General features: G+C 49.8%; 3 protein-coding genes across 6 annotated transcripts; 1 reads left to right on the forward strand and 2 right to left on the reverse strand.

Annotated features, from left to right (window-relative positions):
* The first annotated feature begins 5,050 nt into the window (after positions 1–5,050).
* On the forward strand, positions 5,051–16,331 carry LOC143696513 (uncharacterized). Of its 4 annotated transcripts, none has more exons than XM_077192952.1 (4): positions 5,051–5,272; positions 12,322–14,934; positions 15,075–15,100; positions 15,172–16,331. In XM_077192952.1, exons 1-2 carry the CDS (start codon positions 5,266–5,268, stop codon positions 12,762–12,764), a joined length of 450 nt encoding a protein of 149 aa, XP_077049067.1. In that variant the 5' UTR covers positions 5,051–5,265; the 3' UTR covers positions 12,765–14,934; positions 15,075–15,100; positions 15,172–16,331. The 4 variants fall into 4 exon arrangements, 3 of the variants coding, with proteins under 3 accessions (XP_077049067.1, XP_077049087.1, XP_077049078.1); XM_077192972.1 differs by having other exon boundaries at positions 5,051–5,235; XM_077192963.1 differs by having other exon boundaries at positions 5,052–5,216.
* A 12,777-nt stretch (positions 16,332–29,108) lies between these two features.
* On the reverse strand, positions 29,109–38,412 carry SMIM11 (small integral membrane protein 11). The gene is made up of 5 exons (XM_054654911.2): positions 38,195–38,412; positions 36,959–37,020; positions 32,564–32,652; positions 30,731–30,910; positions 29,109–29,269 (listed from the first exon to the last, which is right to left on the reverse strand). The coding sequence occupies exons 3-4, from the start codon at positions 32,582–32,584 to the stop codon at positions 30,743–30,745; spliced, it is 189 nt and encodes a 62-aa protein (XP_054510886.1). The 5' UTR covers positions 32,585–32,652; positions 36,959–37,020; positions 38,195–38,412; the 3' UTR covers positions 29,109–29,269; positions 30,731–30,742.
* A 1,979-nt stretch (positions 38,413–40,391) lies between these two features.
* On the reverse strand, positions 40,392–40,849 carry KCNE2 (potassium voltage-gated channel subfamily E regulatory subunit 2). Its single transcript, XM_054628257.2, has one exon. It carries the CDS (start codon positions 40,847–40,849, stop codon positions 40,472–40,474), a length of 378 nt encoding a protein of 125 aa, XP_054484232.2. The 3' UTR covers positions 40,392–40,471.
* Between the last annotated feature and the right edge of the window lie 29,521 nt (positions 40,850–70,370).

Here is a 70,370-nt window from a genome sequence, read left to right on the forward strand (position 1 = left end):
TTTTGTTAGGCTTTCAGAATTTTCTATAAATAGAATTCTCTATAAATAGAAAATTCTGAATTCATAATTCAAATTTATAATTCTATAAATCTATTTCCCACAAAATAGGACTAAAACAGCCTTGCTTGATTGTTTCCTTGCCTTTAAAAAAAAATGGAATTTCAGGAATAAAGGAACCAAATCCTCAGCTGTGCCCTGGCCTGTGTCCCATAAAACTGATGGAACCATCTCAGTTGATTTGCCATCACTGGAAGACTGCCAGGTTTATTTCTTACCACCCTGGCATTCCTGCTCCAGAGCCATTCCCCCGTTGCTCTGGAGAAGCCCAGGGTGTGGCTGGAGGAGGGATGGGGACGCTCAGGGGGACATGGCTGTGGCTCCAGGTTTTGCCTCCAGTTTTGTTCCTCACCAAAGCCCCATTTCCTGAGCCACAGCTTCTGAAAGGGCACCAAAGCTCCAGAGCATTTTCTGAAGGATAAAATGAAGAGAAGGAAACTTCCTTACAACTCCACTGAAATGCAGGGAAAACGGGGGAAACTTTCATGTCCCTCTGGATCATCAGCACAGAGGCTGAGGAAGATGAAGGAAAACTGGAATGGAAGGAAATCTGTGAAAACCCCTATCCCTACCCCTGATGGGGAGACACCCAAAAAGTTCTGGGCCAGAATTGAGAGGCAAACAGGACTTTTGGGTTTTGGGCTTCAAGTTGTTGTTTATTTTTCTCTTATCAGTAGTTTAGTACTTCTCTGCATCTCAGAGTATGAAGAGAAAGGCACCAAAAGTCACCAGACACACAGGTGTAAGGTCTTCTAAAGCCATGTTGTTCAATTAGCTTTTAGAAAGTATTTTATGTCTACTTTTCTTCCAATAACAGTTATTTGTTGGTTGATGCAACCTCTGCATTGTGGCTCTTTCTAACCAATCCCCCTGTGTCCCCAACACTGCAGAAAATGGAGCAGATGAGGAACAAGAAGGAGGTCAGACAGTGCCCCAAATCCTCCATCTTGTCTCCTACTCACCTCCACACCAAAAACCCAAAACTCTGAGTTTTTCACCCTGTGATAAACTCTACCACTGTCTATTTCACACACAGGGATTCCAATTCATCCCAAAGGCTTGGAAGCTTTCTCCATGGATGAAGGTTAAAAGCAGTGTTCTCCTGGGGGTCAGGACTTGTCAAAACGGGCAGAGAAATGTTCCCTGTGCCCTGGGCTCCAACATGAAATCTTCCTCATTCCACACTCCCAGAATTCCCACCCTCCCCCTGGAAATCCTGCACCACCCCAGCTCCTTCACCCTCAGCCCTAAGAGTGGCAGCTGGATGGTGTTGGAACCCTGGACACTGAGAATTCCAGACTTTCTGTGCTGCCAGGCACTGACCCCCAGAGAACACTGCACTGACCTGAGGGCCTGGAGAAGCTTCCAGAATGGAATGGCAGAACTGGGATTGTAGGGGTGGAGTTTGAACAGAAGTGTGTGAGATCACAGGGTGGGAAACTCAGAGTGTTATAGATACTTATTATAATATTGGCTTTTCACAGATATTAAAATGGATTTTATATGTGTGGTGTTAAAGTAACTTTGTTGTAAATATATCATTTTTATTTCTGTTATTAATTAAGCTTGGACATAGTAATGAAATAGCTCTGCTTGTATTTAAATGCCTACTTAGATGAGATAACATCCAATAAACATAAAATGAGAACACTTGCTGCAAATATGCTGACTATTAACACTCACCATCTGAAGACAGTGCAGACTAAGGCCTAGAAACTGGAAGTGATAAGAACAGACTAAAACTACAACCAATAATATGCATACTCTAAACAGGCAGACCTAAAGAGGAGCCATCCTAAACAACTCTTGAAACATGTAATCTAAGTGTGAAGAAAAAGTTTACTGTACATAAAATCTATAAATATACAGCAAGCTAACATAATGAAACAAGCACTTAAGGAATATCCCCAAAAATACCAGTGTGCTCTTGGCTAAGGCCAAAATACACCTGGTGTAACAACCTTTGCTCTGTGGTCCTTATCTCCTATTAGCCTTTATTAAACATTTTAATTTTCACAAGAGAGTGAACGTGGTTTTCCCATAGAATTTAAGGGTTTAGAATACAGTAATAGATATAATAATATACTGTTAGAATACAGGAATAGAGAGAAAGCAAGATGGAGGTTTTAGGGTGGAGGCTGCTCCTTCTTCTTCTCCTTCTTCTTCACCTTCTTCTCCATGGGTTTGGGTGGTTTTGTGTCATTGGATAAAAAGTCCCCACTGGGGGCACGGGTGGTTGGGTATTGGGTTAAAAGTGAAAATAATTGAGGTGTCATTTGTTAATTGGACAGTTTATCCCTCAAAGGCCTTGCAGAGAGAGAGACAGGGCTCCATTTTTAGTTTGTTGGAGTGAAGTGCTGCAGAACTCAGGGTTTGTGAGACTGTGACAGAAATAAGAACTGATAAACATCTGAGTCTGAACAAGAAATACCCTCTCACACATTTAATCCTGACCTTGGCAGAAAAAAACCACCAAAATCCACAGCTCTGGAGGATGTGGGATCCCTGCTGGAGGACTGGGATCCCCACTGTGCTGCCCTGCAGAGGACAAGGAGGAATCCTGCAGGTTTTTCCCAGGAATGGCTGGGGAGGAGTCCACCCTCACACCCTTTTCAGGTCACCAGTTAGAGGCTGGCACTAATCACAGTCCTTAATTAACAATCAAACTCCTCTCCAGGGCAGGTTGGACTCATGGATTCTGTGTCTCTCCCAGGGAATCAGGAAAATTCCCAGTGAAACAAACCTCCCAAACCTCTCATCCCCCCACCTTGTGCAGGGTATCTGCACTTCCAGAGGACTTTCTATTGGTTTCCAAGGCAAAAGAACCATCAAATCCAGGGAAGAGTTTGAAACTCTCAATTCAGAGAGGACCTGGAGGGGCTGGGCAGGGAATGGAGCTGGGAAGGGGCTGGAAAACTCCTGAGGGAGCTGGGAAAGGGCTCAGCCTGGAGAAAAGGAGGCTCAGGGGGGACCTCAGTGCTCTGCACAGCTCCTGACAGGAGGGGCAGGGAAAAAATGAGAGGAAATGGCCTCAAATGGCACCAGGGCAGGCTCAGATCAGAAATTAGAAACAATTTTTTTCCCTCACAGAGTGGTCAGGCCTTGGGCTGAGCTGCCCAGGGAGGTTTGGAGTCACTGGAATTGTCCCAGAGCAGTCTGGATGTGGCCTTGGGGACAGGGATTGGGGTGATGCTGGTGGGGCTGGGGTGGCACTGGGTGATCCTGGAGGTCCCTTCCCACCCTGGTGATCCTGGGATCCTGTGGCACCAGGTGGATTCTCCAAACCCCAGAGCTGGGGTTTGGCTCTTGGGAATGGTTTAAGCCTCTCACCACCACATTTTGCCCCAAAATCTGGGATTTAGCTGTCCACAGCTCCCTCAGCCTGGCAGCACTGGGGTTATCCAGGAATGAGGAGCTTTCCCAGGCCTCTCCTTCCCCCTGGAGCCCTCAGCTCTCCTCTACTCCAAACAGCACCTCCTGCTTCTGATTTTCTCCCCATTTCTGCATTTGTTAGCCAAAGGTGGAGCTCGCTCAGGAGCTGTTGAGGCTTTCAAAGCTCTGTGTGCTCTCCAGAGGAGATTGGACACAGGGGAACAAAAAATAAAAAGAGCTGAGTCCCTTAACAGGCAGATTTAGGAACGTGTCTGAATTTAACTGCTGCAAATTTAACCACTGCAAACGTACAAATATAAGTGCAGCAGTCAAATGTACAAATGTAACTGCTGCTGTTTAAATGCACAAATGTAACTTCTGCTGTTTAAATGTACAAATTTCACTGCAGCAGTCAAATGTACAAATTTCACTGCTGCTGTTTAAATGCACAAATTTAACTGCAGCAGTCAAATGTACAAATGTAACTGCTGCTGTTTAAATGCACAAATTTAACTGCTGCTGCTGCTTCCCAAAGGCTCCTGGCTGCTGTGGGACCCAGCTCTCCCTCCTGCTTCCCAGGAAAAGGCAGCTGAGGTGCTGGCACGAGGAACCCGAGGCCAGGAGCTGTCTGTGCTCCAAATCCCAGCTAAATCTGGGGTGTTGCAAGGGCTGCCCGGGGTTTGTGCTGCTCCTGGAGGGGATTTGGCAGGGCAAGGGTGGAACTGAGCTGGTCAAACACCCCTGCCCGGCTGGCAGAACAGGCTGGAAGGGCTTGGGGCAGGAGATGGGAGCTCAGATAGCGAGCTTGCCTCATCCAGCATCCTCTTTCCTATTCCTGGCTACTTTCTTTGCCCATCCTTTCTCCAGAAGGTGAAGCAGGGCTGGAGGTGTGCCCTGAGCAGGGACAGGGGCAGCTCCTGGGGCTCTGGGCAGGGAAGGGATTCAAGGATCCTGATGGCTCCTTCCTGGCTCTGGGAATCCCTGAGAGCTGAATTCAATGATCCTGATGGCTCCTTCCCAGTTCTGGGAATCCCTGAGAGCGAGATTCAGTGATTCTGATGGCTCCTTCCCAGCTCTGGGAATTGAATTCAATGATCCTGATGGCTCCTTCCCAGCTCAGGGAATCCCTGGGGGTCTGGGCAAGGAAGGGAAGGGGATTCAATGGTTCTGATGGCTCTTTCCCAGCTCAGGGAATTCCTGGGAATTGAATTCAATGATCCTGATGGCTCCTTCCCAGCTCAGGGAATCCCTGGGAGTGGGATACAATGATCCCCATGACTCCTGTCCAGCTCAGGCTATTCCACAATTCTGTGATCCCTCTGGTGCATTCAAACACAGCGAGGGAGCACCACGACACTTCTGACAGCTCCTGAGTCTAAAAAGTCCCAAAATTTCTGGGGATTTATGGCCAGTAACCAAAAATCCCCCCAGACCCACCACCCCCTCTTTGTCCAACAACAAACACCCTCCCAAGAACAACTTTCCTGCCTCATTTTCCCCACTGCTGACACCCCCGAGTCCTCCCCGGTGCCACCCTCTCACTGTGCTTGGTCCAGGGCCACCTTTTGTCCTTTTTTGTCCCTTTCAGTCCCTTTTCCCGGAGCAGGAGCCTCCCAGCTCGGGTATCCTGTCCCCGCCTGCCCGGCCACTCCCTGCCGTGATTATCCCCAGCGCAGCCAGGCCACTCCTCCCCTCCGCCCCTTAAATAGTTAAACCCGGGAGCGGCCGCAGCAGCGGGACAGACGGACACAGAGGCGGACGGACAGACGGACAGAGCCAGCCCGCAGGTGAGGGAGCGCCGGGCAGGTAAAACAGCCTCTGCAATCTCCCGGGCTGATGACACGTGAGCTGCTTTAATTATGCATTCCGGTTGGAAATTTGTTTGGATGCGTTTAGTGGAGGTGGTTTTTTCCCCCCTGAAAATCAGCTGTGTTTTGTTTAACTCTCTTGTTATTGGGAATGTTGTTTAAAAATTACCTAAATATGGCATTAGGTAAACAGAGGCATTAGGTGTATATATAAATATAAACATAAATATAAATAAATATATGTGTGTGTACGTGTCTGTGTGTATGTATATATATATGCCATATATATTGTGTATGTGTAAACACACACATATATATATATATATATTATATATACAGGTATCTGTATAGATACATTTTTATATATTTGTGTATAAAATATATAAATATACACACTCATATATTTGTAAACAAAATATCTATGAATATATTTTTGTATAAAAATATATAATGTGTATATACATATAAGTGTATATAATATATATTTTATGTGTATATACATGAGTGTATATAATATATATATTTTATGTATATACATATAAATATGTTTGTATATATACACGTATATGTATACATCCATTTCTACATATTTATATAAAAATATATAAATATATATTCACATATATATTTATAAATAAAAATATCTATAAATATAAATTTATATAAAAACATATGTATGTACATATATGGGTGTATCTATTATATATATACACGTATAAATATGTTTGTATATATATGCGTGTATATATATGTACATGTATATGTATATATACATTTTCATTTATTTATATATCAAATATATAAAATATAGTCATATATATTTATAAATAAAAATATCCATACATAGATATTTATATAAAATATATAATATGTATATACATATATGTGCATATATAACATATATATTAAATACATAAAAATATGTTTGTATATATATGTATATATATACATATATTTATATATTAAAATATAAGAATATATATTCATATATATTAAAATGATATATATTATTATATAAAATATTCTTATATATTATTAAATAAAACTATCTATAAAAATATATTTATATAAAATATGTAATATGTATATGTGTGTATATAATATATAAGTATATACATATGTTTGTATATATACATGTATACATTTTAATATATTTATATATAAATGTATAAATAAATATTAATATATTTATAAATAAAATATATGAATAATTATTTATAGAATATATATAATATGTATATACAAATATATATGTGTACATATATATCCCATATATCTCTCTCTCTCTATATATATATATATAATATGTGTATATATATATGTGTGTGTATGTATATATGTCCCATAGACATATCTATCTGTCTCTCTATATAATATAACATAATATATAATATCTGTCTCTCTGTATAATGTAACAGAGACTTGTAGCCCTGTGTTTGTATTTTAATGTTTTTGTCTCTGTAGGGAGAGGAGAAATTTTAATGTATTTCAATATTTAAAAATTTCGAAGTGTTTCTAATGTATTTTAATGTGTTTCTCCATGTAGGGAGAGGAGAAATTTATGCAAGCCCCCATGTGTGCAGGGATTTTATTTATTTTTATCTACTTGTGAGGCAGGAGATGGTGATCAGGGGGATTGGGCTGTGTTGGAAGGGCCACTCAGTCTCCTCCAGGGACACCTTGCACTGTCCAGGCTGCTCCTGGGCCACTCCAGGGCTCCCAGCTTCCCTGGGAATTCCAGCCTGAGCTCTGTGTGTGGGGCTACCCCTCTGCGCACACACACACAGAGAAAGGTCCCAGCAATCCTCAGGATGTGGATAAGAGGGGGGGAAGGGGCTGAGCCCAGTCTTGGAAAGAAACAAACAAAAAAAAGCTGATTTTTCATGGGTTCGATTAACCCACCAATGGAAATGGGACTGGAGGGACACCCCAGTGCCTCCGTGGTGACCCAAAACCCACCCAGGCCCTTTCTCTGGGGGCTCTGAGGTTGGACCTGCTGCTCCTGGAGACTTCTCCCACCCTGGTTTCTGTGGCCCCGAGCTCTTCCAGCACTGCCTGAGAGTTGCTCATGGACAAATAACTCAATTTATTTATATAAGACCTGTTTACACCTTCCTGAACACCTGGAGTTGCCCAAGAGCAGCCACAAATCCTTCCTTAGTTGTCTCTAAAGGCAGATTCTGCCCAAATTTTTATTTAATTATTAATTTTAAAATATTTTTTACATATTATTTATTTCTTTAAAAATAAATATATTATTAATATTATTTATATCTTTTAAAATGAAATGATATAAAATAATTTTTATATTATATATAATAAAATTTATTATATATAATAAAATTTTATATGTTATTAATATTATTTATTTGTTTTAAAATAAATATATTATTTATGTGATTTTTTTCTTTCTAATGTATATTGAGATTTTTTTTAATATATTGAGATTTTTTTAATATATTGAAAATTTTTTAATATATTGAGATTTTTAAAATATATTGACTTTTTTATACTGGGATTTTTTATACTGGGATTTTTAAAAGATATTTATTTTTTAATATATGGATTTTTTTTTAATATGGATTTAAAAATATTTTTAATATATTGACTTTTTTATATGGACTTTCTTTATATTGACTTTTTTTTTTTAATATTGAGATTTGAAGTGCCTGTCCAACATTTCATTGAGCAGAAAACACTGTTTCCCTTAGAAAGCAAAGTCTGACCACATGAAAAATCAGCATTCTGGGCTTTATGTTCGATTTTAAATCCCCCAAAAATTCCTACACCTGGACCAGTCCCACTCCAGTGATGGCAGGAGTTGGGGAACCCATAGAATTCCAGAAGGTTTGGGTTGGAAAGAGCCTTCAGGACCATCCCAGTGCCACCCCTGGCATGGGCAGGGGCAGCTCCCAGTGTCCCAGGTCCCAGGCAGTGTCCATAAAACCAGGGACAGCTGCACCCAAAGCTGCCTCACCTTCAGATGGCAGCAAATAAACAGAATTTTGGGGCTGGGATGGTCAGGGGGTGGGCAGAGCGAGGGGTTGGTGGTGGTTTTTTGAGGTAGGACTGCAGGGAGTTGGGAATTCCAGCAGGAGGAGGGAGGAGTGGGGATTTATCCCTGAATTTTGGTCTCTGTGCCCCTCGTGGCACTGCCCATAAATCCCATGGAGCAGAAGGGTCTGGAGGGGCAGGGCAAGGAGAGCTGGGCTTGGGGAACAACTGGGAAAATCTTATCAGTGTCCCTTCCAACCCAGCCCATTCTGTGATCACCATCTCCTGCCTCACAAGTAGATAAAAATAAATAAAATCCATGCACACATGGAGATTTGTATAAATTTCTCCTCCCCCTACACAGAGAAACACATTAAAATACATTACATTTTTAAAAGAAAATTTAAATATGGGCATACATTAAAATTTCTCCTCCCCCTACACAGAGAAACATATTAAAATACAAAAACAGAGCTACAAGTCTCAGTTATATTATATATATATATATATATATATATATATATATATAAAGAGAGACAGATAGCTATATGTATATGGGATATATATATATACACATATATATGTATATACATATTATATATAGAGAGACACATAAATATATATGGGATATATATATGTATATATATGTGTATATATATATATGTGTGTATATATATATATATATTTATATATTTATATATATATATATATTTATATATAAAAATATAAAATTTATATATAAAAATCTCCCTGGAGGAGATTGAGTGTCCCATCCAGCCCAGCCTTTTCTGTGATCACCATCTCCTGCCTCACAAGTAGATAAAAATAAATAAAATCCCTGCACACATGGAGATTTGTATAAATTTCTTCTCCCCCTACACAGACAGACACATTAAAATACATTAAAAATCCTTTAAAATTTTTAAATGTTGACGTACATTAAAATGGATTTTCAGTCAGATTTTTTGCAGCCTAAAATCTTCACCTGGGGTTGAACAAAATTATCTTTAAGGTCCCTTTCAAATTCTTGATGAATTTTAAGAAGCCATTTTGGGCTGGGGCAGAGGGAAGAGTTTTATAATCCATGAGTTTAAAAATCCATGGGGACTTCATTTGGAATCTGGAAGGGATTTTGCTGTTCTGTTTTCCTATAGAGACAAAAAAATCCCATTCATCTCAAAGCCACACCTGAGCCACGTGATCCCACACACCCAGAGCTGCTGGAATTCCTGGGATTCCCTGGAACATATATATTTATATATATCTATATATCCCACACAGCCAGAGCTGCTGGAATTCCTGGGATTCCCTGGAACATATATATTTATATATATATCTATATATCCCACACACACAGAGCTGCTGGAATTCCTGGGATTCCCTGGAACATCCCCAGCTCCGGGTGCTGTGCCTGTAAATCTCCATAAATCCCAGATCACACAGACTTTATTGGGACATTAGGAGATTCCAGGTGGAGCAGTCAGAGACCAGCAGGACAAACACAGCCATTAGCAGTGTCAGGAAAATTAATCCACAAACACCAGAGGTTTCTGTCCAAAAAGGAGACAGAGGAGTCCTTTGACTTTATTCCAGTTAAGGGAGAGGCCATGGGCCATTCCCCTGGGATCTCTCCAATTTTTGGAGGACACAACTTCTTTTTTTATTCTAATTTCCCAGCCACATTTCCCTTCTCTCTTTCCCCATTCCTGAGGCACTTGAGAGGTTCAGACTTCCCAAAACACCTGATACCAGAGATCCCCTCTAATGTACAACCCTCCCTTTTAATGTTTAATTCTTAAGGAATTTGGGGGTTTTTCTTCCCCATAGTTTCTTTCATCTCAATGTCTAATTTCATTTATCAGCAAACCTAAAGTTCATTAGTAAAAGCAAATCTCTTTTTCCATTCATCAATCAGTGGAATCCTTCCCATTGTTTCTTTTCTCTCCCAGTACTGGTTTTATCTACCAGCAGACCCAGAGCTGGTTTGTAAAGACAAATCCACTATTCCTCTCATAATGTACATGTATATGTATATATAAATGTATATATATGTATATATAAATGTATATAAACACACAAACATATATATGTATATATATTTTTAAATATATATAATATATATAAATTAAAAATATACATTTATATTTATAAAATATATTAAATATATATTTATCTATATAAACATATATGTCTATAAATATGTATATACATATATATGTATGTGTATATACATATATATATTTATACATAAATATATAAAATATATCTAAATATATAAAATTTATATTTATATTTATAAAAATATCGAAATATATACTAATATAAAAATATATAAAACTTGTATATACATATGTATGTATATACACATATATATTTATATAAAAATATATAAAATATAAAATAATATTTATTTTTATAAAATATTAGTATATATATTTTATATAAATATATATAATATGTATATAAATATGTATATACATATATATGTGTGTATATATATCCCATTTACATATATCTATCTCTATCTCTTTAATCTCCTTATTTTTTCAGATTTTTAAAAATTCTCCTATTCACGTTAATTTTAAGTCTTAAATGTGAGCATACTGTTTTAAACCCACTTTTAAAAACCCACTTTAAAACCTTTGAAACTCACTTTTTAAATAGGTTCTGGAAATTTCAGGCAGAGCCAAACCCTCAGGTGTTGTAAAGCACCTGAACTCTGGCTGCAAGAGGTGAAGTTGTTCCCTCATTTTTAAGGACCCTTGATGAGCAAAACAGGATGAAAACCTTGGAAAACTGAGACAAAGAATGGTGGAATGGTTCTGTTGGGAGGGATCTTAAATCTCATCCCATCCCACCCCAGCCATGGCAGGGACACCTCCCACTGTCCCCAGTGCCCAGCCTGGCCTTGGGCACTGCCAGGGATGCAGGGGCAGCCCCAGCTGCTCTGGGCACCCTGTGCCAGGGCCTCAGCACCAGGAGAGGGAATTACTTGGAATTAGCAAAAATTGCACGTTTGGGATGAAACTCTTGGATTAGATTTACAGCCCTCATGGGCAGAGTGGCACAAAGCTTTTCTGAGATTGTCACATTCTTCTCAAAGAAGGCATTTCAGAGAGCTAAAACTGATCCATGGATTTCTGTCAAAATTGGGAAATTGTTGCTGCCAAAAGCTTATTTTTGGATGTGGGACTGGGAGATAGAGCAAAAATTCATTTCATCTTTAGATTTTTCAGAATGCCAGGATTTTGTGGTTTGCTTGGAGGGAATGGTTTGCCCAGAGCAGCTGGGGCTGCCCCTGGATCCCTGGCAGTGCCCAGGGCCAGGTTGGACACTGGGGCTGGAGCAGCCTGGGACAGTGGGAGGTGTCCCTGCCATGGCTGGGGTGGCACTGGATGATTTTTAAGGTCCCTCCCAACCCAAACCATTCCTTGATTCTGTGACAATCCCAGTATAGATTTCCTCTCCTCTTGAAGAAGTGACTTTTCATCCCATTTCCATTGAAATAATCCCTGGAATAGGCAGAATTATTCCCAAATTCTCACTCTGATGCTGCAGCACCAGCAGAACAGAAGCAGCCTCAGGGAGTTGTGTGTGCCCTGCCCGTGTTCCACAGACAGCACAACTTTGCATTCCCTGAATTCCTGCCCTAACTTGCCACTGGCTTTCACTGTGGAGCTCTGCCCATCAGGTATTCAGGATGGAATCCTGGAATCTCTGAGTGGGAATAAACCCACAGGAATCCCCCAGTGCCAGCCCAGAGCCCACCAAGCCCAGCCTGGGCATCCCTGGCAGCGCTGGCCAAAGGCTCCTGGAGCTGTGGCAGCCTCGGGGCCGTGCCCATTCCCTGGGCAGCCTGGGCAGTGCCAGCACCCTCTGGGCAAGAACCTGGCCCTAAAATCCAACCTAAATCCCTCCAGGCCCAGCCCCAGCCAGGATCGTGTCCCTGTCCCTGGGGCTGCAGCTCAGGTGAGCTCAGGCTCCTCCAGCTGAACATCCCAAGTGCAGGAATCCCCAGACCAGAGGACAGGGGGTGGTGTGAAGGCCCTGGGCTCAGCTAATCCCTTCTTTTTCCCTTTGTTTTGTTTAGATTTGGCCTCTGGAGTGGAAGCTGCGATGGCTTTGAGCAACCACACCAACGGCAGCTCGGTGCTGCCCAATCTGCTCCCCATGGAACAAAAGAAGGCCCTGAGGTTCAACAACTACAGCAACCCTGCCCTGGAGCTGCAGGAGGAGATCATGGCCTCCTTCTACATCCTCATCATCGTTGGCTTCTTTGGCTTCCTGCTCTTTGTCATGATGCTCAGCAACATCGTTTCCAGCAAGCCCGAGAACTACATGGACTACCTGTACTCGGGCAAGCTGAGCCCGCCCCGGGGCCAGCTGGAGCTGCCCCAGACCCACAGCAAGGACACCAGGGACACCTTTGTCATCATCAACAGCGCTGCCTTCCTGGACCTGCAGCGGCAGGACAGCACAAACCAGCCCGGGACCGAGGGGCTGAGCACAAACTCGGTCCTCAGGGATGTGTGAAAATGGTTTTTTTAAAATTTTTCCTGCTGTTCAGCCTACCCAGGGATCATTTTCCTCCTTTGTGGAGGCTTCCCACGTGCAGCTGTGAAGGCACTGGAGGGGAAGGTGTGTTGTTCCAGCTCCAGGCCTTTGGATGAGGGGCTGGAGATGGATTCCCTCTTGGCTGCTCTTCCATGGCTGTTCCTGTTGTGTTTTCATGGCTTGACTCTCGGGAGAAGGGATCACCCTTCCTTTGCTGTTGCCTCCAGCTGGGACAGTGTGTCTGTGCCTGCTTCCTGGTATTCCTGATTCCCTAATTTATTTGGGAGCTGCCAGTGAGCCCTGGCTGTGACTGTGCCAGCAGGAACAGCCTCCATGTCCAGCCTCAAATGATGGGAAAGGGTTGAAGATCTTCAGTGGAATCTGTGTCCAACCATTCCACAAAGAATGAAGGTTATTCCAAGGACCTGGAGGCACATGCTGGACTTGGACTTGTTTGGTCTGCAGCAGGTTTTGGACAGTGGTCGTGCATTTCTCAGTAGCTCTTCCACACTTGGCTGCCCTAAACCAGGAAAATGAGGAGGGCCAGGACATCCCATTCCCAAGGGCTTGGAGACAGGACAATGGGGAATGGTTTCCCAGTGCCAGAGGGCAGGGCTGGGTGGGATCTTGGCCATGAGGAATTGTTCCCTGGCAGGGTGGGCAGGGCTGGGATGGAATTCCCAGAGCAGCTGGGGCTGCCCCTGCATCCCTGGCAGTGCCCAAGGCCAGGTTGGACACTGGGGACAGTGGGAGGTGTCCCTGCCATGGCAGGGGTGGCACTGGGTGGGATTTGAGGTCCCTCCCAACCCAAACCATTCCATGCTCCTGATGTCCCTCCCAGAGCCCCCCAGGGCAGCCTCAGGGCTGACAACTCTCAGCTGGAGCCCTTGGGGATGTGACATTGCTGTGCCAGTGATCCCAAAACAAAATCCCTGCAGCTTCCCCAGGGTGGTTACAGGAACCAAGGGGCTGTTACAGTTCTGGGGTGTCTTCTGCAGGTCCCCACGGGGCTCAGGAGTGCTCAGCCTGTGCCCTGCAGAGTCCTGGAGTCCAGGATGGGAGATGTGGAGAGGCAAATGCTGGCAGAGGGTTCCAGCTTGCTACACTTGGTCCAAGAATTCATTGGCAAAAGCTCTGGAGTCTGCAAATCCAAATGGTTGGAGACCAATGGGGCAGATACTGTGAGAACCTTGAGGCATTTGGTTATAGGAGCAAAAATCCTATGAAATCCTATAAAATTGTGAGTCTGAATGTTGGGGGTCCCTCTCAGCCTCCTTTATGTTCCTTTGTGTGTTTGCTCCTTGTTACTGACAGGAAAAGAATTCCCAACAATTTAATAAGGAGCATTGTTTCCTAATTCTCCTTCCACAGGTTTTTACTGTCTGGAACTTCACATTTTGCTGCTGTGATGTTTTTCTCTCCCAGATTTTCCTGTATCCTTTTCTGCCATGATAAAGTGTTGCTATTATGGGATTTTGCCACTGTTTGGGCCAATCCAACTGCCTGGAATTGATTTATTCCATGTGGGCCACATCCTTCAAGGGAGTTTTCAGAGCCTGATCTCCTCAGAACTGTTCCAAGGCTGCTACTTCCAGCTGATATCCAGGCTGAAATCCAAGCCACTCTCTTGGCTTTCCACACTTGTCCTTGCAATTCCAGAGGTTCAGCTTTCCAGCAGAGACCTCTCCTTTTTTGGACAGGTGCATATTCCCAGTCCTGGCTCCAGCAGGGGCCAATTAGGGATTGGGGTTGGTTTTGGATCCTGTTCCTTTGGCTTCCCCAAGGTGTCCACAACTCCAGCTCCCAGCAGCCACGTTCCCATTGCTGCTGCTCAGCTGGAAAAGGGGAGATGTTTAAAGGTAGAAACAACATTTGCAGCTTCCAGGTTTGTTCCTTCTCCCCAGTGGGGCTGTTTTCCAGAAGGGGACAGGTGGCACCGTCCAAAATTGGATCCAATTTCTGCCGTGTCAGCACCGAGAGGAGATTCCAGCCTGACTTCCAGCAGCTCTGAGAATTCCTGCTTTGCACACCCAGCTTCTCCATTATTCCATGCAGCAGCATCAGGAAGCAGAGTTGGTGGTGCCTCATTCCATGGTGAGACCCAGGTTTTGGAGATGCCTCATTCCATGCTGAGATCCAGGTTTTGGAGGTGCCTCATTCCATGGTGAGACCCAGGTTTCATTGGTGCCTCATTCCAAGGTGAGACCCAGGTTTCAGAGGTGCCTCATTCCATGGTGAGACCCAGGTTTCATTGGTGCCTCATTCCAAGGTGAGACCCAGGTTTCAGAGGTGCCTCATTCCATGCTGAGATCCAGGTTTCGGAGGTGCCTCATTCCATGCTGAGATCCAAGGATTTGGAGGTGCCTCATTCCATGGTGAGACCCAGGTTTCAGCCTCCATCTCCCACTCCAGATTTTGGGCAGGGATTTCACCTCCTGCTCCAGTTGCTGCTGCAAGAAGTGCCAGGCTGGAAGCTGAACTCCACAGGGAAGGGCAAACTGAGCTTCCAGCAGCAGCTGAGGGATGACAGAACTCTGCTATTCCCTTGGGAATGAGCCCATTCCTGCTCACTCCTTCACCAGCTCCTGCGGGAGGCTCAGGTGGGTCCTTCCCTCTGCACTGGGGGCTCCACATCCCAAAAAGAGAGGGGGAAATCAAATTTTGACCACTCAGGATCTGGTTGGTGGCTTTGTCCCCTTCCCAACCACTCTGTCCCAGCCTCTTGGAGCTTTTTTCCCTCCTGGCTTTTCCCTCCCCACCCCAGGGAGATGCAGCTGATAAAACCATGCTGATAAAAGCTCCAACTCCCAAAGAAATCCCAATCCTACAGAGTCCAATGTTCCCATTTCTACCTGGAACGTTGTCTGGGATGAGGCAGAAGCCATGAGGGGAGTGGGATAAACACAGCCTTGGCTGAGAATTCCTGATGCCCAACCCCAAATTCCATCAGTTTTCACAAAGTCTCTCCCTGGTTTAGCAGGAAACCACCAGCTCTTGTACTGACTCTGTTCTGAGGGGTAGAAGGCTCTTAATTTAATTATTGTCCTTATTTATTTCCTAAATTTCTCACTTTTTTTCCTCTTTCCATCCTGAGGCCATCTTTGATTTTGGCAAGTTTTTCTCTCTTGGTTCCAGTAGAGCTAAAATTACCCATTTTTGGAAAGTATTTTTCATAACAGAAATACAAGTTTGGTGTGGGACTTCAGCTCATGCTCAGGAATTCATCAGCCAGTGGGAAGGAAAAGAGATTATTTAAATTGGGGATGGTGTTGGTTAGAAAAAGAATCCTAATCTTTGTCACTTTATGTAAGACTGGGAGAGAACCAAATTCCCTGTGGAGAGTTGGTTTTGGAAAAAAAAAAAAAAAAGAAACCTACAAAACATTTAATTTAGATGAAAATAAAATATTAAATTTCAAACTTAATTTTAGCTGTAATATAATACAGCAGTTAAAAAAACCCCTACTGTCACTGTGTATTTCATTATGTTCTGAATTTCATGATGTTTTTCGTTGGCATTTTAAAATAAATGTGAAAACGTGTGTAAAATAAATGGTTTTGTGATGATTTTTAGCTCGAATCTCAAATGTGGTGACTGTGAAGGTAATGACATAATGACCCCTGAAGTGGGTAATTGGGATGTAAGTGATAATTGCCACCCTAATTGCTCCATTAACAGGGACTTTGTTCAGGGGGAAGTGGTAAATTTGGTGGTTGGGTTGGTTTATGTCACTGCTATGGGGCTGGGACAGAGAATCAGTGACACTGGGATTGCCAGACCACAGAATCAGGAATTCCTGAGTGGGAATAAACCCCCAGGGACCACCCAGAGCCCAGCAAGCCCAGCCTGGGCATCCCTGGCAGCGCTGGCCAAAGGCTCCTGGAGCTGTGGCAGCCTCGGGGCCGTGCCCATTCCCTGGGCAGCCTGGGCAGTGCCAGCACCCTCTGGGCAAGAACCTGGCCCTAAAATCCAACCTAAACCCCTCCAGGCCCAGCCCCAGCCAGGATCTGTCGGTTTCTCTGGGTCTGGGTTGAAGGCACTCAAGATGGTGTTTCATATTTGGACTCAGGTGTTTAATGTTTCTTATTATTTCAGTAAAACACTTATTTCAGTAAATCACTTATTATTTCAGTAAAACAGTCTCACTGCTATGAGTTCTGCAGCTTTTCATTAGAAGGCACAAAATGGCCAACAATCTCTTGGTACAAGGACTTTTAAGACTGAACTATCCAATGAAGAACTGACACCTGGATTATTTTCCCTTTTACCCCAATAACTGATCCCAAAGAGCTGCAATGGGGACTTTTCTGCCCAATTACAAAATGCCACCCAAACCCATGGAGAAGAAGGAGGAAGAAGCATGAAGAAGAGACCCAGGACCACACCCTGTGCCCTCCATCTTGCTTCCATCCACAACACACTAAAAACCCCAAAACCTCAATTTCTCACCCAGTGATGCACCTGCACTGCTCTCTATAATCTGTTTCACACTTTTGTGGATTCTGGTCTATCTTGAAGTCTGGGAAACTTTCTCCATGGATGAGGGTCAAAGTCAGTGCTGCCCTGGGGGTCAGGGCACCCCAGAGCAGACACAGAAATATTCCTGGTAGAATATTTCTGGGTTTCCACAAGGATCCTGTCCCTGTCCCAGCAGTGGCCATTGCCTGCCCCTCACCAGGCTGGTTTGATTTGGGGATGAAGGAGCCAGGGACAGCCAGAGCTGGGTGATGCCTCCTGGCAGCCTCAGAGCATCCCCCTGGGACAATGCTGTGTCCCCAAGGCCTCAGAAACACCATGTCAGCCTGGAACAGGGACAGAGGAGGGAACAGGGGAGAAAGGAAGCCCTGCTTCATTCCTGGATGCTCCCACAGCCCTTCCCTCACTGCTTTCCTCCTGGTGTCCACTCACAATCAGGGAGGGCTAAAAGCAAGAATGACAAAAGTGACAGGGCCTTTTGGAGCCCGTCTCGAGAAGGGCACGTCCTGACTGGTGTGGGATGAAATAAATAAATAAAATTAACAAAGAAGGAAACAAACAGGTCAGGGCTGATGCTGCCCCTGTGCCCAGCCCTGGGGACACCTTTGGCTGCTGTGTCCAGCTCTGGCTCCTCAGCACAGCAGGGCCAGGAGCTCCTGGAGCTGAGCAAGGGCCTGGAGCAGCTCCGTGCCCAGGAAAGGCTGAGGGAGCTGGGGCTGCTCAGCCTGGAGAGGAGCCCCAGGGAGAGAGAGGGGCCTCAGCCCTGCCTGGCCCTGCCTGGCCCTGGGTCTGGCCCTGGGTCTGTCCCTGTGTCTGTCCCTGTCTGTCCCTGTGTCTGTCCCTGGCTGTCCCAGGAGCAGGGAGGTCATTCTGTCCCTGCACTGCTGAGGGCACACCTGGAGTGCTGTGCCCAGCTCTGGCCCCTCAGCTTGGGAAGGACCTGGGGACACTGAGCACATGCAGAGGGGCCAAGGAGGCTGGAGAGGGGCTGGGAACACAAACCCTGTGAGGAAGCCCTGAGGGAGCTGGGGGTGCTCAGCCTGGAGCAAAGGAGACTCAGGGCTGCCCTCCTCACTCTGCACAGCTCCTGAAAGGGGCCTGGGCTCAGCTGGCCCTGGGCTCTTTCTCCAGCAGCACTGACACAACCAGAGCACACAGCCTCGAGCTGCACCAAGGGAAATCCAGGCTGGAGAGCAGGGAAAAGGTTTTTCCAGCAAGGGTGAGAAAGTTCTGGAATGGCTGCCCGGGGAGGTGGTGGAGTCCCCATGCCTGGGTGTGTTTAACAAAGCCTGGATGTGGCACTGGGTGCCAGGGTTGAGTTGAGGGGTTGGGGCTGGGCTGGACTCGATGGCCTTGAAGGTCTCTCCCAACCCAGGGATTCTGGGAATTCTGGGAATTCTGTCTGTCCCTGTGTCTGTCCCTGTGTCTGTCCCTGTGTCTGTCCCTGTCTGTCCCTGTGGCTGTCCCTGTGGCTGTCCCTGTCTGTCCCTGGGTCTGTCCCTCCCTGTCCCTGTGTCTGTCCCTGTGTGCAGAGGTCAGAGCAGGCCCAGGCTCTGCTCCAGGCCCAGCAATGGCCCCAGAGCCACGGGCAGGGCCTGAGCCCAGCAATTCCCCTGCACAGGAGGCACAACTTCTGCCCTGGGTGTGATGCCTTAAGTTTCAGCTTTTCTATTTTTCAGGTTCTGTGCTGCTTTAGTGTGTGGGTCTGGGCTTCACATTCTGGGATGCTGAGCTCTGTGCACAGAGCAGGGAGACAAAACAATTCCTGCTCCAGCTGGGCACCAAGGACAAATGATCCAAATCTCAGCCCCAGAGCACAAACCCCGTGGGCTGGAGAGAGAAAAACAAGCAGGGTGGGACTGCAGGGGCTAAAGCTGGAATGGGACAATGAACTGCAAGATGCAAATGGAGCAGAACTGATCCCAGGGACAGAGCCCGTGCCCGGCCGTGCATTTTGGGGCCATTTTGGTTCATCTTGGGTGCAGCCCTGGCTGGGCTCTGGTGCTGCCCAAGGTGCATCCATGGAGGAGATGCTTTGAATCAATCCCTGCTTTATTCTTTAGCTCTGCCCAGCCTCTGCTCTGGGTCAGCCTTCCTCTGTGTCCAGAGGGATCCTGCCAGGCTGCCCCAAAATATCCATATCTGCTAAAAACCTGTCTAAATACTCCAATAACTCCATGGCTGAAGGCCAGAGACCACATCAGGATGCCCTGTCCTTAATTCCTGCTGGAGAGGGACAGCAGGCTAAAGAAAAATCCCAGAGTCACAGAATCCCAGAATCACCAAGAGACTTCCATGGGCATCCAGCATCAGCCCAAACCCTGTCCCCAAGGGCCACACCCAGACTCCTCCTGAACCTTTCCAATGACTCCAAACCTCCCTGGGCAGCTCATTCCAAAGCAGGGAAATTTTCTTTGCCAATCTCCAACCTGAGCCTGCCCTGGTGCCATTTGAGGCCATTTCCTCTCATTTTTTCCCTGCCCCTCCTGTCAGGAGCTGTGCAGAGCACTGAGGTCCCCCCTGAGCCTCCTTTGCTCCAGGCTCCTTTCCCAGCTCCCTCAGCAACTCCTCCCAGGCTGTGCTGATGGATTGGGAGTGCTGTGAAATCAGAATGAGGAAAGGAATAGTTGTGGTGCCTCTGTCCCCCGGGGAAAGGCAGGGATTGCACAGCCCTGGGCTCCTCTTGAGCCACAGCTCTGCTCACCCCATGGCCCAGTGACTGCTGCCCTGCCCTGCTGACCCCTCTGGGGACAGGGAGCAGCTCCAGCCAGAGCAGCACAAACCCAGCACTCCATTGCTGTGTCTGGGTTTGCAGGAAGGAGAACAAGCCCAAACCTGCTGGGCTCAGAGCCCTGGCTCTGCTCCCTCCTTGGGCTTTGCTTCCAGGGCTCAGCAGCTGCAGGATCTGGTGCTGTTCCACCTTTGTTCCATGGAAAGGTGTGTCCTGCCCTCCCTGACACAGCAGAGCCTGTGGGACCAGGAATGGGACCAGAGGGTCATGGAATGCTTTGGCTTGGAAGGGCTTTAAACCCATCTTGTTCCATCCCCCTCCCACTGCCCCAGGCTGCTCCAAGCCCCAAGGTCCAACCTGGGCACTGCCAGGGACCCAGGGGCAGCCACAGCTTTGAGGGAATTTCATTCCAGGACCTCCCCACCCTGCCAGGGAACAATTCCTCATCCCCAAGATCCCATCAAATCCTACTTTGAAGCCATTCCCTGGGTGCTGTCCCTGCAGGCCTTGTCCCCAGTCCCTCTGCAGCTCTCCTGGAGCCCCTTCAGGCCCTGGGAAAGCTCTAAAATTTCTCCAGAACCTTCTCTCCTGCAAGCTGGACAACTCCAATCCCCTGCTTCCCAAGGAAATATCCCAAGGAAGCAATTTGTGCCACAGGAATTGTCCTTCCTGGCTTGGATTCCTTGGGAAGACAAGGGGGAAGCCCCCATGAAGGACTTCATGCAAACAAGCATTAAGAGAGAGGAAGTTTCCTGCCAGATTCCCAGAAAATAAAGGGAAAACCAGAACAATCTCCTTTTCCTGGGAAAACTTTGTCCAATCTCTTCCCTCTGGGAGGCTGAGGCCTGGCAAAGCTTTTCTCCCCAGTCCCTTTTAACATCATGGAAACCTGTGGGCAGGAAAAAGAGCTGAGTCTGAGATCCAAGGAACTTTGGGGATTTTACAGAAACCTCTCCAAGAGGAGTCCTTGCCTTTGCTCCAGTCCCCCTTTGCTGCTGTGAGGGATAATTACAGCCCATGTTTTCCACAAAACCCTGTAACCCTTCGTGGGGAAGGAAAATATTGTGGCTGATGCAGCTGTGACTCAACTGGTAATTTGGGGTGACGAGCAATTCCTTGAGCATCTGACTCAAGTTAATGGGAGGATGTTACCCAACAGCAGCACCTTAGTCAAGAGCCCTTGAAATAACACCCCAGCTCCTCAGCAGGGCTTGAAATCCCCATTGTTTTATTGGGTTTGCCAGCAGGAGCTCTTGGAGGGAGGCTCAGGGCACTTGGATATTGCAGGAGAGCAAAGCCAAGCTCTGGTCCCACTCAGGAATCTCTGTGTGTGTGTGTGTGTGGAGATTTTCTCTAAAATGTGGGAAAAAATAATTAAAGGATCTTTGCATAGGAATAAGAAGCAGAGGAGATGCAAATGTTGGGGGAGAAGCAGTCACAGATGTCCCTGTGCTCAAGCTGGGATGCAAATCACCTGAATTTCCATCATGTCTCATTGACTAATGACTCCTAAGTGCTTTTCCAAGCCTCATCTTCATGGAAAAAAAAAACCCCACAAACATTTAGTTTTCCTCCATCTCTTGGAGCAGGTCTGTAATGGATCACCCCAACACATTTTTAGATGGGAACATTTTAAATGGAAACATTTTCCCCCATTTTCAAGCCCTCAGTCCTGACAGCTTTCTCCCACCCCGGGGCCAAAAGCACTTGGGGACACAATTTAGGGGTGATTCTGGTGGGACTGGAGGATCCTGGAGGTCTCTCCCAAGCTGGATGATTTGGGATTCTGGGATAAAAGCTTTTCTGAGTGAGCAGGCAAAGTGGAGCCCACTGGGAAGTGGGAGAAGGGTGGCCAGGAATGGAGAGCCAGGAGACATCACCCAAAGCTCCTGCTCTGTCCCTGTGAAATTATTCCTTGGAATTTCTTCCTGCAGAGCCCAGGTGGGAGAGGAGCAGGCATGGGAGGAAGAGGGAACACCCTGATGAAGGTCTGTGTGAGAAAAGCAGAACCACAGAGCTGGTTCAGAGCCCAGACACAAGGCCCAGGCTCATTTCTTTGACTCCAACTCCACTGCTGAAGCTGCCATTTGTTGGTGCTTGGCTCTGAGGAACACCAGGCTGGGAAATGAGCCTGAGTTTAGGCCAGAGAAATGAGTCAGGGCAGATAAAAAGAGCTGGAGGATTGTGGAAGGGCCACACTGTTGGAAGTGAGGCACTGGGGAGCAAAGCCACAGCAGGAGGAAGTCCAGGAAAAAAAAAAGGATAATCAAAAAGGAGAGTCACCCATGTGTGCTCCATGGCATCAACAGGAAGCAGCCACATCCATCCTTCTCCATGTGACAGCCACATCCCAGCCTTGGGACAGACTGGAACAGCCTTGCAGGGATGCTGGGACACGTGGACATTTCCAGGAGCTCCCTCTGACCCAGCAGGAAAGGCTGCCAGCTGGGAATCCACATGGATGAAAGCCTGATCCCTCCTTGGTGCCCAAAGAAAGCTTCCCTCTGCAGGAGCTCACTGCCATGGGATAACCTGGGGCAGCTGCCAGGAATTGCTGTGAGCAGCTGGGATTGTCCCAAAGTGCCCCACACTGAGCCCAGACAGGCTGGGACTGCTCCAGGAGCCAAGACAAAGCAGCTCCAAACCAAAACCAGCCTGGGCAGTGACCTGGGCTGTGCCACCTCCCAGTCCTCAGTCACTCACAGCCAAAAAAAGGCCCTTGGGTCAAATCCAGGGGGAAAACATCAACTCAGCTTGTGGAGATTTTAGCTGAGCTGTCCCCACGCCCTCCTGGCTTGGACATTGGGCTGTTTTCCATGTGGAGCTGCAGTGGGAGAGGCAGAGATGTCAGAGAGAGCCCAAACCATGGGGAAAGGTGACACCAGAAGCAGCTGAGGGCACCTGGAATGTGCAGCTGGAGGAGCTGAGGGAGACCCTCAGGGGCTGCAGCTCCAACCTCTGCTCCTGGCACAGGGACAGCACCAGGGGCTGGGCAGCTCCAGCAGGAAGGAAGGACAGGGCATCTGATGTGGGCTCTGAACTTCAGCAGGAGAGGATGAGAGGAAACGGCCTCAAATTGCACCAGGGGAGGCTCACATTAGGAATTACAAACAAATTTTCCCCTCACAGAGTGGTCAGGCCTTGGGCTGAGCTGCCCAGGGAGGTGATGGAGACACTGGAAGGGTTCAGAAGGAGTCTGGATGTGCCCTTGGGCACAGGGTTTGGGCTGATGCTGGATGCCCATGGAAGTCTCTCGGTGATTCTGTGACTCTGGGATTTCCCTTTAGCCACAAAGGAGCATCCCAGGTGTCCCTCTCCAGCAGGAATTAAGGACAGGGCATCCTGATGTGGGCTCTGGCCTTCAGCCATGGAGTTATTGGGATGTTTAGACAGGGCTTTAGCAGCTATGGATATTCTGGGGCAGCCTGGCAGGATCCCTCTGGACACAGCCAACACTGCAGCAGCTCAGCTGTTCCTGTGATCCTGTGGGGAAAGATGGGCTCAGACAGAGCCAAAGGGTCACACCAGGGGATCAAACACTAAATGGGGCTCAGACAGAGCCAAAGGGTCACACCAGGGGATCAAACACTAAATGGTGCTCAGACAGAGCCAAAGGGTCACACCAGGGGATCAAACACTAAATGGGGCTCAGACAGAGCCAAAGGGTCACACCAGGGGATCAAACACTAAATGGGGCTCAGACAGAGCCAAAGGGTCACACCAGGGGATCAAACACTAAATGGAGCCTCAGGATCTCTCAGGAAACCAAAATACCCCAAAGGCTGACCCACTCAGCACTCAGAGACCCCCAAAGATGCAAGAACTGTTCCATCAGAAAGAAGCAATTCCAAAGGGTTTCCTCAGGTAAAAAGAAAGCCCTGGCCAGGACAAGGCATCCAAAGGGCAGAGTTTGTTTCTTGCAGATGATGCAGGGAAACAATGGAATGTTGGGAGAAAAAGGGATCAGGTGCACTGAGAACTCCTCTGAAGGGAAATGTCTGGGGGAGATCAGCATTGATCCCAATCCTCTGCTATTCAGGAGAGTCACAGAATCAGGCAGGTGGGAAAAGGCTCCAAATCACAGCACAGGGGCAGCACCAGGGAGGGGCTGGGGCTGGGCCTGGAGGGGTTTAGGTTGGATTTGAGGGCAAGGTTGTTGCCCAGAGGGTGCTGGCACTGCCCAGGCTGCCCAGGGAATGGGCACAGCCCCGAGGCTGCCACAGCTCCAGGAGCCTTTGGCCAGCGCTGCCAGGGATGCCCAGGCTGGGCTTGCTGGGCTCTGGGCAGGGCAGGGCTGGCACTGGGGGATCCCTTCCCACTCAGGAATTCCATCATTATTATTATTATTGTTATTCCATGAGGTCAGGAGCATTTTGCTTGCCATTAGTCTCCATTCCAGGCCAATATTAAGGTTTCCACCTTTCCTGCCCAAGACCTTTGTCTGCTCCTCCTCCTGTTTAATCATTCCCACCCTGTCTGTCCCTGACCCCTCCCTGCTCTCCAGACTCAGCAAACCCTGAGCTCAGTGACCTTCAGGGGGACACTGGGACTGCCATTATTCAGGGAAGCTTTGGTTTCAGGAACAGCTGGTAGAAGAGAGGGGTTGAGGGAGGGATAAATTTCTCATTATTGGCAGTGATTTCTCAACTTGGGAACTTCCAGGCTCCTTTCTGATTCCTGGGGGTTTATTCCCACTCAGGAATTCCATGGCTCAGTCCCACCAAGGCCAGCACTGCTGGATGTTCTGCAAGCTCCAGCAGAGGGAAGATTTAAGCCTTGTTCACATCTCAGATGTGATTTGGGATAATTCCACCTCTTTACTTTTTTATATATATTTTTTTTTTTCACATCTCCCTTCAGCTCCCAGGCAGAGCTTTGCAGGAAGGAATCTCTGTGTGTGTTTGGATGATCCTGAGATGGTTCCCACTGGCATCTGCTCCCTAAAAACCCACCAGGAATTTGAGGAAGGAGCTGCTCCTGCCATGCTGCCTTGTCCAAAAATTGTCCAAGCAAGGATGTGCGAATGAATGGAAGAGGAAAAACCAAAGTTCTCAATCTCCTTGGTTCAGCAGTGCTGGACAGAGCTCCAGGAGTGTTGGGACAACATTCCCAGGGAAAAACTGGGATTGCTGGGGGGTCTGGGCAGGGCTGGGGTGGGACTGGATGATCCCTCTGGGTCCTTCCCACTCAGGATATTCCAACTCCCTCATGTGAGGTCCATCAGCTCCCCATTAGCCTCGAGGGCTGAGGTTAATAATAATTAATAAATATTAACTAATTAACTATGTCATATGTGCTATAATTAGAGGATGCAACAAGTTAAAGCAATGCTGCCAAGACTGGAGCTGGGATCCCAGGGAATTGTGAAGGATTCTCCCCCACATAGAACATTTGCAATGGAATTGATGATTCCCAAGTGGAAAAGCAGGGAAGGAAATGTTGGGATTCCTGTTTGGATGTTGGATCCCTTGGGAGGCTGCTCAGGGAGCTCTGCCTCCCTCCAGCCCCAGCCTGAGGTGATTCTGGCACAAGTCTCAGACTAAAAGCTTTCAGTGGGACTAAAATTAAGCTGAGCTTATCTCAGCTAAAGTCTAATGACAAAACTGTCCTGTTGAAAGTTCATCTTTTTATTTTAAGGACCTCAGAAAGCCCAGAGCCCTGAGCTCCCTATTCCAGCAGCCACTTGAGTCACCTCAGAACCTGGCAGAGTTTGGTTTGTTTCCCTTAAAATCCCAGCAGCTCCTTTCCTGATCACTCCACAGGGATTGCAGCTTTTGTTTAAACCCACACAGCCATCATGTGAATAAAAGGAACCCTAAAAGTGCAAACACTGGAAATTTAGAAGCCAGTTTTTAATTTTACTCTTTTTATTTTGTATCTTCAACACTTGGCACTGGTGACAATGACAATATCAGAAACACAGACCTGTGCAAGGGAGGTACAGCCTGATCCCTGCTTTGGAAAAGAGGAATTTTATGGAACTGGGGAGGAGGAGAGACCCTGTGCTCTGTAGGCACCACAGTGACCTGGCTCGTTTTTTGGGATGGGAATATTTCCAAGAGGTTTCTGAGCACATCCTCTGGTGTTGATGTGGTACTTGGGGACAGCCTTTGGGGTGATGGTGGCACTGGATGGTCCTGGAGGGCTCTTCCCACCCTGATAATTCTGGGATACACCAAGCACTCCAAGGCCCTCTATCCTTGCTGCCCCCTCTCCCTCAGAAATGAACCTGAACTGAATTCTCTTTTCCTCTTTTAAACGTGTTTTTAACCATAAAAACCTTTCTGTGTCCAAGGAAGGCCTGCAGGTGGCACTGAGTGCTCTGGGCTGGGGACAAGGTGCCCATGGGGCACAGCTGGCACTGCATGGGCTGGCAGGGCTGGGCCAGCCCCAGGGATTTGGGGATTCTTTCAGAATTCCAGGGATTCTTTCAGAATTCCAGCTGCTCTCTGAAGGAGGAACTGCAGCAAAGCTGAGTTGCTGTCTCCCCCCAGTGTCAGCAGATTTCTCCTGTTCGAGATGTGGCACAAGGGACTCCCAAAGGTGAAATTGCCTGGAAGCTGTGAGAGCTTCCCAAAGGTGAAATCACCTGGAAGCTGTGAGACCACAGCTCAAACTGCCATGAACAGCAGGGAACAGCCATGGATCTGTTTGGGAAGGGACAGGACTGGGAACAGCCATGGCTCAGTTTGGGAAGGGACAGGAAACAGCCATGGCTCAGTTTGGGGACAGGATTGGGAACAGCCATGGATCAGTTTGGGAAGGGACAGGATTGGGAACAGCCATGGATCAGTTTGGGAAGGGACAGGAAACAGCCATGGCTCAGTTTGGGGACAGGATTGGGAACAGCCATGGATCTGTTTGGGAAGGGACAGGACAGGAAACAGCCATGGCTCAGTTTGGGAAGGGACAGGACTGGGAACAGCCATGGGTCTGTTTGGGGACAGGACTGCACAAGACCTTCTTCTGTTTTCCTGGAAATTATTGGATATCCCCCATGCCAAGCTCTGATGTTACACTGAAATTTAGGAAAGGCCTCAGGCAGGAGGAAGGCAGGGCTGGATGGGATATTGGGAGAAAATTCCTGGCTGGGAGGGTAAAAAGGGGCTGGGATGGAATTCCCAGAGCAGCTGGGGCTGCCCCTGCATCCCTGGCAGTGCCCAAGGCCAGGCTGGGCACTGGGGCTGGGAGCACCTGGGACAGTGGGAGGTGTCCCTGCCATGGCAGGGGTGGCACTGGGTGATCATTAATGTCCCTTCCACCCCAAACCACCCTGGGATTCTAAAAATCAGGTTGGGGCAAATTTGAAGTCTTTTACCTGCAAAGATTTTTCTGATTTGGCTGCAGAGAATGTGCAGGAATTTGCAGGATTTCTGAGGAGACTCCTCACAGCTCCTTCCTCCATATTTAGGGACAAAAAAAAGAGCATTAATTCCCTTCTTGCACATCTTTGCCAGGGGTGAATTTAAGCCAGACTTGATTGCTTTGGGTGCTAAATGATGCCCAGTGGCTTTGGTGGTAAATGGAGCTGCACAGGGAGATGGTGATTTCTGCTCCCAAAACAGTAGTTGAAAAACTAAAAAATAATTCCTCATCATTGTTATTATTGTTTTTTCCTGGAAAATCTACTCTGGACAGCCTAAACACTCCAGATTGGGGCTGATATCCAAAAACAACCAGTGAGTGCCCAGAGCCAACCCCTGGTGGCAGCAGAGCTGACAATTCCCTGGGCAGCTCTGGGGCAGTGGCTCCCCCAGAATTCCTGAGTTTCCCTCAGGGAGGTGGGCACAGGCTGTGCTCACTGGCACCCCAGGAGCTGAATTCAATCCCCCCCAGTTCACCTTGGCAGGCACAGGTGAGTGCTGGGAGCAGAGGGGAACTGCTGCATTCCCTGAGGCTGCTGGAGCAGGGGATTTCTCTAGGATCCAGCAGGATATTGCACAGCAGGACATTGCTCTGGGCTGGGAATGCCTTTCTGCACTGCTTTTGTTCTCCAGTCTCCAAGGAGACAGCGGGAAAAAGGAGATTTGAACATCCCTGCACTTCCAGGGAGCTCCCTGAGCACCCCCTGTGCTCCCTGCTCAGGTGAGGGCTGAGCTCAGGGCTCTCCAGCCTTCTCTTGCCTCCTCTCCCCATTCCACTGGAAAAATTCTGCTTCTCCTTAACTCCCAGAAGGGTCTAGCAAGTGTTTTGGAATGGAAATGGGGATGTGAAGGTCCCTGAGGCACTGCCACACCTGAGCCTTTATTGTTGTTTCTCTAATTCTCTGTTAGGAACAGAGAATCTGCTCTGGAGCCAGCCTGGGACAGCTGGGAGTGTCCAGGAGAAGGAAAAGCTCCAGGGAGAGCTCAGGGTGGCCTTGCAGGGCCTGGAGGAGCCCCAGGAAAGCTGGAGAGAGACAATTTCCAGGGGATGCAGGGACAGCACCCAGGGAATGGCTGCCAGTGCCAGAGGGCAGGGCTGGGTGGGATCTTGGCAATGAGGAATTGTTCCCTGGCAGGGTGGGCAGGGCTGGCATGGAATTCCATCCCTGCATCCCTGGCAGTGCCCAAGGCCAGGCTGGACACTGGGGACAGTGGGAGGTGTCCCTGCCATGGCAGGGGTGGAACAAGGTGATTTTAGGTGATTTTTGGTGATTTTAGGTCTCTTCCAACCCAAACCATTCCAGGATTCCACGCCCAAGTTCTCCAGGATTTGGTGCCACAGCAGAGGCAGGAACAGCTGCCCCAGGATGAGCAGAGAACAGGGAACCAAAGAGATTCCTTGGGATAAAATTCCTGCCATGAAACTCCCTCCGTGATCTCCATGGGCCCAAGGAAGTCCTGGATGCACCAAGAGCCTGGAGCTGCTCCTCTCCTGGGATTGTCCTCCTGATTCCAGGCAGGCCCCACAGCCTGGCCCTTGCAGGAGCAGCTGCAAAAGCTGCACTGAGCCCTCTCCACCTCCTTTTGCCTCTCCATGAGCCTTGGAGCCTCCCAGGATGCATCCAGAGCATTTTTCTCCTCCATTTTTCCCTCCAGAGCCTTTTCCTCTTCCATCCCAGCCACCTCCTTGCAGCTGATCCTTCCCAAGTGCCTCCCCTGCAGCTCCAATCCTTTGAGGAAGCAGCACCCACGTTTATTTTTTAAACAAAGACATTTTTTTATTGCATAAATAGAGGCTCAGCTGCTTTGTACACATAAAACCAGAGATAATTTAAGTGTCACTGTGAGGTTACCCATCCTTCTTTTCCAGGAAGGCTTCATCCTCCTGGGAGGGGAATCCAAGTGTCAGGAACCTGCAGGGTGGGGACAGAACAGTGACAAGAGCAGGCACAGGGGCTCCAGTGTTCACAGGGCACCTTTGGAGCTGCTCCCAGCTCCATGGGGGAATTCCTCCCTCTGAATCCCAGAATTTACCCAGGACAAGGTCTCTGCTGGGCAGCTCTGGGGAGTGGGAAGGGAATTTCTGTGGAATCAGAGAGGTTTTAACACCAAGGGTGGTGTCACCTGCTGGGCACTGAGGTTTTGTGATGATCCCTGGAGCTGTGGGGTTTGCCAAACAGAATTCCCTGGGATAAAACTGCACAGAACCCCAAAATCCCAGACTGGTTTGGGTTAGAGGGATCTTAAACCTCATCCCATCCACCCCTGCCATGGGCAGGGACATTTCCCACTACCCCAGGCTGCTCCAAGCCCTGCACAACCTTTCCTTTGCCAGGGAAGTGCCCAAAATCTGCCCCAAAGCCAAGCCCTGAATCTGCTGGAAGCATGAAGAACCCCTTTGGTTTTGCTGGGTTTTTTTGGTTTTGTTTTTTTTTGTGTGTAAATAGAAAAAACTTTGTTCCCATGGTTATTCCCAGGGCCTCATTTCTAGGCACCATTCCCAATCCTTGGGAATAAAGGGAATAAAACAGTGACAGGGTGGAAATAAAACTGAGGAAAGATTTTAAGTGTCTTTAGATGGGAGGGGATGACCTCAGAAAGGGAAATAAGATTTTATTTCAATAAAGAGCAACATGACATCAAACTCCCACTGAGCTTCCAAAGGGCAGGCAGGAATAGAATTCCCATTTTGCTGCAGAACAGGGAGAAGTGAAGCAAACTGCTCCAAAAATGACAAGCAAGGCAGGGAATAGAATCCAAGCACCAGGCAGGACTCATTCTGCTCATGGATTTGCTCCAAGAATGCAGGGATTGCTTCAGCTTTGGTAACAGAGGGGAGGAACTTGGGAATTTCAGAATGAAAATCTCAAATTTAGAGAATTTTGTAATGTTCATTTTGCTCTTTCAAGCAGAAAAATGTGCATTTTTCTCAGGGGATTCTACATGGTGGATGCTCCATGGCAGAACCTGTCCCTTTGGGAATTCCAGGTGTGGAATTTGCCCTTTCCAGCTACACCACCCCCAAGCTGTCAATAATTTCACTCCTCTAGAAAGGCTGATTATTTTCTCTCTTTATTTTGTGACTTCAAGCCCAGAGCTCTGATTGCAGCATCCTGCCTGCCTGCTCCCCTGCAGTTATTCCCAATTTATCCCTCTCTTTGTGCATCAGGCACAAAAACCCAGGCAGATAAAAGCAGAGAGGGAACATTGTGCTCAAACATCCTCCAACAGGACAGTGGTTCATGCAAGTTCCACAAAAAATGAGAGAGCAAATCCCTGAAACATCCCAAATATCCCAAGAGCTCATTTTGGGATCCAAAATCCAAATCAATCCCACTGGGATTAGCAATGTCCAAGCCCAATCAATTCCACACCTGAGGCACTCTTCACTCATCCTTCTTCTCTGCTTCTGCTTTCAGTTTCTCCTCACGTTCCCTCTTCAGTTTCTCCTCAATTTTCTTGCTCTGGTACATTTTGACTCCAGCAAAGGCCAAGCAAAGGATCAATGTTTTAGCTGCCAAGATGTACATCAGCAGTGGGAAGTTCTCCAGAGCCTGGAATGCCAAAGGATCTGTTTAGGCACTTCTGGAACACTTGGACAATTAAAAATGAATTTATAGGGATGCTCTGCATCTTCCATTCCAATATTAATGCTCCTCTCTCACCATGGTTTTTATTTCTGTGGGAAATTAAACCAGGCACAGCAACAAAGCAAAAAAAAAAACCCAAAACAAAACCCTTTCCTTAAGCCCTGAACTCCTTTTGCTCATTCTCCAGCAATATTTGCACCACCTGGAGCTGAAAAAGGGGAAGAGTTGAGTATTTTAGGGAAATTGTGGAAGTGGAAAAGCTGCTGAAGAATCCTCCCAAGTGAAGGATCCCTGGGGATCAGCTCTCAGATGGGATCCCCAAAAACACCCCAGGAAATTTTAATTCACAGCAATTCTCTAATGAACCTGCTGAGAAATGGAAGGGGCAGATAAATGACTTGAAACTGGGAGAAAAGTGAAAAATCCAAGGATTGCTGAATGCCTGGAATTGCACAGAGTGTTTCAATGCTATAAAAATATAAACTTGGAGAGGAAAATCCAATGGAAATGGGTGGTGGGCACTGAGCAGGCCCCCAGGGATGGGGTGGGGTTTTTGGGGATCTGTGCAGGGCCAGGCCTTGGACTGGGTGATCCCTGTGGGTCCCTTCCCAGCAGGATATTCCAAGGTTCTGTGGTAAATCTGTGAACTTGGAATTCACCAGGAGCTCCCAAAGCTGTCAGGACACATCAAAACTCTGAATTTAGGCCAAGCCTTGTGTCCCTACACCAGCAGGGAGCTTGGAAAAACAGCACCAGGCTCTGCCAATGTCCCCACAATCACAGAGGCAGCAGCTCTGCAACACCAGGGCAGGGAGAAAGTTTGATTTAATGAGCTCAAGTTGTTAATTACAGAGTCATAGAACAGTTTGGGCTGGGAGGGATTTCAAAGCTCATCCAGTTCCACAGGCAGGGACACCTTGCACTGTCCCAGGCTGCTCCAGCCTGGCCTGGGACATTCCAGGGATGCAGGGGCAGCCCCAGCTGCTCTGGGAATTCCATGCCAGGGAACAATTCCTGATTCCCAAGATCCCACCCAGCCCTGCCCTCTGGCACTGGCAGCCATTCCCTGGGTGCTGTCCCTGCATGCCCTGGAAATTGTCTCTCTCCAGCTTTCCTGGGGCTCCTGCAGGCCCTGCAAGGCCACCCTGAGCTCAGCCCAAAGCTTCTCCTGTGCAGGTGAACAATCCCAGCTGTGCCAGCCTTTCCTCCCAGCAGAGCTGCTCCATCCCTCTGCCCATCCTGGAGCCTCCATGCACTTGTTCCAACAGCTCCATGCAGGAGGAACCTGTTCCAACACTGTGGTGCCTGACACAATGACCCCCAAACCCCCAAACCCCCAAAAACACAGAGGGAGAAATTCCCATCCAGTAACAAAAGCAGCTGAGGGAAGAGCAGCCAGAGGAAAACCTGGGGAGAGGAAAGGCAGGAGCAGCAGGGATGAGCTGAGCTCTGCTGAACTCAGGTCTAACATGGGCAAGGAAGGAGAGGAAATCCCCTGTCCCTGAGAGGGTGGGGGTCAAACAACCCTGCCTGGGAAAGGAACCACCAGATCCCACCCAACACATGCCCCATGCAAAGAGCAGCAATCCCTGATTTGGGAACCTGCCCCAGCCTCACCTTCCAGTTAAAGGCCACCATCTCAGCTGTGGGGTGCCCCAGGACTGGGGGGGTCACACTCCTGGAGGCACAGGGCAGGGCAGGAGCATCTTGGAGACACAGAAAAGAAAGCAGAATGAACTCATGGAGAAATGGGAAATAACGAAAAAGCAGAATGAACTCTTGGAGAAATGGGAAATAACAAAAAAGCAGAATGAACTCATGGAGAAATGGGAAATAAAAAACAAGCAGAATGAACTCTTGGAGAAATGGGAAAAGAAAGCAGAATTAACTCTTGCAGAAATGGAAAAACAAAGCAGAATGAACTCTTGGAGAAATGGGAAATAACAAAAAAGCAGAATGAACTCTTGAAGAAATGGAAAAATAAACCAGAATTAACTCTTGCAGAAATGGAAAAACAAAGCAGAATGAACTCTTGGAGAAATGGGAAATAACGAAAAAGCAGAATGAATTCTTGGAGAAATGGGAAATAAAAACAAGCAGAATGAACTCTTGGAGAAATGGGAAATAACGAAAAAGCAGAATGAACTCTTGGAGAAATGGAAAAAGAAAGCAGAATGAACTCTTGGAGAAATGGGAAAAGAAAGCAGAATTAACTCTTGCAGAAATGGAAAACAAAGCAGAATGAACTCTTGCAGAAATGGAAAACAAAGCAGAATGAACTCTTGCAGAAATGGAAAACAAAGCAGAATTAACTCTTGCAGAAATGGAAAAACAAAGCAGAATTAACTATTGCAGAAATGGAAATTAAAGCAGAATTAACTATTGCAGAAATGGAAATTAAAGCAGAATTAACTCTTGGAGAAATGGAAAACAAAGCCGAATGAACTCTTGGAGAAATGGGGAAAAAAGAAGCAGAATGAACTCTTGGAGAAATGAAAAAATAAAGCAGAATGAACTCTTGGAGAAATGGAAAAAAGAAGCAGAATGAACTCTTGGAGAAATGAAAAACAAAGCAGAATGAAGTCCTGGTGAAACATAAATTGAAAGAGAATCAAGGTAGCTGCTAATTAGCCCACCCTGCCTGGGAGGGGCTCATCCCCAGCAACCCCAGGGACCTCAGGGCCTTTCTGGGGCTCAGTGACAGGAGCAGGACAGGCTGAGACAGCCCAGAGCAGGTGCTGGGGCTGCAATCCCACCCCCTGGCAGCTGCCCCATGCACAACATGGAGAGCACGGCTGCCTTTGGGGGCTGGAGCTGTGTGTGCTCCCCCTGCCTGCCTCTGCTGGGACCCAGGGACACACAGGAGCTGCCTTGGAGGGTTTCCAAGCCCACCTGCTCTGTTTGGAGCCTGAACATTGAATTAATCCTCTAATTTCTCAGTCCTCTGTGATTGATTAATTTAATTCTACATCCTAACAGTTTATAAATACAGAGGTTAGCAAAGCAAGCAGTCCCTGGAGCCCTGAGTGCTCACCAAGGATTCCAGAGCTGAATTCCTGGGATGAAAAGGCTGCAGCACACACAGCACTGCCCTGGGCTCTCTGCTCAGCTGCTGGGATCCAAATCAACCCCTGGAGGCCTTTCCTGTCCATGGAGCAAGGGTGGAAAAGCAGGAGGGAACACTCCAGCACCGTGAAAAGCTGGGCTGGATAAATCAGCACCACACCAGAGAGCAGCTGCTGAGCTCCCTGCAGAAATTCAATGTTCCTGCAGCTCAGTTTCTGGGTAGATTTTCTAATTTCTCCAGCCAGAGCATCCTCTCCTCTCCTTTTCCCTCTCACCCTGCTGAGACCCCTCTGGAAACATTCCCTCTCCTGCAGAGTGACCAAGGCCCAGCTGTACCAAGGCCCTGGAGTGGCAGTGACTGTTCCATCAGCCACTATTCCTGTGCAGATCCTGATTGTGCAGCTCCTTCTCCTGCTGAGGCCATGGCAGGGTGGTTGTGAACAGTCACTGCTGTTACACCTCCAAGGAAATGCATCTTCATTTCATGGAATCATGGAATGCTCTGGCTTGGAAGGACCTTGGAGATCATCCCCTGCCATGGCAGGGACACCTCCCACTGTCCCCAGTGTCCAGCCTGGCCTTTTCAGGGATCCAGGGATGGAATTCCATGCCAGTCCCTGCCCACCCTGCCAGGGAACAATTCCTCATTGCCAAGATCCCATCCAGCCCTGCCCTCTGGCACTGGCAGCCATTCCCTGGGTGCTGTCCTGCATCCCTTGCCCAAAATCTCTTTCCATGTTTGCTGTAATCCCAGGATGTTTCCAGAGCTGCCACCTGTGCTGCTCTGTCCCCACAGTGTCCTGAGCAGTGGGAATGTCACTGCTCCCTCCAATCCAGGCTGCATTCCCACATCCCACCAGCCTCTCATCTCCTGCCTTTTCCAGCCCCCCTCTGATCCCAGCCCTTATGAAATCCAGTGGAGACCTCAGGATTGAAAATAGCAGCACAGGGCAAGGAGAACAAAGTGGGAAGAGGGGAGAAAGTGGGGAAAGGGGAGGATTTTAAAGCCCAGAGCAGCTGGGGCTGCCCCTGGATCCCTGGAATGTTCCAGGCCAGGTTGGACACTGGGGCTGGGAGCATCCTGGGATTAGTGCAAGGTGTCCCTGCCCATGGAGGCTGGATGGGCTTTGAAATCCCTTCCAATCCAAACCATTCCAGGATTCTAGGATTCCCTTCACACTTAAAAACCACCATTTATGAGCACTGAGGTCATCAGTGCGAGAGCAAAAAGCCCCAACAGTGCTTTTTCAAGGCTGGGATATCTTAAATCAACAGCTGGAATGGAGTGTTTGCCTTTCCTGAGGAGATAAGGCACAGAAAGGAGCAGGGAACACATCCACAGGCAGGCATTGTTCCCTCCCCAGGGAAATGCAGGCAAAGCCAGGGCCTGGGCCCCACACAAGGGCACTGCTCCCTCCCCTCACCTGCTCCTGTGAGCAGCCACGTGAGGAGGGACAGCAGCAGCAGCAGCTCTGCCAGGGATGCCCTGACAGATGCTCCAGAGCTGGGATAGAACAGCCCCAGGCTGGCAGGGATTCCCTGGGACTGCACTGCCAGGTCCCCCCTGCAGTTCTATGTAGCCCCCCCACATTTCTCTGCACAGAGAAAAGCAAGGCACAGTTCTTCCCAAGAATATTTCTGGGTTTCACATTGTCTGAACCTCAGAGAAAGGGAAAAACAATTCTTATCTCATTTGCTGTGCCTGTGTTTGTGCCAAAGCAGAATGCAATATGGAGACTGTTTACCCAAAGTGATGGGGTTTTGTTTCCTTGGCCTGTCAGGACCAGCAGGGCTGTGTGTGTGTGTGTCAGGACTGCTGGGTGACAGTCACAGATTCTAGGCAGTGTGTGCAGGGTGGAGTGCTTGGAAGATTCAGTTTAGATGTAAAAAAAAAAAAAAAAAAAAAAAAAATCATATCATATCATCATATAGTATAATAAAGTAATTAATTAGCCTCTATAGTTTTATTCCTTTATTCCTTATAGTTTTAATTCCTTTCATTCCTTTATTCCTCCTTTTCCAACAAATGCCACCGTGGCTGCCCCTGGATCCCTGGCAGTGTCCCAGGGCTTGGAGCAGCCTGGGACAGTGGGAGATGTCCCTGCCCATGGCACTGGATGAGCTTTAAGGTCCCTCCCAACCCAAGCCATGCTGGGATTTTGGGATCCTGGGCTCTGTGTGCAGCCTTATCCCAGGGAATTCTGTCTGGTGAAGCAGATCAGACTCCTGCAGACGGGAAAGAGGAGAGGGTCTGGCCAGATCCCACCTTCCAGCAATTCCCTGTGACCCCCAAATGCTCTGGGATGCTCTGCAGGCACAGCAGGCTCATTGCAGTGTCCCTCAGGGAGGGCTGCAGCACATCCCAGAGTTTGGATTAGCCCTGGCTCCAGCCCCAGGCACAGGGAGGGCTGTGCTGGAGCAGGGAGTTGAATCCCAAGCCTGGATTGCAGCTCCAGCCCTCCCCAGGAGCACAGCCCAGCCCAGGCCCTCAGGGCATTGTCTGCAGAGCAGGGACAGCCCCCAGGCACCACAGAACATCCCCAGAGCATCCCCAGCATCCAAACCCCCTGGGGCTGTCCTGGCAGGCTGCACATCTCACCCTGCCTGCCAAGAGCTCCAGCATTCCCATAAAATGGGGCTGGAGATGTCCCTTTGGGGATTGCTGGACAACTCCAGCCACGAGGCCTTGGAAAGCACCGAGCTACTGAGTTATCTGAGTGCAATTAAATGTGACATTTCTGAGCTAGAAAAGGGTGTCACTCACCAAGGCCAGGCTGGATGGGACTCTCAGCAACATGGAAGGTGTCTCTGCTCATGGCAGGGCTTGGAATGACATGATCTTTAAGGTCCTTTGCAACCCACACCTGATTCTGATTCTGGATCAACTCAAGGTTCCAATTCAAGCAACATCAAAACAATTGAAAAAAACCATCAAGATCTTCATACCTGATGAAGCAGAAATTAAAATATGAGTGATTCCTCTGGCAGCTCCTCACATACTCCAAACTCTGGAAAACAGGAACAGAGCAGATGGGATGTTTCATTCACATTGGTTGGATTAAAATCAAACCAAACCCAGAAATGCCAGGGGCACATCAGACTCTTCCACCATGGCATCACAAAGATGAACCCAAAATTGGAGACCCTCTGCTCTAGAAAGAGGCTGGAGAACTGGGATTGTCCAGCCTGGAGAAGGGACCAGGGAGACCTTAGAGCCCCTTCCAGTGCTGAAAAGGAGTGAGAGGGACTTTTTATATGGGCAGAGAGTGCCAAGACAAGGGGCAATGGTTTTAGACTGCCAGAGGGCAGGGCTGGATGGGATATTGGGAATTAGGGAGGGTGGGCAGGCCCTGCACAGGGTGCCCAGAGCAGCTGGGGCTGCCCCTGGATCCCAGCCCAGCTCTGTCCTGGGCTGGAGCAGAAGGAAGGGACTGGGGAACAAGGAGAGAGGTGGAAAGCAAGAAAAGCACGGGGTGGAGAGCAAGGAAAGGGGATGGAGAGCAAGGAAAGGGGATGAGAGCAAGGAAAGGGGAGGAGAGCAAGGAAAGGGGGCTGAAGAGAAAGGGAGGGATACTGGAGAACGAGGAATGGGGGCTGGAGAACAAGGAATGGGGGCTGGAGAACAAGGAATGGGGGCTGGAGAGAAAGGGGAGAATAAGAAGAAAGGCTGAAGGGAAAGGAGGAGAGTGGAGAACAAGAATGGAGGGCCTGGAGAGGAAGGAAGGCGATGGAAAACTAGGAAAGGGGGCTGGCGAACAAGGAGGGAAAGGCGGATATCAAGTAAGGGGACTGGAGAGCAAGGAGGAGGCTGGAGAAGAACGGAACAAGGGACTGAGAGCAAGGGCGGGTGGAGGGCAAAGAGAGGGGCTGGAGATGGAGAGAAGCGGGGTGAGCAACACGGAAGGGACTGGAGAGAGAGAAGGGAGGGTGGAGAGAAAGGAGGAGGCCTGGAGGGCAAGGAGGCGGTGGAGAAGGGGCAGGGGAAGGCCAGGCCGGGCAGGCCGGGGCAGGGCAGGCAGCGGGCCCGGCCCCGCAGAGCGGCCGAGGCTGCGGGGAGCGGAGCGCTCGGGGCCGGCGGCAATGCGGGCCGGGCTCCGCCGGAGCCCCGCGAGGCCGCGAGGGGATGGAAAGGAAGCAGGAAGGGAAGGAAGGAAGAGAGGAAGGGGCCCAGGCCGGTCCTACCTGCGGGCGGCCATGGCAGCGGGGGCGGCGCTCCCTCACGGAGCTCCCGGCAGCGGCAGCGCCGGGCCCGGCCGGGACCGCTCCGCCCGCTCGGCTGCCGCGCTGGGCATGGCGGTGCTCCGCTTTTCTCCCTCAAAATGAACAGTTCTGCCATAAAACAGATCCTGCAGGGACCGCGGCGAGGTCCCAGAGACCCCCGTGCGCAGCTGGGGTTGGGATATAGTTGGGATTGTGCCCCTGTCTCAGGTGATTCCCCACCTGCAGAGCTGGGCCCAGCCCAGGGAGGAGCTGGAGCTGCTGCAGAGAGCCCAGAGGAGGCTCCAGGATGGGCAGAGGGATGGAGCAGCTCTGCTGGGAGGAAAGGCTGGCACAGCTGGGATTGTTCACCTGCACAGGAGAAGCTTTGGGCTGAGCTCAGGGTGGCCTTGCAGGGCCTGCAGGAGCCCCAGGAAAGCAGGGACAGCACACAGGGAATGGCCTCAAAGTGAAAAATTACAGGTTTAGATCAGACATGAGGAACAATTTCCTCCCTGTGAGGGTGGGCAGGCCCTGGCACAGGGTGTCCCTGCATCCCTGGCAGTGCCCAAGGCCAGGCTGGACACTGGGGCTGGAGCAGCCTGGGACAGTGGAAGGTGTCCAGGTTGCTCCAAGCCCTGTCCAGCCTGGCCTTAAACATTTGCAGGAATGTGGAGTCCACATCCTCTCTGTGGGCAGCTTGTGTCAGGGCCTCACCCTCACACTAAAGAATTTCTTCCTAACATCTGACAAACCTGCCCTCTTTCAATTTAAGGCCATTTCCCATTGTCCTGTCAATACATTACTCTGTGAGAAGTCCCTCTGCAGCTCTCCTGGAGCCCCTTCAGGCCCTGCCAGGGGCTCTGAGCTCTCCCTGGAGCTTCTCCTCTCCAGGTGAGCACCCCCAGCTCTCCCAGCAGCTCCACCTTTTTCTGGTGTTGATCCAGGGGCAGCTCTGCAGGTGAGGTCTCACACGAGCAGAGAAGACAATCCCTTCCTCCAGCCCGCTCCTTGTGCTTCTTTTGCACCTCCAGCACATCTACAGAGTGATGGTATCAGCTCAAATCTCAAAATCTGTGTCCAAGACAAGCCAAAGGCCCCCAAAGAAAAGAAGCCCTTTGTCATTTATTATTTAACACGAGCAAAAATAGGAATCAGATCACTAAAAGGGAGTCGGGAGTGAGTGTGTGCAGGTATCAGGTCCCTCCTGTGATCCATTCCTGTGAAAAATGCATGTATTTTATGATTGGCTTTTGGCAAATATTCAAATGAATATTATATGTGTTGTGTTAGAAAGTAAGACTGTATTAATTCTCTTAAGTAGTGTGTTAAATACAGTTTTAGGTTATAAAAAATGTTCAAATAGAAACTATGCTATGAAGAATACTTTTTTTAAAGAAAGAACTTGCAGAGAGATAGCAGCCACAGGACACCTGAATCTTTCAGAGAAAAAGAATTTATTGCTCCATTATCAGAAGAAATTAACTTCTTCCTGCCTCGAAGGCACTGCTAGGATTTAGAGGAAGAGATGAGCAGCCAGAATCCTGTGTTTGAATGGAATTTATGCATCATGTCTGAGGTGTATGAATATGCAACAGGTTATTGTTTTTAAGGGTTAATCCTCTGTTAACGTGGGGCCTTTTTCGGGCTTGTGATGCCAAGAAAAAGGTACCTGGACTGTCTGTAAGTCTTTGTTTTTATGGTCTCATATTGTCCTAATTCAATTTGTCCAGATTATTATTACTCTAATTGTATTACTATTTTTATAACCATTTTATTACTATTAAACTTTTAAAATTTTTAAAACAAGTGATTGGTGTTTTTCACAATTCCCTAATTGCTTCTTCAGTCAATGTGTGGAGATTGGAGATTTTACTGGATATTTTCAGGTTATTTTTAAAGTGGTTTTAAGTCACACAGTTTGGATCTAAATTGGCACTTTTGACCAGCACTAATTCACAGTTATTCTGGGGTGGGAACATCCAGATCTGCTTGTGGATTTTAAAAATGCTCAAATAACCAAGTTATCCCTGTCTTGGCTTTATTTTCCCAAAGGACAGACTATCAAAGGGAAGCACAATCACAAATTTTTCTTGGACTTTCCCAAGATCCTCACAGGAACCATCGCATTGATTTCCTCAGGACTCCATTATCCATGGACCTGTGTGTAAATTGAATCAACACTTCCACAGCTCTTTGGAATTCCAGTGAGTTCCCTCTGTGTGACTCCATGAGTCCCTCACTGCTGGCATTCCCAGAGAGTCAAGGTGACTCTGGGCTTGTTTTATCCCTGGCCCCCAGGTTTTCATGGATCACACACTTGAGATCGTCTGGGTTCAGCACCTGGTTCTTGTACTTCTCCCCCCAGTCCTCCACGATGTACTGGTGGTAGGGATCATTGGAGTGCTCCCTCCTCTTGGATTTCACAGTGCTCACCAGGATGGCCACGATGATGAAGGAGAACATCCCAATCATCACCATCAGGTACAGGATAACGTAGTCAAAGTTTTCAGCAGCCACCTCAGCCTGCAGTTTGTCCGCTGCTTCTGTCATGTTCCTCCTCCAGCTGTTCATGTAATTGAGGAAGGTTTCCTTGAAAATATCTTCCACTGCCCAAGTGAAGTTCTGCAGCTTGGTCATCCTCGCCAATTATGCTGCTAAAGACAAAAAAAAAAATTCTTTTAAATCAGATGTCTGCATTAAAAGAGTTGGTTTGGAGTATTTTGTCGGTGTTATGTCAATTATCTGGTAACAGTCACCTTCTGACACTTGAAGGTGCAGCTTTAGCTCAGCTGAGAATCCCCATCTCTGAGTGGTTCAGTATGTTCAGAGACCCAAGGAGGTCCTACTCAGAATCATGGAATGGTTTGGGCTGGGAGGGACCTTAAAATCATCCAGTGCCACCCCTGCCATGGCAGGGACACCTCCCACTGTCCCAGGCTGCTCCAATGTCCCCAGTGTCCAGCCTGGCCTTGGGCACTGCCAGGGATCCAGGGATGGAATTCCATCCCAGCCCTGCCCACCCTGCCAGGGAACAATTCCTCATTGCCAAGATCCCACCCAGCCCTGCCCTCTGGCACTGGCAGCCATTCCCTGGGTGCTGTCCCTGCATCCCCTGGAAATTGTCTCTCTCCAGCTTTCCTGGGGCTCCTGCAGGCCCTGCAAGGCCACCCTGAGCTCAGCCCAAAGCTTCTCCTGTGCAGGTGAACAATCCCAGCTGTGCCAGCCTTTCCTCCCAGCAGAGCTGCTCCATCCCTCTGCCCATCCTGGAGCCCACTCAGGTCCCTTTGCTCTGGGGACACTTTGGTGAAGGCCCCCATGGCCCTGTCACAGGGTTTGTGGCCCTGTCCCTTCCCTGCAGAGGGGAATCCACAAGGGAGGAAGGATTGCTCCTGAGGAGAAGACAAAGCCATGGGAGGGACAGGGAGGCCGAGACTCCATCCCTGGAGTGCCCTCAGGGACCATTTGGGACAATCCCCAAAGGGGAAGAGACACTGCCTGCTACTGCAAAGCCATGTTTGATCCCATTATCCCAAAATTCAGACGCCAGTGCTGCTCAGGCCCCATAAACCAGGTGTGTGTCCCACAGGAGGAAAATCCCCCTCCAGAATTCCTTCCCACCTGATCCCATTCCCACCAGATCCCATTCTGATGAGAGCCATTCCCACGTGATCCCATTCCCACCCAGATCCCATTCCCACCCAGATCCCTTTCCCACACAGATCCCATTCCCACCCAGATCCCATTCCCACCTGATCCCATTCGCACACAATCCCATTCCCATACAGATCCCATTCCCACACAATCCCATTCCCATACAGATCCCATTCCCACACAGATCCCATTCCCACCCAGATCCCATTCCCACCTGATCCCATTCCCATACAGATCCCATTCCCACACAATCCCATTCCCACCCAGATCCCATTCCCTCCTAATCCCATTCCCACACAATCCCATTCCCATACAGATCACATTCCCACCCAGATCCCATTCCCATACAGATCCCATTCCCACACAATCCCATTCCCCCCTGATCCCATTCCCACCTGATCCCATTCCCACCTGATCCCATTCCCACACAATCCCATTCCCATACAGATCCCATTCCCACACGATCCCATTCCCATACAGATCCCATTCACCATACAAATCCCATTCCCACCCAGATCTCTTTCCCACACAATCCCATTCCCACACAGATCCTATTCCCACAAAATCCCATTCCCCCCATATCCCATTCCCACCCAGATCCCATTCCCACACAATCCCATTCCCACCCAGATCCCATTCCCACCCAGGCTGTCCCACTTTAATGTGGGCAATTCCTTCCTCTCTCCAGGCCAGCCAAGCCCTAAAACCCGTGGAAATCTTCCCCCAAAGCCCTTTGTTCCCAGTCCCATCCTCAAGAACGAGGAGTTGGCTGCATCCAAGGGGAAGAGGCACTGAATTTTCATTGCTAATAAAAATTTGGGATGTGTTCCAATTCAGGAATTCAGGAATTCAGCCTTTGTGCACACAGGGATTCAGGTACACGTGCAGGTGGATCCCTCTGCAGTTACTCCCTTACACATGCTCAAATATAGAGGATAAAGGTAATTAATGAAACGAAATGAGAAAATACAAATACAAACTGCCTTTACTGTCTGTAAAACCTGCTTTTTCCTTGGTTTCCATCAAAAACTGCTATCATTTTTCAGGAGGAAATAGACTTGTAACAGCAGCTTACCTTTGCTGTGTCCTTCTCTAAGGAGATTCGGGATTTTCCAGCTCCACTGGATAATGGGGTGAAACTTCCCCAAAAAGAGCAGGAATGTCTTTAAGGAGCCTGCACAAGGCTGGGAGCAGGTGCCTGTGAAATAAGTGCCTTGCACTGCACTTATGTTTATATTAAATTAAAAGCTAAATCTAATCTCACCTGGAAAGTCAAATATTGGCTGACAGCTTGCATCAGTCATCCTGTCGGATCTGGGACTGAGCCTTTGTGCTGACTGCTGCAAGTTCAGATATTGGAAAAGAGCTTTCCTGGGGATAAACGGCTGCAGCTCCATTCTTGGTGAGCCAGAAGAGTAAAGATGAGCTCTGTTAAATAATAATAATATTAAGAATTACTAGAGAAGAATTCTTGGCTGTGAGGGTGGGCAGGCCCTGGCACAGGGTGCCCAGAGCAGCTGTGGCACTTCCAGGATCCCTGGCAGTGCCCAAGGCCAGGATGGGGCTTGGAACAACCTGGGACAGTGAAATGGGATCATCTTTAAGGTCCCTCCCAACCTGAATCATTCCATGTTCCTATGAATAAACCAGTAGGACCAGCAGTGATAGGAACAATGATTTCCTTTGCTGATCTGGGCACAAGAAGTGAGCACTGAGCAGTCAGGCTGCTCAATACCCTAAGCTTGAGTCCCTTCCCTTCCCTTCCCTTCCCTTCCCTTCCCTTCCCTTCCCTTCCCTTCCCTTCCCTTCCCTTCCCTTCCCTTCCCTTCCCTTCCCTTCCCTTCCCTTCCCTTCCCTTCCCTTCCCTTCCCTTCCCTTCCCTTCCCTTCCCTTCCCTTCCCTTTTTTTCCCCTTCCCTTTTTTCCCCTCTTTCCCCTTTCCCTTTCCCCTTTCCCTTTTTCTCCTTTTTCCCCTTTCTAGATTTCCCCTTTCCCCTTTTTTTTTCCTTTCCCATTTTTTCCTTTCCCCCTTTTTTTCCTTTCCACTTTTTTTCCTTTCCCCTTTTTTCCTTTCCCCTTTTTTTCCTTTCCCCTTTTCCTTTCCCCTTGTCACTTCCATGCCCTTGCTGCAGAAATAAATCCTCAGAGCTCTGCTCTACGGGCACCTCACTCATGATCTAGAGCAGGAAAAGACAAAAAACTTCCTAAAAAAACCCCAGAAAACCAAACCAAAAGAGAAAAAAAAAAAAAAAGGAGAATGAATGAGATTTGGCTTTCCTTCTGGCAAGCAGCAGATGCTGACACCTCTGAGAGGCTCTGAGACACCTGAGGAGTTTGCTCAGGGAAATGAGACCACATCAGGAGCATCAGCAGCAGCTCCTGCTCTGCTGGGGACATCCAGGGAGGGAGATCATGGTGGGATTGAGGTGCAAAAGGCTCCCCAAGCACTTTGGCTGGGATTAAAAACCCATATTTTCATTTTACAGCCAGTCCTGCCCAAGAAATGCCATGTTTGAGGGGCAGGAAGGCAGCGTGGAGTGATCCCAAATCCACAGCACACCCCAGAGGGAGGGAGATCTGCTCCTGGTGTGGAAAATGCTGATCCCTGAGGAAACCCTGCTGCTGCCACCCTTGTCATGGTTACTGCAACATCCTGGAGATGTTCTGAGCAGGAAACCTCCCAGCACAGGGACGAGCTGCTGGCAGCATTTCCTGCTGATCCCACACTTTTCCTGGCAGGTTCCCTTGGCTTTACCCCCAAAGAGCTTCTGTGTGCTGTGAGGAACCCCAGAGGCTGTACACAGACATTCCCTGGCTGCTCCCAGATGGATAAAGTCACTTGGAGCTCTTTTGTCTGGCTATGGAAATGAGAAAGGAGCCTGGAAGTTCCCAAGTTGAGAAATCACTGCCAATAATGAGAAATTTATCCCTCCCTCAACCCCTCTCTTCTACCAGCTGTTCCTGAAACCAAAGCTTCCCTGAATAATGGCAGTCCCAGTGTCCCCCTGAAGTCACTGGGCTCAGGGTTTGCTGAGTCTGGAGAGCAGGGAGGGGTCAGGGACAGACAGGGTGGGAATGATTAAACAGGAGGAGGAGCAGACAAAGGTCTTGGGCAGGAAAGGTGGAAACCTTAATATTGGCCTGGAATGGAGACTAATGGCAAGCAAAATGCTCCTGACCTCATGGAATAACAATAATAATAATAATGATGGAATTCCTGAGTGGGAAGGGATCCCCCAGTGCCAGCCCTGCCCTGCCCAGAGCCCAGCAAGCCCAGCCTGGGCATCCCTGGCAGCGCTGGCCAAAGGCTCCTGGAGCTGTGGCAGCCTCGGGGCCGTGCCCATTCCCTGGGCAGCCTGGGCAGTGCCAGCACCCTCTGGGCAAGAACCTTGCCCTAAAATCCAACCTAAATCCCTCCAGGCACAGCCCCAGCCCCTCCCTGGTGCTGTCCTGTGCTGTGATTTGGAGCCTTTTCCCACCTGCCTGATTCTGTGATTCTCCTGAATAGCAGAGGATTGGGATCAATGCTGATCTCCCCCAGACATTTCCCTTCAGAGGAGTTCTCAGTGCACCTGATCCCTTTTTCTCCCAACATTCCATTGTTTCCCTGCATCATCTGCGAGAAACAAACTCTGCCCTTTGGATGCCTTGCCCTGGCCAGGGCTTTCTTTTTACCTGAGGAAACCCTTTGGAATTGCTTCTTTCTGATGGAACAGTTCTTGCATCTTTGGGGGTCTCTGAGTACTGAGTGGGTCAGCCTTTGGGGTATTTTGGTTTCCTGAGAGATCCTGAGGCTCCATTTAGTGTTTGATCACCTGTTTGTGACCCTTTGGCTCTGTCTGAGCCCCATTTAGTGTTTGATCCCCTGGTGTGACCCTTTGGCTCTGTCTGAGCCCCATTTAGTGTTTGATCCCCTGGTGTGACCCTTTGGCTCTGTCTGAGCCCCATTTAGTGTTTGATCCCCTGGTGTGACCCTTTGGCTCTGTCTGAGCCCCATTTAGTGTTTGATCCCCTGGTGTGACCCTTTGGCTCTGTCTGAGCCCCATTTAGTGTTTGATCCCCTGGTGTGACCCTTTGGCTTTGTCTGAGCCCCATTTAGTGTTTGATCCCCTGGTGTGACCCTTTGGCTCTGTCTGAGCCCCATTTAGTGTTTGATCCCCTGGTGTGACCCTTTGGCTCTGTCTGAGCCCCATTTAGTGTTTGATCCCCCTGGTGTGACCCTTTGGCTCTGTCTGAGCCCATCTTTCCCCACAGGATCACAGGAACAGCTGAGCTGCTGCAGTGTTGGCTGTGTCCAGAGGGATCCTGCCAGGCTGCCCCAGAATATCCATAGCTGCTAAAGCCCTGTCTAAACATCCCAATAACTCCATGGCTGAAGGCCAGAGCCCACATCAGGATGCCCTGTCCTTAATTCCTGCTGGAGAGGGACACCTGGGATGCTCCTTTGTGGCTAAAGGGAAATCCCAGAGTCACAGAATCACCGAGAGACTTCCATGGGCATCCAGCATCAGCCCAAACCCTGTCCCCAGGGCCACATCCAGACTCCTCCTGAACCCTTCCAGTGCCTCCATCACCTCCCTGGGCAGCTCATTCCAAGGCCTGACCACTCTGTGAGGGGAAAAATTGTTTCTAATCCCTAATGTGAGCCTTCCCTGGTGCAATTTGAAGCCATTTCCTCTCATTTTTTCCCTTAGTGTTGGAATCTGAAATGCAAGGAACTTTCAGAACTAACTAAAAATAAAAGTAGTTATCAAAATAAACAAAGAGATTAAAACACAATACTATAAGTTTATGTGTTATAACATAATTAACTATAAAATGTTACACTGTTAGATATAAATCCATAAGACAAAATATTTCAAGATTAGGTAAAATACATAAATATCCTTATTAACAGTGTTTTATTAATCAATAATTCCTTAAAAAGTCTTATACCTGGAGGTCTTGTAACCTTTTAAACCATATTATAACAATATAAGCCAAACTCACCCTATTTACCTATGTACAAAATAATAATAAAAAAACCCCACATCATCAAAAACAACTCCAAAATTGTAAGAAAATCCCATCTCTAACTTATTCAAAACTCCCCACAAATAAATTATTACACTTAGGAGATGGAAGAAGAGAAGTTGCTGCACCTTCCTGTCAGGGAGGGGTGGAGAGCAAGGAGATCCTGCCAAGGAAAGCTGTGCTGCAGGGATGGAGAAATGGGAGGCAGGAGGAGGCTGCAGTGCCCAGCTTTGTTGCCCAGCTTTGTTGCCATGGTTTTATGTGGTGCTGTTGCAAAAGCTTCAGGGGATAAATGAGGGTGTTGGCTGCACAAGAGCCTTGAAGTGGAAAAGCAAACACGGATATTTCTGGCTGGGAAGAGCAGATGTGACACCTGCAATGCTCAGGGGTGTGCGTGTCCCTCAGAGGGGAAGAGAAACTCGAGGTGCCCACACTGATCCCTCTGAAATATGGGGGGGTTCCCCATTCTTTCAGCTGTGATGAAAATATTGGTGCTGCAGCTGAACTGCAACAGCCTGTGGGGACCTGAGGGCAACCTCTGCTCAAAACATCCTGGGAGGCAAAGAGAATCACTGACAGCAGCAATGGCTGGAGGGTTTGGGGGCTTTGGTTTGTTTAATTGGTGGTTTGGTTTTTTTTTCCCAATAGTTTGGGTTGGAAGGGATCTTGAAGATCATCCAGTGCCACCCCTGCCATGGCAGGGACACCTCCCACTGTCCCCAGGGTCCAGCCTGGCCTTGGGCACTGCCAGGGATGCAGGGGCAGCCCCAGCTGCTCTGGGCACCCTGTGCCAGGGCCTGCCCACCCTGCCAGGGAACAATTCCTCATTGCCAAGATCCCATCCAGCCCTGCCCTCTGGCACTGGCAGCCATTCCCTGGGTGCTGTCCCTGCAGGCCTTGTCCCCAGTCCCTCTGCAGCTCTCCTGGAGCCCCTGCAGGCCCTGCCAGGGGCTCTGAGCTATATGAGAAGCACAAATGTCACCAAGGACAGTCAGACAGCAAGGTGCTGTCTGTCCCCACCTCCCCTCTGCTTCCATGGGGTGGAAAACCTGAACCCAGAGCTCCTCTGCCATCAGGGCTGGAACCAGCAGCCGTGGTGGCGTGGAGGCCCCACTGTCCCTCCTGTCCCTCCTGTCCCTCATCCAGGCTGTGAGCTGGGCCCTCTGCTCTGATATTTTCTTGACAGCCACACTCTGAGGCTTGGAAATAAAAGTGGGTCCTGATCCATCACATTCAAAAGGATTTTTTTGGCATAGTGGAGCTGAAGCCTCACTGAAGAATCACATTGGGCCTTCACGAGAGAGACCTGGAGGGGCTGGAGCGTGTCCAGGGCAGGGGAAGGGGCTGGAGGCCCAGGAGGGGCTGAGGGAGCTCGGAAGGGGCTGGAGAATCCCTGAGGGAGCTGGGCAGGGGCTGCAGAATCCCTGAGGGAGCTGGGCAGGGGCTGCAGAATCCCTGAGGGAGCTGGGCAGGGGCTGGAGAATCCCTGAGGGAGCTGGGCAGGGGCTGGAGAATCCCTGAGGGAGCTGGGCAGGGGCTGCAGAATCCCTGAGGGAGCTGGGCAGGGGCTGGGGCTGGAGCAAAGGAGGCTCAGGGGCCCTTGTGGCTCTGCACAAGTCCCTGCCAGGAGGGCACAGCCGGGGGGGTCGGGCTCTGCTCCCAGGGCACAGGGACAGGAGCAGAGGGAACGGCCTCAGGCTGGGCCAGGGCAGGCTCAGCTTGGCCAGCAGCAGCAATTTGCCCATGGCAAGGGAGCTCAGGCCTTGGCAGGGGCTGCCCAAAAGACAGATCCCTGGAGGGATTTCAAAGCCATGTAGATGTGGCTCTTTGGACCATGGTTTTGGGATGGACGTGGTGGTGCTCTCTTACACTTTGGACTCCATGATCTTACAGGTCTTTTCCAACCTAAACCATTCTGTGATTCCAGGTTCTTTCCACTTCCACACATGACACCAGAGACAGGGAACTGAGGCTGTAGATGGTACCAAAGGGCCAAAGGTTCGTGGTTTGGCCTCAAGGAGACCTGAGGTTTTATTTGGGGTTGCAGTGGGAAATGGTTCCCATAAGCTGCAGCCCAGGTGTGCAATGGTCACAGCCATCCCGTCCCACCTGCCACTTGGCACAACCAGCCCCTCCTGAGCCTGGAGTTTCCAAGGAATGGAAACTGGGAGAGGCAGCCCTGCTGATCCCCATTTTCCTGCCACGTCCTGTCCTCCCAAAGCAGAGGGAGGCAGAGCAGCAGCTGCAGCACCAGCCCCTGGGTTTGGCAGGAGGGCAGAGCCCTGCCAGAGGCCACTGATTGCCACAGCTCCCATGGGCAGGGACAGCTCAGTGTCTGACAGGGCTGAATTCCCACAACAGCACTCCTGCTTTCCAGTCTCATTCCTCTCCTCTCATCTCCTCACCACAGTGGCCTGGAAGGTGGATCCAAGTCCTGGATCTCCTGATTCACCTTATCCCCTTCTCCCTTCACACTGCTCAGCTGTGGGACCTTCGTGCCACAGGACACTGGAGGTGCACACATTCCAAAAGAGGTTGATTCACAGAGGGAAAATGCATCCAGAGGGTTTGAGTAAAAGGACATGGTGTCCAGTCCCAGCAGAGGATTAGGCTGGGCAGGCGTGACCACATGCCTGCCCCACTTGCGTGTCCTTCCTTAATCCCTCAGCTTTGTCCATTCCCTCGGCGGATTTCTTCACCTAAAACCTCCCCACCCTCTCTGGGAAAGGGGAGGGAGAGGCAGGAAAGAGGAGGGTGGGAAAAGGAAAAAAATGCATGTGGGGAACAAGCTGTCCATGGGAAGCAGAGCAGACCAAGGAAGGATGCAGAGGTCACCTGGATGTTCCTGTCAGACCTTCCCTTCTGGGGCAAAGGTGCTGGGACTTCATGGAGCTTCGGATGGGACAAAGGGAATAAAAAGGGGAGGGCAGGAGAGCAGCCAGAAACTTTCCAGAAGGTTCCTCAGGGCTCAGAAGAGAAATCCCAACCTGTCCACCTCACGGTGATTTGTGTGCCAGAGTGTCCTTCTTGGATTTGTGGCTGAGCCAGGAGGGACAATCTCATGTTGGTGTATTCCATGGACATTGGTGAATTCCATGGACACTGGTGAATTCCATGGACGTTGGTCTATTCCATGTACATTGGTGTATTCCATGGACGTTGGTGTATTCCATGAACACTGGTGTATTCCATAGATGTTGGTGTATTCCATGGACATTGTTGTATTCCATGGATGCTGGTGTATTCCATGGATGTTGGTGTATTCCATGGGCATTGGTGAATTCCATGGACATTGGTGTATTCCATGGACATTGGTGTATTCCATGGATGCTGGTGTATTCCATGATGTTGGTGTATTCCATGGATGCTGGTGTATTCTATAGATGTTGGTGTATTCCATGGGTGTTGGTGTATTCTATAGATGTTGGTGTATTCCATGGACGTTGGTGTATTCCATGAAGATTGGTGTATTCCATGGGTGTTGGTGTATTCCATGGACATTGCTGTGTTCCATGGATGTTGGTGTATTCCATGGACATTGGTATATTCCATGAAGATTGGTGTATTCCATGGATGTTGGTGAATTCCGTGGATGTTCAGAGTGGGTTTGATGGCAGCTCCGAGGTGGATCAGGATGGAGGTGCAGGGATACTTGGGCTGGCTTTGGTTTCCAGATCAAAACCAAACTGGTTCTGCTCTCCTGGCTCAAGTGAAGCCCATGGAATTCCATGGGGAATTGGGATGGAACAGCCCCTGGAGAGCCTGAATTGGAGCTACATTCCCATCAACACTGACTTTCATGGAGTGTGGTGTTGGTAACCCACACGTTCATGGAATTACAGAATTATTCCTGAGAAGTGGATGGAGGAGTGAAGGATCTGTTTCCATAATTCCTCAGGAAAACAAGTGGCCTGACCCCCACAGGCAGGAGAATTCCACCACTTCCCTGACTCCTTAGCAGCATTCCTGTGCTTCCAGGCACATTTTAAACAAGGCTGTTTAGAAGACAGAAGGATGAAGTCAAGGATTAAATCCCAGCCCTACTGAGCTCTGAAAAAATCCAGGACACTCCTGAGCCTGGTTCTGTTGGAAGCTTTTCCTGGTTTTCTGATCTTGTTCCCACTGCCATGGGAAGGGAACATTCCCTACACCAGGCTGCAAACCAGACTTAGGAACCCACAGGTTTACGTATCTTAATCCCTTCTAATTTTAATGATTATTTATTCTTATTTCTAAAGAGTCAGGGAGGAGAAATGGGTTGGAGCTCCACCTCAATCTGAGGAGAGATGTTTTTCCATGGAGCCCTGGAAGAGCTGCCCAGGGAGGTGATGGACTCTCCCTCTCTGGAGCCATCCCAAACCCACCTGGATGTGTTCCTGTGTCCCTGCTCAGGGTGACCCTGCCTGGGCAGGGGTGTTGGACTGGGTGATCTCCAGAGGTCCCTTCCAACCACAACAATTCTGGGATTCTGGGATGGTGTTACTGGTGAGGTCCGGGCTGTGTTTGTGCCACAGGCAGGAACAGGAGGAACAAATCCTGCCAGAATTCTGGGACGGGCACCTGGCCACTGGGTACAACCAGTGCTGAGCTCAGAGTTTGGCAGAAACATCAAGTCAGGTCTAGAACTGCTGCATATTTTGGGTTGGCTGCACCCTGTAACTGACTGTTAAAGAAATGCCGGTTATTTTTTACTTGATACAGCCCAGACAGGCTCATTCCCATTCCTGGGACTGTGATGGAGCCCTGGGATTGTGCTCCCAGTGGGGGCTGCACAGTCAGAGGAGAAGCAAAGGCCAGGTCAGGGCGTTTGAATGACCCAAAAACCAGGGCAGCCACCCCACACGACCTCCAGCAGTGGCATCTTCTGAGCCCAACTGTCGGAGAAAATTCCACTTCCACTGCTGTTTATTTTGGCAGGAAAAATCTCAGTTTGACTCACAACCATCCCGGGAGGTCACGGAGGCCAAAACTCATCCCAAGGCCGCACAAAACCCCGAGTCTGGGGTTATGTGGGGCTTCCCACGTGGTTAAAGGCAAGGAGAGCTGATCATTTCCAACCCAAGGAAAGCAAACAAGGGTGTCAGCACAGGAGTTAAGAAATCCCTGCCCACGAAACCTGGGATGTGTTGCATGAGCACAGGAACATTCCTCGTTTCTTGTTTCCTCCCCCTGCCTTGACCTTGGGCCCGTTTGCGATCCCGTTGCGCAAATGGATCTCGCAACCCAGCTCCTGCTTCCAGCAGAAAGTCCTCACCTCTGGAGGGGCAGGCAGAGGCCAGCCCTGCCCTGGACCCAGCCTGGGCTCCAGGTGAGGGTCTGGTGGCACCCAGGAGACCTGGCAGCCCCAGGAATGCTCTGGATCCTCTGCTCTGCGCTGGGCTGTCTTCCCAATATCCCCTATCCAGCACCAGCTCTCCTAGGAAGGTTCTGGAAGCCAGGGGAAACCCTCATGGGTTTGCTGGGTCACATGGGGTCATCTCCCTCTCTGGGATGGCTCCCAGGGTGAGGGGATGTGGGATTTGGGAGATAACCTGCACTCTAGAACTCTGGGTGTTCCCATGGTCGAGGAGGGCATGGAGTGATAGCACCAGGGGGATGGCTGTAAGCTGAAGGAGGGCAGGGATGGGTGGGATTTTGGGAATTAGGAATTCTTCCCTAGGAGGGTGGGCAGGAGCTGGGATGGAATTCCCAGAGCAGCTGGGGCTGCCCCTGGATCCCTGGCAGTGCCCAAGGCCAGGATGGACAGTGGAAGGTGTCCCTGCCATGGCAGAGGGGTGGGATTGGGATCATCTTCAGGATCCCTCCTAACCCAAATCATTCCATGGTTCTACAACGCACAGCAAATCCACAGAGATTTTCAGCTCTCTGAAACCCACTGGAACCTTCCTGCTGCCGTTATCTGCATTGAGGGAGGCAGGGATGGCACAATTCCTGCATCCTGCTGGGAAGTGCTGCTCACGTGGAGCTCGAGCTGCTCCGCACCGAGATGATTTCCTGAGCCGGAGCCTCCCCTGGGAGCTGGAGTGGATCCAGGAGAAGGTTATTCCGGGTAAGCTGCCTGAGGGATTTCAACAGATAATTCTGAGCATCTCTAGAACACTCCTGGCTGGAGAACAGTAATCTTTTAATTGGATTCCCTGCGGATAATTGCCCTGCTGGAGCTGCTCGTGTCCAGCTCTCTAGAAACACATCCTGGCGTCTCCACGGAAGGCTCCAGAAGCAGCTCCAGGAGAAAGCCTGGAAGTGTTGATTCACCTTGGAATTTCTACAACACTCTGAGTGTGGTGGCCAGAAAAGCCTGGTTTATCCATTTATCCCACCAACATCATGGGAGTGCCTTTTGATCCTGCTTTTTTTTTTTGTTCCAGTGCCACATTCAAGAACCATGAGTTGGATATTTCTGGTGCTGCCTTTCGCTGACCTGAGGATGGAACAAAGATTAGGAATTACCATTTTCATCAAAATTCATGTTCATTTTGAAAATAAATCAGATTTTTCACGGTGTGTCTGCAGACCTTGGTGTGTGTGTAAGCCTGGGATTGTGTGCAGTGTCTGACTTAGGGGGGTGATCCTGGAGCTTGATTTTCAGGAATTTGCTGCTGTTCTAGTGGCAGAAAAAAAAAACCAGCACAAGGTTCCTAATGCAAATTGGTGATAACAGACACCAGATTCCAGCTAAAAGTCAGGATTTGGTCCCACAAACATCCAAGAGTCTGGAGTCAAGTGGGTGTTTATTTGTTTGCTCCAGTGGCCTTCAGCTTGTTGCTCCTGTGGAGCTGGGAATCAGTGGATTTCACAGGACAGGCTCCTGGCTTTGCATGTGTGTGTCCTCTGAGGTTGTCCCAAAAGATATTCCAAGGGAAAAGCCAGCACTCACCTCTTCAGGGCTGTAATTCAGGAATTTTGTATGATGAGGAGACATCCTGACCTTCCTGACCACAATTCCCTCAGATAGGAATCCAAACCTGGATTCCAATGCTGCATCCCACTCATTCCTCTGTGGAAGGAGCTGAGCTTCAGCTCTGGATATTCCACATGCTGATCCATTCCCATTTGAGCTGGGATTTCAGTGCTGTGCCATGAGTGCTGAGCCAAAATGGAAAGGTTCCTCCAGGCAAACTGATCCTCCTCCAGAACAACCCCAAACTTCCAAATTCCAAATTGTGGGATGGCTTGGATGGTTTGGCTGAAGACAAAGAGCCTTGAACAGGAGGGATCCCCATCTCTGGGGGCTGACTTTGCCAGCCCACACCCAGAATGATCAAATTCTGCATCACTAAAATACAAACACAGATCCCACAGCTCACCTGGAGTAATTTAATCCCAGAACGGAGGTCTCAACCTCTCATCAAACCCAGAATTTCTCCTCAAACTGACCCCTAAAACTTCATATTTTGTACCTTATTCAGGTTTTAATTCTGATAAATATCCCACATATTGTCAAGAATATCAGAATTAAAACCACAAGTGGTCGAGAGTGGGCTGGGGAGTGATGTGTCACTTGTGTCCCCCCTTCTCAGGAGCCCAGACCTGTGGGGAGGAGGTTTGTTCCCATTCCTTATTCCAAAGGCTCCGTCTCAGCCCGTGCCTGGCCAAGCATGGAGCCGTGTGTTTGACCTCCAGCTCTGCCTAAACATCCTGATAAACGAGAGGGAGCCTGATTAGATAGAAAAATGTCTGGGGCACTCTTGCCAGGGAAGCAGGAGAGGATTTTATCTCACCCAGAGACACGTTTTTCCATAAATCAGGACAGCAGGACGTCCCTTGGCTTTTCTCTTGGAGCTCCCTGGAGGATGCAGGTCCCAGCTCCAGCTGGAATCACTGCTCTCAATCCCATTTCCTACTGGGAGGGACAATTAAAGAAGCAAAATGTTTATCTTTCCCTTTGGAGATCATTCCAGTAAAAAAAAGTCCATGTCAACAAACAGTCCATGTCAACAGTCCAAATGGGATCCTCCTGCTGTTTACATATGTAGATAAAAAAACTATAAAGCAAAAAACTGTAAAACAAAAAACCTACCAAAAAAACAAACTATAAAACAAACAGGCCATGAAGAAATGGCCAAATAGGAAGACCCCATAAATTGCAGGAATTTTGAGTATTTGGCTGGGATGATGGATACATTCCTGACTGGAATTCTCTAAGGTGTTACCAGGTGCTTTAACCTGTCCTTTGACAAGGGACAATGGATGTAAACTGACTGACAATGGAATTAGATGGGATATTGGGAAGAAATTCCTCCCTGTGAGGGTGGGCAGGCCCTGGCACAGGGGCTCAGAGAAGCTGTGGCTGCCCCTGGATCCCTGGCAGTGCCCAAGGCCAGGATTCCTCATGGCAGGGTCACCATGAACTCCAGGAGTTCAAGGGAAAAACATGGATTTGCTGAGTCCTTCCAGGAAAGCAAGGGACAGTGTAAATCCTCATGGTGTGTGATCCATATTTAATCAGTGGGACTGAGGAACCAAAACACCTTTGAGGATTTGGGTAGTTTGTCCCATGGGATTGAAACTTCCATAATGGGCAACAGAGCTGGGAAGGGGCTGGAGAGGGAGCCAGAGGAGAATCCCCAAATCCCCAAATCCCTGGTGCTGGCCCAGCCCTGCCAGCCTGTGGGATCTCAGCACATCGTTCCCGATGTCCAGAGATGCCAGGAGAACCCTTGGGGGTCTCGAAAACCCTGAAATGTTGCCAAGAGTGTTTGGTGGCTTGATTTTGATCCATCCACAGAAGTAACAAGAGTCTGAGGACAAGAGAATCACTTTAGAGTAAAAGGTGTAAAAGAGACACAATTAGAGGGTGAGATATAGACTTTAAGGTTTTTGGTACAGGGGGGTTATGGAGACAAGATGGAGAGATCGGGGCGTGTCTTGTCCTTCTTCTTTCTTCTTCTTGTCCTCCATCTCCTGTGATGATGTTGGCACTTAGAGATTGGTTTCTAGTGAAGGTGCACTTGCCAACATGGGCGAAAAGCATTGGGAAATAAAGGTAAATATTGTATACGTAGGTTTTAGTATAAAAAGACACGACCGCCCCGTGGGTGGTCAGAGAGTGCCTGTGACTGCCTGCAGATCAGACCTCTGTTGGGCAGACAGAAAAATTTTGTAGATAAGAAATAATAAACAACCTGAAGACCGAAAGCTGAAGAGTCCAGACTCGTCCTTTGCATCGTGCCCACCAAAGAACCACTCTACCCGTGTCGGGGCAGAGACAGACAGCCGGACCCGACACCAGCCCATGCAGTGCCAGCTGTGCCCCATGGGCACCTTGTCCCCAGCCCAGAGCACTCAGTGCCACCTGCAGGGGACACCTGCAGGGCTGGGCACTGCAAAGCTCCCTGGGCAGCCCCTGCCAAGGCCTGAGCTCCCTTGCCATGGGCAAATTGCTGCTGCTGTCCAAGCTGAGCCTGCCCTGGCCCAGCCTGAGGCCGTTCCCTCTGCTCCTGTCCCTGTGCCCTGGGAGCAGAGCCCGACCCCCCCGGCTGTGCCCTCCTGGCAGGGACTTGTGCAGAGCCACAAGGGCCCCTGAGCCTCCCTTGAAGGAGTCAGAGGATTTCCCCTGGAAGGGTATCTGGAGCTGGAGCTGGAGGAGCCTGCTGGGAATGCTGCAGGATGGAGGGAGCCCCTTGCACATGAAGAACTCCCCCAGTTCAGTGGGTGCTGCCCGAGGGACCCATGCCCAGCCCTGGGGTTACTCCAGAGGCAATCCCAGCTCCTGATTTACAGCAGCTGGGATGCCCTTGGCCCTTCCTCTGAATCTAGCTCAGTGCAATACTGGAATCACCATTTTCTTTCTTTCAAACTGCTCAGCGCTGGAATTTGGCCACCAAAACCCGGCCCCTGCTGCCCCTCTGAGTTGTCACCTTGGGTTCCTCACCTGCTCCTGCTCCCAGCCAAGGAAAAGCAGGATTGTGCTGCTTTTGTTTTTTGGTGTTTTTTTGGCGTTCTCGGGAGCCACCACAGCGTGTCCCCAAAGAGCTGTGCTTCCCTCCCTCCATCCCTGCTCCTTCCAGCAGGACCGCGTCCAACTGCGAGCTCATCTGCATGGCCATAAATATAAATACACCCCCCTCCAGCGCTGCTCCAGCCACTTCCATGGGCAGAGCTGGCAGGAAAATGCTCCTGACCTTCAGTTGTGCCCAATCCACCCGGCTCGGGGCTGGTGAGGCGAGGACGGAGCCATAAAAACAAAAAACAAACAAAAAACCCCAAAAAAACAAAACCCAAACCCAACAAACGGAGCAGCAGAGAGAACCCAACAGCAGGGAAAGGTCAGGATTCAAGGTCTGCTGCTCATTACTGAGGAATAACACCAGGAGCCGGCCTCATTTGCATAATGAGCTTCGTGCTGGGCTCTGACACGTCCCAAAAGTGCCATGGAGTAGGGTTAGGTTGGAAATTGAGGAGAAATTGTTCCCTGGCAGGGTGGGCAGGGGCTGGGCTGGAATTCCCAGAGCAGCTGGGGCTGCCCCTGGATCCCTGGCAGCGCTGCCTGCAGGGACATTTCATGGAGTGGAGCTGCAGGAGCTCTGGGATACAGGGAGGTCTCTGGCCAAACTGGAGGAAAGGCAAATTGGAGGGCAAAAGGGAAAACATGAAGGGATTCCTTCAAGATCAGAAGAGCAACCATTTGAGATGGGGAGAGAGACTTCTGCCTGAACTGGGAAGCCCAGGGACAGGAAAACTCTCCTGAGGGAGCTGGGAAGGGGCTGGAGAATCCCTGAGGGAGCTGGGCAGGGGCTGCAGAATCCCTGAGGGAGCTGGGCAGGGGCTGGGGCTGGAGCAAAGGAGGCTCAGGGGCCCTTGTGGCTCTGCACAAGTCCCTGCCAGGAGGGCACAGCCGGGGGGGTCGGGCTCTGCTCCCAGGGCACAGGGACAGGAGCAGAGGGAACGGCCTCAGGCTGGGCCAGGGCAGGCTCAGCTTGGACAGCAGCAGCAATTTGCCCATGGCAAGGGAGCTCAGGCCTTGGCAGGGGCTGCCCAGGGAGCTTTGCAGTGCCCAGCCCTGCAGGTGTCCCCTGCAGGTGGCACTGAGTGCTCTGGGCTGGGGACAAGGTGCCCATGGGGCACAGCTGGCACTGCATGGGCTGGCAGGGCTGGGCCAGCCCCAGGGATTTGGGATTCTGGGATCTGTGTGAGAGAGGCCTTGGAGTAAATGAGGTGTAGCCAGCACTGTTGAGGTCAGGGGTACCTCCAGCAGTGACAATGAGCAGAACTGGGGCACAGATGTCCCACAGATGTCCCTGCTGGGTGCTGAGCAGCAGCATTGAGATCCCTCCTGGCAGAAGGCCTGGAGTGGCCTCCAGCTTCCAAATCCAGTGGGATTTTTTCCTTTCAGGTCTCACCACTGCCCTATGGCTCTGCCTGTTCCTGCTTTGATCACTGCCCCCAGCAAGCCCAGCCTGGGCATCCCTGGCAGCGCTGGCCAAAGGCTCCTGGAGCTGTGGCAGCCTCGGGGCCGTGCCCATTCCCTGGGCAGCCTGGGCAGTGCCAGCACCCTCTGGGCAAGAACCTTGCCCTAAAATGCAACCTAAATCCCTCCTGGCCCAGCTCCAGTCCCTCCCTGGGTGCTGTCCCTGTCCCAGAGCAGAGCTCAGAGCTGTCCCTCTGAGGAGCTGCAGTGGGACCTTCAGGATCACAGAGCTCCTTGACATGGGGCCAGCAGGGAACTCAGGGCCCTGGGCCTGTTTCAGCTTTAGTATTTTTGATCCTCTTGATTTTTATCATTTTTGGGGAGGAGTGCCATGGACCCCCTTTATTCCAGTCTCTGTTACCACAGAGCTGGGGAAGCAGAAGAGCAAATCCCCCTGCTCCTGGAGCTGCTGCCACAGCAGAGGGAGCTGGCAGAGGGACCTGAGCTGTGCCTTGCAGCCAGGGGAAGGAAAAGGTCAGGCCAGCATGTGATGGCCCCCCCAGCTTCCTCCCAGTGCCCTGACCCTTCTCCCTGGGCACAGGAGTGTCAGTGCCCCTGGAGTGCCTGCTGCCAGCGGTTCCAGATGTGCAGTGCCATGGGAGCTGACTTTCAGGAATGATTCCTTGCCAGCTGCTCCTCTGTGTGAGGCCAGTGCTGATTGCTGGGCCTTGACCACAGGATTACACTTGTCAGCCACAAAGGGATTTGACCACACGAGCCTCGCTCTGCACTCGCTGACCTGCAGGACTGTCCTCACCTCTGTCCCTGCTCTCTCACCCCAAGGACATTCCCACCCTGGCCTGTCCCTGCTGCTGCCCCTGGGGCAGGGTGGTGAGGCTGTGACCCCTTTGGGGTGCTCAGATGGAGGGGACTGAGAGGAGACTCACTGCAGGTACAGCTTCCATGGGAGGGGAGAAGGAGGGGCAGCTCCAATCTCTGCCCCCTGTGACCTGACAGCCCCCAGGGAGCTGGGCCTGTAGGGATTTGGGTTGGATTTCAGGGCAAGGTTCTTGCCCAGAGGGTGCTGGCACTGCCCAGGCTGCCCAGGGAATGGGCACGGCCCCGAGGCTGCCACAGCTCCAGGAGCCTTTGGCCAGCGCTGCCAGGGATGCCCAGGCTGGGCTTGCTGGGCTCTGGGCAGGGCAGGGCTGGCACTGGGGGATCCCTGGGGGTCCCTCCAACTCAGGATATTCCACGATCCTGTGATCTCTCCCAGGCACTCAGCACACACTTGGCAGGAGCTCAGGACAGGGCTGAATTCCCCAAGGACTTTTGGGGGTCCCAGAGTTGATAATCCCAGCATGGGGCTGAATTCCCCATGGTTATCTGGGGGTCCCAGAGCTGATAATCCCAGTGTGGGGCTGAATTCCCCATGGTGATTTGGGGGTCCCAGAGCTGATAATCCCAGTGTGGGGCTGGTGTGTGGTGCCAACAGCAGGACAGCAAACACCTGGCAGGGGTGGCAGGTGGGGACTTGCAGGAGGGACAGGAATTGTGGTGATCTGAGTGGCCCAGGTACAGCCAAACCTTGTGGGAGTGACAAATTTGGGGAGCACCGTGGGGTAAAACTCCCCCAGAGAGGGGGAGATGCTCTCCCAGCCCCTGGGCAGTGGGAACAGGGAATAATCCAGGCAGTGCAAGGCTCTGCCAAGCTTCCTGGTGGCACTGCCACCGGGGACACGTGGCAAAACCAGCCCTGGAATGTGGTGTGGGGTCATGGGAAGGTCAGGCTGGAGGTGGCCTCAGGAGCTGCCTGGCCTGGCCTCGTGCTCCAGAGAAGTCCAGACTGAGGGCAAGGCTTGAGCTGGACTGAAATGCTGCTGGGATTTGTGGGAGAACCTTCACACCTATGGAATTTCCTCCAAGGACAGGGACGGGGAGCTCTGCTCCTTCCCCAGGGCAGCTCCAGGTGCAGCACAGACAGACAGACAGACAGGTTTGTCCATCCACTGCTCCTGGAATTGCTGCTGGAATGACCCACCCCACTGTGGGACTCCTCCCTGTCCAATGTCACCCATGGAGTGACAACTGGGTTGTCACAGCTTCTCAGTGCTGCTCATTCCTGGTGAGTTGGTAATTACTGTTCATTAATAAAGGAGACCTGGGAGTGCCTTCTCAGCAGTACAAGCACAGGGGTGTCCCAGGCCAGGCTGGATGGGCTTGGGGCAGCCTGGGACAGTGGGAGCTGTCCCTGCCCATGGAATGGGATGATCTTTAAGGTCTCTCCCAACCCAAAGCAGTCTGGGGTTCCACGATTTCATAGCAGGACAATTGTCCCTCCAAGCCTGGCTCCATGCAGGATTCCTCAGCTGCTCTCCCAGCTCCAAGCCCTGCAGACCTCAGGGAGGTGTTTTAAGCAGGAAAAATAAAAACAACAGCACAAGGAAATTCCAACACTTTTAGTCCCACTCAGTTCTCCTGATTTACCTGGACAAACAAGTCCCTGACACATGAGCTCATGAAACACATTCCAGTAAATGATCAGAAATTGAACTTTAGCTTTTTCAGCCCCCAGGGGAATAACCCAGCTCTTGGGTTTGTGCTTACACAGGGGAAAAAAGGCCAGGAATGAGCTGGGGTGGCTGCTTGCTTGGGTTGTTGGACACAAATTGTCCCCTGCAGATACAGAGATGAGTCCAGCAGCTCCGGCCGTGCTGTCAAATCCCAAACCTCAGCGGATCTGCCCTCCTTAGAAATGTGGTTACACAGCTTTCCCCTCAACCTGGAACAACAAAAGTGGGGTTTTTCCACTCTCCCATAAAGTAAAAGCCACATCTTTGCTCCAGCTTTCACTCACCCAAGGAAATTTCACCTCCAGGCAAACACCACCCCTGGAAAACTCCATGTCCAAAGGTGAGTGTTTTGGAAAGTCAGGAGAGTGTGAAAAACAGGGGCCAGAATGGAAACTATTCCTGCAGTGCAAGGCAAAGGGTTGGATTCCCATCTTGGATTCCTTCTCCACCAGCCAAGGCTGTCACACACCAAGGGCAAGCAAAGCCAACAATGAACTGACCAAAATTCAATGTTATTCCACAGAGCATAGTTGAGGTGAGGGGAGTTATGTGGGATGGAAGCTGAGGTTAAGGGAACACAAAGGAGAAGGAATTTGGGCACTTTGGGGGATGTGTAGGGAATAGTTTTCCTTCACATCTGGTGCAAATTGGAGATTGCCAGGCACAAAATCCATACCCTGGGCCAAGCCAGTGGTTGGGCTTAAAAACAAGGCAATTGTCTTCGAAAACTTAAATATTGTTTCTCTAGGATTTGTGGTTGTGTAGCCTCGAGATATTCCACAGGGAGTGCTGGGAGTGCCAGGGTGAGGTGAAATGACCCTACTGAGGCCAGGCTGGAAGGCTGCAGAGAAAGGCTCCAGAAGCTCTGAGCTGGGGTGCCTGAGGAGACTCATGGAGGTGGCACTTCCTAAAGAAGGTGTTGGTCGAGGAGGACGGAGTTCTCCCCATCCCACCTTTCCTGCACTCTCTCCTTGCTCCCTGGCTGCTTGATTTGGGGTTTTTTAAACACTGTGATTTCTTAGTTTGTCCTTTGCTGAGGGGGACAGGGCGGCTGGAGGAAGGCAGAGACCCCCAGGCAGTGGCAAAAGGGCTGCTTCAACCCAGAACCCCCAAATCCCTGGGGCTGGAACAGATTTCCAAGGTCACAGAGTGCCAGCTGTGCCCCATGGGCACCTTGTCCCCAGCCCAGAGCACTCAGTGCCACCTGCAGGGGACACCTGCAGGGCTGGGCACTGCAAAGCTCCCTGGGCAGCCCCTGCCAAGGCCTGAGCTCCCTTGCCATGGGCAAATTGCTGCTGCTGGCCAAGCTGAGCCTGCCCTGGCCCAGCCTGAGGCCGTTCCCTCTGCTCCTGTCCCTGTGCCCTGGGAGCAGAGCCCGACCCCCCCGGCTGTGCCCTCCTGGCAGGGACTTGTGCAGAGCCACAAGGGCCCCTGAGCCTCCTTTGCTCCAGCCCCAGCCCCTGCCCAGCTCCCTCAGGGATTCTGCAGCCCCTGCCCAGCTCCCTCAGGGATTCTGCAGCCCCTGCCCAGCTCCCTCAGGGATTCTCCAGCCCCTTCTGAGCTCCCTCAGCCCCTCCTAGGCCTCCAGCCCCTGCCCAGCTGCTCTTCTCCCAAGCACGGATTTCCAGCCGTGCTGGTGATGAGCAGAGGCAGACAAAATCCATGAACACCCTTTTTATTTACCTTGTGGAAATCTCAGCTGCACTGGAGCCAAAATCCACCATTTTCCCGCTCCTTTCTCACCATTTTTTTCCACACTTCCACAGCCATTCCAATCATGATTTAAAATAATCTCATTTCCAAGACATGGCAGTGGCTGTGGAAGTTCATTGCTGAATTTGGGATCATCTCGATTTACCCCGACGCGATTTAAAATTCTTTTTGTGCTTTATAAATGGGTTTCCATTAAATCCCCCATAATATTCCTTTAACCCCTGGTCAATGTTTGGCTTCCAGTGCCTATATTTAAATATGATTAGAGGAACTCTGCCTCCTGATGAAGCAATTCCATATAAAGCAAACTTACTGTAATTTAATTTCTCTTTTGAACTGGAGGCAGAGTCTGAATCCACATTTATTTCATGGAACTGAGGGGGTGGGAATGGGATTTGATTATAAGAATAAATATAAGATCATATGATTGAAGAATTAATAGCTTCCCTTATCCAACTTTAATCTGTTTAAATAACTTTAGGAGCAGCTCAAGGCCTGGAATATTTGACTGTTCCATAGTAAAGCAGCCAACCAGCTCAGCAGAGTTTCCCCTGGAACATCCTTGATTGACTTTCACCATGAAAACTGAATATTTAGGGTTTCAAACAATACCGAGATGCAGCATTTTTTTTACATGTCTTGACCAGCTGAGAATTCATTGGGATGTTTTTCCTGTTGAAAAAAAATCTTGTGGATATTTCAGTGGAATATTTCAGTTTGTTGTTGAGTGAGGTCAGACTCAGGGTTAACTTATGTTTGATATCCTGGATAAATCCACACTGTGAATTGGACAATGCCATGACCAAATCCCAGCAAATGGATCACAACAGGTCAATTCCATTCAGGGAGGAAAAGGTTTTTCCTGGGAACTTTAAGGGATGTAACTCCATGACATCCTGTGAAGAATTTAAAGCACATTTCCCCCCAAACCCAATTTGTGCAAAACCTTTGTGCTCCCTGGAAAAAACACTCCTCTGTTTGAAGGAACTCTCCAATATTATCAGTTAAACCATGGAATTATAGAATTCCACAATGGTTTGGATTGGAAGGAGCTTGAGGATTGTCCCATTCCCACCCCTGCCATGGCAGGGACACCTCCCAGTGTCCCCAGTGCCCAGCCTGGCCTTGGGCACTGCCAGGGATGCAGGGGCAGCCCCAGCTGCTCTGGGCACCCTGTGCCAGGGCCTGCCCACCCTGCCAGGGAACAATTCCTCATGGCCAAGATCCCACCCAGCCCTGCCCTCTGGCACTGGCAGCCATTCCCTGGGTGCTGTCACTATTTGTGGATAAAAACTCCCTCTCCCTCCTTTTTAGAACCCCCTTAAGGCACTGGAAGGCCTCAAGGAGTTCTCCTGGAGCCTCCTCTCCTCCAGAACATGGAAAACCAAAATCCACAACCTGAGGACAGCCTTGAGAAAGAATCCCTGCTCAAAGGGCTGGAGATGTCCATTGTGACTGGCAGCTCCTTTTTGGGATTATTCCATTATTCCATCCACATTATCCCATCCCTTCCCAGGAGGAGGCATGGGGCAGGAATTCCACCAGGAGTGGGGAGATTCCAACAACGGCAGCTCCTGGAAATGTCATGGAATTTCCTGCTTTGTTTGTACCAATCTTTAATTTATGGAGAAGGTTCCAGCAGGTCTGTGAGAGCTGGGCAAGGAAAACCACCTTTGAAATCTCTCTTTACAGGGAGCTGAATCCCAACAGAATGGATTTTTTCATGGCATGGAGCACCCAGGGGTTCATCCATGGGAAGAGCAGAAGGGCCCAGGAGCCAGCTCAGCCCTCCTGCATTCCTGGAACTCTGGGATGTCCCAGCTGGGCTGGAGGCTGTGGCCAGAGTTCATCAGCTCAGACAAACCTGTCCTACCTGGGTTTGTCCAAACTGTCTCCCAACAGATTGAAACCTTTGGTCTCCTCCCTGTGTTGGGATCAAGGCTTTCACAACTTCATTACAACTGGAATTAAAGAGATCTTCCTTTGGTCTGTGTTAAATTCTCTGCCTGATACTTTGATTAGAGCTTCTCCTTCTTTTATTACCAGTTTTATTACCCTGTTCCTCATTCCTCAGGACTTTCTGGATCTATATTCCCATTCACATCTTTTCCAATCTATTAATCCCTTCTACATTTCTCCTCAGCTTTATTTCCCTCCCTTCTCTTTCCTTCTGGTTGCACATAATGGGTTTGAACAGAGGCAAAATCCATTTTTATTTTGTTTAGTTCTCTAATCATTGCTCCCTGGCTTTTTCCTTTCTCCACCACCACTGAACACTGAGCTGCCTTTTCAGAGAATTACCCAGAAACTCCCAGACCAATTCCCTAAATAGCAGCAGCTCAGTCAGAATCCCAGAATCCTGGGATGGTTTGGGTTGGAGGGACCTCAGAGCTCATCCAGTGCCACCCCTGCCATGGCAGGGACACCTCCCACTGTCCCAGGCTGCTCCAAGCCCCATCCAAGCTGGCCTTGATCATTCCCTGGGATCCCTGGCAGTGCCCAAGGCCGGGTTGGACACTGGGGCTGGAGCAGCCTGGGACAGTGGGAGGTGTCCCTGCCATGGCAGGGGTGGCACTGGATGAGCTTTGAGGTCCTTTCCACCCCAAACCATTCCATGATTCTGGGATTCAGCTCCTCAGCTTGTCCCCTGTACAGAGCTCCTTCTCCATGGGAAATTCTGTTTGATCCAAATGCAAAACCCTGACACAGCCAAGGTCTGTTGTTACAAAGCCCCTCTGCCCCTTTTTTTCAGATATTTATTTGTACTCACGTCCCTCCTCTTGCCTCTGGAACTGTAACTGTGGCAGTGAAAGGATTTCTGTCCCCAATTTCAGCCACATTCCCAGTCACACAGGCTCTGACCCTGCCCTTTTGGACAATTGATGTGCAATCCCTCTCTCTTTGCCTGGCTTCCCCCCAAATGAACAGCCAGACATTCATTCAAGCCCTGCACTTCTGTTCTGATCTCGATGCAAGGAGCTCCTTTTTTTGGGAATCATGGAAAAGCTTTCCAAGCTTTTGCCATGATGAAATGGTTCCCCCCTACCTGTTGGCCAAGGAGCTGCTGCAGCTGCATTCCTGCTCTTTTCCTTTTGCTCCCCATTCTCCTGGAGGATTGCTGGCTGTTGCTGACATTTGTATTGTGCCTGGCTTTATTAATTCATCAAATGCCAAGGATCTGGTTCCTCATTCTGCTGGAGCAGCTGGTTCCCATCAGCTGCTGTTACAATTGGCTTGAAAAACCTCCCAGGAGGAGCCCAATAACTCAGATTTGTCAGATCTGCAGTAATTCATGCAAGATGGGGCCGATGTGGAAATCCACATTTCTTAACTGCGAGGATCAAGATACCAATCCCATTGTTGAATCCAAGATGGGACTTCCAGTAGAACCCACTTGTCACTGACAATTCCCAATTCCCACCCCCTTCCTATTGCACAGCCTGAAATCTTCTGTGTTTGCTCTTAGGCCTGAGGTTGTGTATTTCCTTTTGAGAAAGGAATATTTTCATTTTGAAGAAAATCTGTTCAGATCAGAACAGAACAACCCAAACAATTCAGAAAATCCCTCCACAGTGCTCCTCATACTCGCATAACTCCAGGAACATTTCCCTTAAATCCTCACATTTGGCATCTGCCAAAGAGGAATGTGTGGTTTGCCTCGATAGGAGAAATCTGGAAATGAACATTCAAACATTTTCTGCTTTGTAATTTGTCATTGTCCAGGCTGGTTTAGCAATGAGTGTGTGAGTACAATGTTCAGGGAGTTTTTAGTTCTGGTCCTCTGACTCAACACAGACCTTTTGTTATCTTTTTGACTCAGGAATTACATCAGATGTCATTTGGAGCTCTCTGGCAGGCCCTGCACGATGGCAAATGCACAGACCCTGAGGAGAAACTCAACATTTCCCCATTAAAACTCTGCCTCGATGCTTTTTGTTTCCTCAGCGCCTCCTCACCTGCACAACAACTGTGTCTGAACCGATCTGAGCTCTTGGACAGAAAGAAAATGAGGGCGAATGGCTTCCAAATGGAACAGGAAGGCTGAGATGGGATATTGGGAAGGAATTCTGTGAGGACCAGGTTGCTCTCAGGGGTTGTGGACTCCCCATCCCTGGAAGTGTCCACGACCAGGTTGGAACAATCTGGGATAGTGAAAGGTGTTCCTGCTCATGGATGAGCTTGAAGGACCCTCCAAACCCATCCCATCCCATCCCATCCCAACCCAACCCAACCCAACCCAACCCAATTAAAGATCCCATGATCCCATGATCACCCGTGCAGCTCGTTAAGCAAATTAAAGATCTTGTCCCACCTCTGTCTACAGCCTACAGCCCACAGCCTACAGAAGCTGTTTCAACCCACCCTTGATGCCTTAAGGAGCTAGAACAGAGGCCAGATGGAGTTAAGAGGAATCAAGTGGGTATTTATTGAAGATTTTATTTTATTTATTATTGTGCCTTCAAAGGCCACACCCTGGCAGGACCACAGCCACAGTCCTGGCTCTGCCCAGGTGGCTCCAAGATGGAATCAAAACAGAGCTTGGTCATGAGATGTCAACTTTTAATAAGTTTTAGTCCCTTTGCATACAGGAGTTAACTGTCTAATTAATAACTTCAAATGATGAGGTTTCATCCTCCTGGCTTGCCCACTCTCCTCTTTTCACATTGTTTGTGCTTTGGGCCTGAAGTTTGAAGAGATTGTCCTTGAGTCTCCATCTGGGATGGGATTGTTTTGTCTTCCCCACCCTGTGAAAAGATCCCAGTAACACTTAATGTAAAGCTGAAAGCTGCACACCAAACAGAACAGAGAAACCCCAAACCCAAAGTATCACCCTTTTCCCTTCTTTTTTCCTGGGTAGGGTGTCCTTGAGCTCGGGTGCCTCATCCTGGGTGTCCTGCGGAGCCCCAGGGTCTCCCACAGTTCCCAAACTCCAAGAAACAAGGAGCAGCTTCAGCTCCATTCCCAGTGGGCACCTCTGGCTGTGGCCCCAGCGAGATCCCAGCTTCAGCTGCCTTGTGGGAAGGAGCTGTGACCAAGAAAACAGAGTCAGCCTGTGGTTGAAGCCCAGGATCTGGGCTCCATTCCTGGAATTGCAGCAGATTTCCTGTGTGGCTTTGGACAAGTCACGTCAGCCAAAGCCCTCAGAGCTGGGGCCAAGCCACAGCTGCCCCAAATCAGGTGTTTGTTGGTTTATTTGTTTGTTTGTTTGTTTGTTTGGCCAAGCAGGGATTTAGGAGCCTGATTTTGAACATCCAGGGGGTTTTAAGAAATCTTTGGTCCATATACCTCAGGTGCCACAGCTCTGTGGAATTCCTGGAGGGCACAGGCCCGTTGTTCATGTGTGAGTTTGGGTGTGTTTACTTTATAAAGCTCATTGCTCTGAGCCAAGCACTTCCACCTGTGGATGGGGAAGATCCAGGAGCACAATTCCATCTCTTCAGGCCTTCCAGAGGCTCAGCTCATTAAGGGTGCAAAGGCTCCAACCCCAGAGAAATGCAAACCTGAGCATTTCTGCTCCAGTTTATTCCACCTCTGTGGGTAGGCCTTGAATATCCCTGTTGCATTCTCAGTGGGGAAATACTCCAGACTTGCTGGGCAGCTGCTCTCACCCTGAGGACTTTTTCCCCTCAAAAAGAATCCCAGAATTTACCTGCTAAGTTTTTAATTCCCTCTCCAATTCTGTCAGGATCCAACCACCAGAAAATACCATGCAAGACCTTTTTAAACAGAAAAATGCAAGGTAGCAGCCCACACCCACTCATTATTTTCATTCCTTGTCTTAAATAACCTGTCCAAACAAACAAATACCTCTTGGCTGAGACCTTCTACAACAATTTTTAGTCCAGGCTGGATTTTAACAGCCAACTTATAACAACAATCCCCCCTTATTGGTAGTGGCGTCTGTGCAACCAGGGTAAAAATATTCCCAGTGTGCACACACTGGATGGGATTTAAATAGAAATATCCTTGTGATTTTGGCTGACAGAGTCCTCGGGCAAAGCTGGCTCTGTGCAGAGGCAGAACTTTTCTGAGCTCAGCCAGGGGCTGGGTTTGTGTCCAAAGGGGCTGGGAGGGCACGGCAGGGCCAGGAGTGGGCTCTGAGCTTGGTCTGAGGCTGGGCCTGAGTGAGGAACCCCAGTGGAGACACCACTGAGGTGTTTCACACCCCAGCAGTGGAAGTTGGGGTTTTGTGCAATATCCCCAAATCCCTGGGGCTGGCCCAGCCCTGCCAGCCCATGCAGTGCCAGCTGTGCCCCATGGGCACCTTGTCCCCAGCCCAGAGCACTCAGTGCCACCTGCAGGGGACACCTGCAGGGCTGGGCACTGCAAAGCTCCCTGGGCAGCCCCTGCCAAGGCCTGAGCTCCCTTGCCATGGGCAAATTGCTGCTGCTGTCCAAGCTGAGCCTGCCCTGGCCCAGCCTGAGGCCGTTCCCTCTGCTCCTGTCCCTGTGCCCTGGGAGCAGAGCCCGACCCCCCCGGCTGTGCCCTCCTGGCAGGGACTTGTGCAGAGCCACAAGGGCCCCTGAGCCTCCTTTGCTCCAGCCCCAGCCCCTGCCCAGCTCCCTCAGGGATTCTGCAGCCCCTGCCCAGCTCCCTCAGGGATTCTGCAGCCCCTGCCCAGCTCCCTCAGGGATTCTCCAGCCCCTGCCCAGCTCCCTCAGGGATTCTCCAGCCCCTGCCCAGCTCCCTCAGGGATTCTGCAGCCCCTGCCCAGCTCCGTTCCCTGCCCTGGACACGCTCCAGCCCCTCCAGGGCTCTCCTGCAGGACCAGAACTGGGCACAGCCCTGGAGGGGCTGTCCCCAGCACAGAGGGACAATCCCTGCCCTGCTCCTGCTGGACTCATAATTTGCACCCAGTGTGCAGCAAATCCCTCGGAGATGTGGCAAACAGGAGGCCCGAAATCAAGTGATGGCCCGTGCGACCAAGATTCCCAGTCAAAGTGGATTAAAAATCCAAGGGAATCTTTAAACCAAACATTGGTTTTTGTAGAACAACAAAACCAGGGTAGTGTTTGCACTCAGCCATAAAAGTTGCTGTGGTTGTGTAATCATGTGAAGTTGTGGCCTTAGGAGGAGTTAGAAAGCAGCTGCAGCAAATTAACTTCTCAAATTTATTATGGATTGGGTGGAATCTAGAAAATTCCCCCATGTTATTCTTTTTTCTTTAATAGAACTGCAAAAGGCACGTTTTGGATGAGGTTTCATCTCAAGCCTCTCCCTCTGGGCAGGCACAAACCTGAAGCCTTCGAGGGGAAATGCAAAACCAGCAGCAAAACCAAACTCCCCCTCCCAAAAATGCATGGGCAGCTTTTTTCCTGGTCCATGTCCCAAAGGGCTCAGACACAGGAATCCCATTGTGGGGAGCTGGTAGAGCCTCAGAAAGGTGAAAATTTGTGGGGTGATCCCAGGTGAGTGAATTCTGGTAGAACCCTTGGGGATCCTCATTCCAGAGAAGGGGGTGGGCACCACCAGGAGGAAATCCATGGAATGGCTGCCATGGGGGGAAATTACCTGGATTCTGTGCTGAGAAATAATTCAGAGTCTCCTCTGAAAATCAAGCCCAGAAAACCTCCAGTGCCCTGCCATTTTTAGAGGATAATCACAGGAAACCGTCCCAGATTCCCAACATTCTCCAATGTTTCAGTTTCTTCAAAATGATTTCCAAGTGCCCCTCACCAGCTCCTCAATCTCTGCTGGTTTTCCCAGGGATCTTCAGCTCCTTGGCTCACCACTCTTCCCTCCCTGTATCCCCTTTCACACCCCAGGTCTGCTCTCACCTTCCTCACTCCCCCTCATCCCATCCCACTTTTAATCCAGCTCTCTGCATGACCTCGAGTGTCTTTTCCCACCTAGGACAT

The sequence above is a fragment of the Agelaius phoeniceus genome, chromosome 2 (assembly GCF_051311805.1).
Source record: "Agelaius phoeniceus isolate bAgePho1 chromosome 2, bAgePho1.hap1, whole genome shotgun sequence".
In the NCBI taxonomy this organism is placed as follows: Eukaryota; Metazoa; Chordata; class Aves; order Passeriformes; family Icteridae; genus Agelaius; species Agelaius phoeniceus.

Coding starts and splice junctions, on each gene's coding strand:
- SMIM11 (XM_054654911.2), bottom strand. CDS start 32,584: ATGGTGGCCTTTAACTGGAAG. Junction 30,911..32,563: donor TGGTGGCCTTTAACTGGAAG/GTGAGGCTGGGG, acceptor TTGGCATTCCAG/GCTCTGGAGAACTTCCCACT.
- KCNE2 (XM_054628257.2), bottom strand. CDS start 40,849: ATGACCAAGCTGCAGAACTTCACTTGGGCAGTGGAAGATATTTTCAAG.